The sequence below is a fragment of the Apus apus genome, chromosome 3 (assembly GCF_020740795.1).
Source record: "Apus apus isolate bApuApu2 chromosome 3, bApuApu2.pri.cur, whole genome shotgun sequence".
In the NCBI taxonomy this organism is placed as follows: Eukaryota; Metazoa; Chordata; class Aves; order Apodiformes; family Apodidae; genus Apus; species Apus apus.
Genome location: NC_067284.1, coordinates 12,303,179 through 12,375,042, shown reverse-complemented (window position 1 = coordinate 12,375,042; position 71,864 = coordinate 12,303,179). Strand labels below are relative to the sequence as shown.

Below are 71,864 nucleotides of genomic sequence, written 5' to 3'. Positions count from 1 at the left end.
AGATATGCAGGTATTAGGGCCACCAAGATGATCAAAGGGCTGGAGCACCTCTGCTATGAAGACAGGCTGGGAGACTTGAGGCTGCTCAGCCTAGAGAAGAGAGAGCTCTGGGGAGACCTTAGAGCACCTTCCAGTACTTGAAAGTGGCTACAGGAAAGCTGGGGAGGGGCTTTTCATCACAGAAAATAGTGATAGGACAAGGGGTAATGGTTTTAAACTGAGACAGGGGAGATATAGGTTAGATACTATGAAGAAATTCTTCACTACCAGGGTGGTGAGGAACTGGAATGGGTTGCCCAGGGAGGCTGTTGATGCCACATCCCTGGAGGTTTTTAAGGCCAGATTGGATGAGGTTTTGTGCAACCTGATCTAGAGGTAGGGTTCCCTGTTCATGGCAGGGGAGTTGGAACTTGATGATCTTGAAGGTCCCTTCCAACCTTAATGATTCTATGATTCTATTTCAATATTTCACTGAGTCTCCCTATTCCTTCCCAGTTTGCTTGTAACTTTTCCAGTTGCCATCCATCTATTTGCAGAGACAGTAACACCAGCTCATTAGATACACACTTAAACAAGGCTCCCCAAGGCAACAGAAAATACGGATAGACACTATTTTAAAGTCAAGAGCTCCTGTCTGCTGAAATACTTCATACCATATTATGTGGAGAGTGACAGTCAAGTTTTCTGTACTTTTACAGATGTTTTCAACTAATAATAAAAAATTATCTCTTAAAGCAATTCTTTCTAGCCTCTTCCTCCTTCACTTATAATCAATAGTTCTGCCATTATTTCAAATGACACTGGATCAGGACTTTCAAGATTAGCTATTAGTATTCTCAAGCTGCAGCCAAACATTGATTATTCTAAGATAATAAGGCTTTCAGTACTTATTGCACATAAATAATTGACTGCAAAGCCTCTCCTATTCTAAAACCATAGTGTAAAGAGGGTTCACTAATACATTATCTTTTTTTCTGTTTTTGAAGGGATTAATATTACAGATGATGGCACTTCAGTAATATGTGCGATAATCATTATTTCACTAAAGCTAAGTAAAAATTATGCCTCTGAAGAAAAATAGTAAGTTTATAAGGAATACATATACTTCGCCCCTTTTTTTACTGTAACTTGTCAAGTTTAAAATGTTTGATCAGGACATGTTATTAGGAAACCTAGGGTACTAACAGGATGATAGCTTCTGTTTGGTTCTGGTTTCATGCTTCTTTTTGGAATAGGTTTATTTGAAATCCAATTCCTTTGAGCAAAATTAGAATAGATAATATTACAACTGTCCCACCATTGGGGAAAAGCAGACAAAATGTCATTAATGTGTAGGTTTGACCTCAAGAACTCCGGAGATTGTATTTCAATATTCTTTTCCTCCACTTTTAATTAATAAAAGTAACTGTAGCTCATATAATGACTAAAAGAGCTCCTAAGATCAGGAAGGACGATTGCTGTTACATAGAACATTGCTCAGTTGAAGTAACCAGGTTTGTTAGACTCTTGATATTACCAGACAGAGGTAAAACAATAAATTAGACAGACTACTGATCTAACTGATCATGTCAGCAATTATCATAGAATTATAGAATGATAGGGGTTGGAAGGGACCTCTGAAGATCTTCAAGTCCAACCCCCTGCTCCAGCATGTTTCTGTACCATAAAGGTAGCCCATGAGAGATAGATAACGCAGCCTTTCTTTAAACATATTTCAGTATTTAGCTTTATTCCTAACAAAAAACCCCAATAAATTACCATACAAATGGTTCATTGCATGTCGGGTTTAGATCTGATAAACAGTCACTTAGAAGTGAAACGTACACTTCAGTTGTAGCTAAAACAAAGAAGCTTGATCAGTAATGCAGGATGTCTCATTTATATTACTAGGAATTTCAGGAACTCTCATTATCTAATAAAGAAATAATTGTTCAGACAATTAGCTATTATCTTTCTCTAGTCCCAAATCTGAACACTTTCATATGTTCACGGTATCACCTTTTCTGTTAGCAGAGATTTCTATTCTGAACTGCTTTCACGTTTCATAGAACTGTATTTCTTCCTTTTTACAAATGAAAACAGAAAAAATGCTTAAGTTCATAAAATTCCAATCAAATTGCAGCAAGCAAGAAGTAGCCTGCAGTGCTGCTGATAAAAAAAAAAAATTAAAAAAAAAAAAATTGCACTGACAAAGAAAAGTAGCTGGGAAATGGAATTTGAAGAAAACAGGTGATTTCTATCAGATTACCAAGAGGCTTGTTACCAGGTTGCTGTTACCCTCTCCACTGTCACTGCACAGAGAAACCTGGCTGACAGGTCATTCAGCTCAATAACCCATTCCCATGCTTAGGATCTGCATGGCAGCACCTAAGAAACCCACACTGAAGCTGAGCAGTCATGGGCCTGTACAGGACGGCCTGAGATAGCAGCAGATGGGACTCAACAACCCAGAGTAATTCATTATGATCCTGTGCACAACAGCCATGAAGGACAAGATTTGGAGGAGTAAAGTCATTCCCCCAAACACCTGCTCCACCCCACTGGGTATTTTTCTGAAGACACAGAATCATAGAATCATAGAATGGTTAAGAGAAGGGACCTTGAAGATCATCAGGCTCCAACCCCCCTTGCCGTGAGCAGGGACACCTCACACCAGACCAGGCTGCACAAGTCTCATCCAACCTGGCCTTAAACACCTCCAGGGAGGGGACTTCCACAACCTCCCTGGGCAACCTGTTCCAGCACCTTTCTACCTCCTGCTGTCTAACATAAATCTACACTCTTTCAGTTTAAAACCATTACCCCTTATCCTATCACTGCCCTCTCTGGTGAAGAGTTTCTCCCCATCTTTCCTGTAGCCCCTTCAGGTACTGGAAGGTGCTATAGGGTCTCTCTGGAGCCTTATCTTCTCCAGGCTGAATAGCCTATCTTCTTAGCCAAGCACATCAGACCTCAAACTGAAGCTCCAGGCTTCACCAAAATTTCCAGATGAGGTTCTAGGTCTGTGTGGTGCAGCAGGTCAGTTCCCAGACTCACAGTGGTCTCTCCTGATCAGTGTGTCTAAGCGATCCGTTCACACGGCCTCCTGCCCCTCAGGAGGAACCGTGCACAGCACATGCTTCATATTTGCCAGAGACTTTCAGAGCAACAAATGAAGGGACTTATACATGGTGTTTGGATATCAGTATGACTCAGCACATGGAAAATGAGCTACTGTATTATAATTAATGCCATATTGGAAAGCAAAGCAGGCCAATATTGCCCACCTCCATACAGTCAACTTTCAGAAATAAAAAGGGCTTATGTTTACATAATAACACTTCAACATAGATCTTACCAGGCTTTAAAGCTGGATATTGAGAGTTGATTTGTCACATCATTGAAATGTAGCTACTTTCAAGAGGCAGAACAGTAGCCTCTTGCTGCCAGCCACACTACACAGCTGTCCTCAGAGGGCCAGCAATGAATCACAGCAACATCTCTAATTTAACTTATCTAAGTAGACTGTAAAGGTCTAAGCTGTAAATCTGGGGTCAGGGAGAAGGGAGGGAAGGCGGCTGGAAAACCAGTAAAAATTTAAAGGATGCTCTTTTATATTATTTTGTGGTCCAGGCTATTTCTTAAGCTAAGCTTAGATTTTAAAATGGAAGAGCTGAGAATGAACTAAATAAAATCTCCTGGTTCAAATGGTCTAGACAGTGCATGTGTCCTCTTTCCAGATACAAGAAACAGTGGGAAATGCAGACTGCTTCCTGCTTCAACACTCAGGAATTCTTTTGTTCATGCAAACTTCTGCATGCACTTTGATAACAAGCTGCCAAGAAGTTTGTTGATATTTACCCTTGCACGAGTGCAGAGAAGGAGAAAAGATACCACTGTGGGATTCAGTTCCCCCTGCTTAAGGCATCTGTGGTACAGGCAGCGAATGTCCAAGCTGGTTGTGCTGGCTACTGCTATATTAATGGGAAGAAACAGTCCATTTCAGGGTGCACTTCACCTCACCTACATTAGCAACCTCCTTAGAATGAAAACAGTGGTGTTCCATAATTGCTTGTTTCTCTTCCCTGGCTACAGACAGAGTCAAGAAAACTGGCTTAGATGCTGATATCCATTTTTTAGATGTCTGCACCTGACCAGGTGAATCCAGCCCAAAGCATCTTTCATTTTATGGCTAATACACAAGGAATAGATACCATCATGCTTTTTTTTACATGTAGACAATCTGAGGTCCATGCTATTTCCCAAGTGCTTTGTAACTTCCTTGAGCTCATCCTCAGGAGGCTAACAAGGGCAGGAAGGTGAGAATTGATCTTAACTACTAATTGCCTCCTATGATCTTTCCCTTTGTCTGTGCTCATCTCTCATCTCTTGTCTTATTTGGCATTTAGCTTGAAAATTACCTAAAGCAAAGGCTTTTATCCATGACTACAGCTCCTTGACAGTGTAACTACTACAGACCACCACTCAGCTTGCTTGATACTGAGAAAGGAATGTTCCATATGATTTTAAAGGATGTTGCTGCAAGTGCCACTGCTGGGGTGATAGTAGCAGATTTTCAGAAGCATAATTCCCAAGCCAGTCCCAGGTAGGGATGAGTACACAGAGACCTACAGCCTGCTAGAGAAGCCTACAGACTAACACAAAACACACTTATCAGCACTTACTTTGATTTCACAGAAATAGGCATTAAGGTCCTCCATCTTTTAGAGTCTTTGGCACAGGCAGGCACTCAGAGACTGGTGAAAAGTTATGCTGATAAGAGCTGATACTGCAAGCATGTCCTCAGCTCCAACTTCAGGATGTTGATGTCTTTTTTGGGGGTGCACTACACACTACTACAAGAAGGTAGCCTGAGCTTTTGGGTAGCAAGCTGATAAAAAACTTTCAGTGCCACCATTTGTTAACTCACTATTTGTTTGTTTTTCCCTGGGAAAACCCAGTAGAGATTTTTGATAATTCTAAAATATTTAAAATGCCATGTCTAAATGTTAGATGGGAAAATCAGAGACAGCACAACTTTACTACTGCTGTTGGCTAGCACCAAATACTAGAAAGTAAAGTATCACCAGGTAACAAATACTAATATTTTATATGCCTTAACAAGCTTAAACATGCATATTTTTTTTAATTTAAACAGAGCTTCACTGCAGCACTAAAGCAGGCAGAGTGCAGTGGCCAGTGAAACCAGATTTGCTGCTGCTTGATATGCTGCAGAACATGGCAATACAACTGATTCATTACAGCAAATAAGGTCACGGGTTTGCCATTGATTTATTGGTTTAAAGGGTCGTGTGTGTGAAAACAGCTCCCTCTGACAGAGGAAAGTAAAGCTCAGTGCCAATGTTTTTGTGTTTTAACAGTTTCCTGGCTGTCTGCTTTAGCTCTTCCATCAATGTTGCTTTAACATGCAGTAAAACAGAGGAAGCAATGTCCTTGGGAACTTTTTCAGCCCTGATAGACACAGTAGTGTGCTTTAAAAAGCTGTATTAAGAAAACTATTAATTACGACTCAGAGACATGATGGGTTCAGTTTCCTGGGATGTACAAGAGAGTCCTCTGTGCCCACCTTCAATGTATGGTAAGAGTTACTCATTCTGCTGTCTGTGAACCACTGCTGGGTCATAAGATACCTGTGTGTTGATCTAGAAAATGTTTGCAAGAAGTAGTTTAAATCCTATGCACATGCTTCCCCTCCCACTCAACCAAATCCTATATATGAAGCTGCAATCAGTGCCATCTATAAATGAGGAATGAGCAAGGACACAGAGAAAGTGATTCATCAGTCTAGCAAATTAGAGTCTAGCAACATAAAACTGAATGCAGATGAAAGAGTGGGGAAGAAAAATGAGGGGAAAAAAAAAAAAAGCAGGTGTGGATATTAACTGATACTTTCATTATTTACCATATGTGGTATGTATCTTTGAGGGTACAGCTACACATATTCTGCAAAATTTACTTGATAAGCCTGAGGCTTGTCTGATCAAAGACAGGCAGCTGTAATGCCATATAGACACCTGAGCTGACTGTTTAGATTCCCTCAGAATCAAGAGAGAAAATAAATGCATTTTTAGACCTATTTTTGACAACTATCTCGGGACAAGATGAACAGACCACCCTCCTTGGTTAAAAGGGAACCTAGACAACTAGCTCAGATGTAGGCATCCCAGCTCACAGCTAGCCCCAGAAGACACTAACACTTAGGCAACCTGCCTAAAGTCACTCTATCTGTTCCTTGTTTCAACCACTACAGCTCTTCTCAGAGCATCACTACTGAGATTCTGAATGCAGGTTAAAAAAGGCCATGGAGGATGTCAAGGCAGGATCTAGAGGCATTCTGTAGGCACTGAACAGCACCAGAACACCCACCAGCACGGTACGGCCTCGTACGAGCACACCAGCTCAGTCCTAAAAGAAGACACAGCAGCATGCTGCCACATCTGAATCACTAAGGTCAGTGGAGAAGCAAGGCTTGTCATCAGAGTGACAGAGTGCTACTGCATTGCTCCTTTACCCAGGACCTGCTGAGGTTAGGTGCCTCTGCACGTGCTTCCCTGCTTGGCCTGGAGCTCATCCATGTCACTCTGCCCGAGGCCAAAGGCAAGACAGGGTGCCTGAGGACAGGCTGGCACACACCCCAGCCTAACACCACACAGCCTTCTCACACCCAGCAGGGACAATGCTCACGTCTGCTCTCCGTCCCCACCAACATGCTCTCTCCTTCTATCCTGGTACAGAGAGAGAATTTCCAACAAGAAGATGACATTCCAATATAATTTAGAGCGAGGAATCACACCAGGTCCCCAGCTGAGCAGTCTGTGGTTGTTTGCAGAGCAGCCAGCCACTGGTGTGAAGTCTCATTAACTTTGGTAATGTAGCAAGTCCCAGTGATTTCAGAAGCATTTAATCATGTACTTACACATTGGCTGAGCAGGGGTGTACATAAGCACACATGCTTTGCTGATTACAACACTTTTTTTGACACTAAACACACACGCTGCAGAACGGTATCGGGATTGCCAAGTACAAGCTTAGAGAGCCCAGCCCTTGATCCCATGGCACTTAGAAAAAAAGAAAGTTGGAGGTGTTTAATTTAGTGGGCTGTGAAAAAATTCACAGTGTTCAGAGAACTAACTGAAGTAAAATTTGAATAATTGATGATCATTTTCAAGAAAAAACAGCAAGCAAGGAAGGTTCAAACCATAGAAAAGTATAAAGTGTAAATAATTCAAGCAAATATTTTTAAAAGAAAGGATAGAGGACTTAAAGCATTTTATACCTGTCAGCCTTACTTTTAGCCCTTGAAATGGAACAAATTATTAAATAATGTGTAAATAACTGGATAATTATAATTATTTTAAAAGAGTCAAAATGGGTTTGTCTTTAAAAGAATCACAGCAATTGACATAGTAATTTCCTTCTGACAGGATAATTGCTCCAGGAAATAAGTGCAAATAGCAGATATGATGCATCTTGAAAATGATGAGCTTTTGACACTGTCCCACACAGCATTTTCCTACATAAGCCACTACAGTGCGCTCCAGAGGGAATTAGGAACAGGGTTTACATGGTGGCCATTGTTCCACCATGACAACTAGAGGAAGGACAAAGATCAGACAAACTGGCAGCAGAGATTTAAGTCAGGTGTTATGAGCCCATTCAAACAGTCAGGATTGAGATGCCTTGGAGCAGCTTTCAGAGGCTGTGAAATCTTCCCTCCAGAAGTCCTCATCCAGCTTCTTTTGAAATACCACATAGCAACTTTATTTGTATTATTAATAAAAATACTAAGGTTGTACTAGTCAGCAGTGAGTTTGAAAGGTCTGTTTGGTCTCTGTAAGGTAAAAGTTCCTCAACCCCTAGCAACTCTCCATCATTGCAACTCCACATTGCAATGATTCGATGTCTCTGTAAGCACAGGCTGGAACAGCAACAGGACCAGACCTTCATTTTTCCTTACACAACGGTGCCTCAGCAGTGGAATGCATCTCTCAGATCTTTTAATGTAACATAATTTAATGCAGTTTTTGTATTTGAATAGTATGCATAAATCACTGCATAAAGAACTTCTATCTCACGGTAAGGAGGGAGCTACTAAACTGTGTGTCCTAGACAAAGGAAATATTTTTCAAGTGGTTTGCCTCAGGGGGGATTTAACAGAGAAGGAAGTTAATGCATTCCAGCAAGAATCTCCATCACTATAATACCAGTGGATTAATTGTAAGTAAAGCTAAAGCTCTGAGTGAGGAAAATTTGCAGCAGAAGGAATGCTGATGAAAAGTGTGGGATGGCTGTTGAAGATAAATACATAATTTGAAATGAACTCTATTTTTAAATGGTTATATTTTTTTTCGGCATTTTGTTATTCCCATGACTAACTCTCAGCTATAAGAATGAGTTTTTCATTTTGTTCCAAGAAATCATTTTTTAATCAAGGATTCATTACATTTCCATCTTTTCATTTTCACTGCAGTGATTTCTTTCTCTGTGCAATGATTTTATCATCTGATTGCAATCAATATTGCTGTAACAGGCAGCACATGTAGTTCATCATCAGTCAGAGAATGGTAAGGGATTACAGAGCATTTATACCAGCCATGCTTAAAATCCATCCCTCTACCTCCTCCTCCTGCCCTTTGCAGGCTGTACCTTTTTTTTCCTTCTATTGACACAGGGATCTGTATCACAACGGAGTTTTTCAGTATTAATTTGCTGAAAAACTCAATTAAATATTCTTTTTTAAATTAAAATCGTTGCTGGAAAACATACTCTTGAGAAGCATTTTTATGCTTTCGTGTTAATCTGCATTCCTGAGTCTGCAATTTGACAGGGAAGAGCTATGTGACACTACTAGGTAATAAATTGATTAAAAAATAGTCAAATTGCAGACTCAGGAATGCAGATTAACACAAAAACCAAATTCTTCTTTTAACTGACCTCACACCTACCAGCAAATTCTTCCTTTACTTCTTAGCAGGATATTCAGAATTACTACTTTAAATAAACTCTCTCCCCACGCTCCTTGAGTTGTTCACAACAGCTGCTCTACCCTGATGCCCAACCCTTTTTTTTTCTGTGCTCATGAAAAATATCCAGTTCTTAGACAAAAAATTAAAACAAACAAAAAAAGCGTTTCTGGAGAATCCTCCTAGTTTAAATGCCTGTCTTGTCAAACAGGGAAGGGAATGAAGAAAAGAGTGCAATGATGGGAAAACATACCCATCTCCAGGACACACTTTATTTATTTATTTATTTATTTATTTTAAGTACAGCTTAGAACACTGCTAGATTCTCTCAACAAGAATAAAACTATTGAGGATTAAGGCAGTGTGCATTGGGAAAAGAAAGTTATAAACAGAAAGGCAAGTGGAAAGGTAGAAAGGCAAGTGGAAAGGTGGAAAGGCACCATTAATTAGAGGTAATAGCACTGTGGTTTTTTATTATGTTGTTTAAAATGAGAACACAACCACTCCTCTGCTTTAAAGATAGCTCTGAAATTATTTTGTAAAATTCACTTAGGAGAAAATAGCTGAAGGCATGACCTAGGCTGTATTTTCAAATCTGTTGTCCTCCCCTCAGCATCAATTTGCTTCCTCTGGAATAGAAAGTTTCTCAATACAATCTGAAACTGGATGTTGCAAAAAACTTTTTCCTTTTCTCCTCCCAGCTCATACAGAAGACAACCTACAGATCACACACTGCACAGCTGTTGGCTTTTTTTTTTTTTCTTGCTGAGGGAAATTTAGACCACACTGATTGCTGAGCAATATATAGACCTACATCAGTTATTTTTAATATGGTGGAAATGGCCACAGCCTCCACAGAAGGCAGCACTATCATTAAGAAAGATGTGACTACATGGGATTAATTGTCTTCTCCCTTTTGGAGTTTCTGTTTTGCATGCAATCATTTTTCTTTATCAGATCCCCTTCCACAAATCTACCATTTTACTGTTTTCATTAAGTTTCTTTTGTAATGTTGTGGAGGAACACACAGGGATAAATGCCTTTGAAATAGCACTATTTATTGTCTAATATGATAACTATGTCTGTGTCAACATACTCAGCAATCAAGTAACACTAGTTTTTTCTACACACAGTGCCACCTTTTAGCTTGAGAAGCTTTTGTCCTAACTGATGCTTACTTTTCATGTTTATAGACAGAAACCACACTTCTTTCCACCTGTTGTTTCCCTAGGCTAAACCATTTTTATTCTCATCACATATAAAAGGTTCTCCATTTTATTGATCCTCCTTCAAGTCCTCCTCTGTACTTCCTGCAGTGTGATGTAATATTTTCTGAATAATAATGGCCAGAATTGCACAAATTGTTTCAGATGAAACGAAATAAATGTTTTTATCTGCAGTATCTAACAGAAATAGCTGACCTGTTCTGTTCTGTGATTTAGTAACTTTTTTTTGCAGCTGGATTATAACTATTACTTGGTCATTGTTAACTAATACAATGAGCACTTTCTACCCACTGTTACTTCCAACTAATGAGCCCACCCCCCCACCAGCAGAAAGTACTGATATTGGTCTCCTTGGATGTTGTGTTATTAAAGTTAATCCATTGTATTATTTAGGTTCTCAAGGTTGTCATATTGAAAGTGTCTCACTATTTTGTGTTATCAGCATATTTTATTATTACAGCTCATGTTTTTGTACCTACATCTTTAATGGAAACTTCTGTCTGAATAAAGATCTTCTGATGTTTCAGATGGGTGTATGATAGGTTTTTTGCTTTCATCATAAATGTGGAAACATTCATTTTCATATATTCTTTCTCATTGGTCCCTGCTTTAATTTCCTTTGTAAGGAAACTCAGTTGGGCTTGTGACAATTCTCACTTTATTCTTACCCTTCTTAATATTTTTCAAGCAATGATTTTGTTCCTTTAAAGCTTTTGATTGTTTCCAATAAGCGTTTTGCAGTGGCTATTTATCCAGCTAGGACTGACTGTCCCTCTTGTTTGAGATATGAATTCCAAATACTTTTTTGCAGAGACTTCACAGATGTCAAGCCTTGTCCACAAGAAAGTCCTTGACCACCTAGATCCAGTTATCATCACTAACTCATTCCCTTCATTTCTTGAAGTTTGACCTTGAAATTAAGAACTTTAGTTATCTACCTACTTTTCCTCCAAGTATTTTTCCTAATAATCTTCCAAAAACTATTTCTCTGCAGACTTGAACCCAAATATCTCTCTCATGTCTTCATGGTCTCTAACAGAAGATCTTTGCCATATTTCCCCAACACTGACTCTAACAAGTTCTACTTTATCTTTCCTATTGCTTTCTTTCGTACCTATCACACTGCAAATTCTAATCCTCCATCAGTTTCCCCTTGCCTCCCAAAAAGAATGAGTGTTTCAGTATTTGTGTGTTCCTGTCCTAATTTCTATTGTCATATCTTCTGTTATCCCTAAAGAGCTCCAATGACATAGAAACATCACAGTTGTTTCTTCCTAACACAACATTGTCCCTGGAAGAGTTAATAGTTCTCCTTTCAACAATCACCTACATAGTGTCTAAGCAACACTTACATCACCATTGCAACCTTTCCTCCTTGCTGCCCACTGTCCTAATTCAATGTACTCTTGTTTCTATTTGTTTGATTTTCCTCTTCCAGCATCTTAAAACCAACAGGGGGAAACCACATAACCTGTTTCTTTTTTAAAAGCTATTTCAAAGCACCCATTGGTAAATAACCCACACACAGGGAACCATAGATTGTGAAGAGTCCTTTTCCTCTTACACATCTCTAGGCAAGCCCTGCATCCCAAAACACGCAACCAGAGTATCTGAAGAGCCATAGGAGATGCCTCTTCTTAATGATAGGTTTATATGAGACATAAGGATTGAAGAGTGAAGCTGGGAAAACACCATACTGTGGAAACAGCGTCAGTCAAGTAAGTGACAAGAGTGAAAGAGCAGGGAAGAGTGTATCCGAATCCCAAAGGAATTTTTTATTATGAGGAATATTTACTGCCACAGCCCTTATCTTAAATCTTTATTTCTGACACGCCCTAGCAATAAGCCTGTCATTTCCTCTCAACAACAACCTCCATCTTTGTACTGCTGTAAAATTCAGGTCCTTGGATTGTTTTGGTGGTTGTTTTTTTTTCCTTCTGATGAAACTCATTGTCCGTCCCCATACACACATTTTCCTTATCTGTTTCTTTCTTCTCTCTATTTCCAGTACAGCAAATGCCTTCCTTGACTGTATTTCCCCTGAAATATTAAGCCTCCCCTCTCTTACATTCACATTCTTTCACTGTTACAGTCTCCCCACGTCCATGGAGAAAACAGGTACCTGAAAAGACTGCCTTCTTTGTGCAATCACTTTCTCTGCTGCCAGGCACCAGCTCTCCTCTTCCAGGAGCTCTACCTAGCACAGTGCAATTTCTGACAGGATTAAAAGACAGGACAAGTACCAGAGCTCTGTATCTGCCTGTGCTCAGCATTTTTTTCCTCTTCCTCAGGCCACTGCCACATTTGCCTCAGTAGCCATCCTCATATTCTCACTGTTGTCAAACAAGAAACAAATAACTCCTCCCTTACTCACTGCTGTTTGTGGTTATTCCTGCTACTTACCAATTCCTTCCTTGGTCTCTCAGGTGTAAGATTAGCAATTAACTGCCTGTGAACCATGATTAAAGACCTAGGCCTGGAGGACTATGTGCAAGTCCTCTTTAGGGCAGGGCAGCTGAAGGGCAGGCTCCTTTCCATGTGAACCTGATGGAAACAAAATAATCTACCGACAATCACCAAGTGCAGATCTTTTGCATGAACAAGAGACTCACGCTCCACATCTCTCCTTCCTTCCTGGCCTGGGCTCAATTCAGGAAACCCTGTGGGCAAGAAAGAAACAAGACAGCAAGATAAAACAAGGGCAGACTATGAATTTGGCTATTGTGGTTTACCTTTAAGTGAAAATAATTATAAATAGTACAATATAGGGCTGAAAGAGATATCCAGAGGAGAAGCTATTTTAGCTCCTACAAATAAATTACGTGATTGAGAAAGCATAAATAGGTCTTTGTGCAGTTGCTACTAGTATTTGCATCACTCATTAGTATTGGTGTTATAGGCAGGTTGCTGGTGAGGAATACCTGCAAAACAGCTAATTTTTGGTATTACATTGTCTTAAAGGGGAAAGCTGACAGTTTTCTCTGCTTCTGATTGGGACAGATTGGGTTTAATGTAGAGTAAAATCACACACTTCAGAAGTTTCAGGATTATGTTGGCAAAGAAAATATTTATTTGGGTACTTGTCTTGGAAACAAGAAACGTACTGCTTTTGGTTTACTGTTACAACCCCAAAAGCTAACATGGAACAGACCCCTAGACTTGTCTCCAACATTCTGCATCTTCAATTCTATCACTGTAAACGTCTGCACTTGCAGAATAATGTTTCTATAATCTCTGAGAAAACTCTTTTCCTTCCAGCTCCAATTCAGTGTTCATTTCATTGTACGCCTCAGCTGTCAACGGTGTGCAACTAAGAAGCGGTGCTTCTCCTTCATGACAAAAAAAAAAATAGTATATAATAATCAAATCAAAATCAGTCTGATGGCTATAAAAGGTAATTTACTGGGTGTAGGATATTGTATCAAACCTGGGACTGAGCAAGACTGAGTGACACACTAAGGAGTCTGCAGCTACAATCTCTTCCATCCAAAAAAGTGTCATACCCGATTTAAGTTAGTGCAAAATACCAGAGCAATCCTCATTTTCCAAATGATGTGAAACGCCCAGCTCAACACGGTGCACCTTCCCTCACTGCTGGTTGACTGGGAGAAATGATCCAGTTTTGACAGGAGGAGTTCTCACTGCAGCAAGCAAACTTCCTCCCCAATTCCTTGCAACGTGATGAGTGTGAAGCCATCAACCTGTGTCAACCCCTGCAGCTTAGGACACTGCAAAACATGTGCCCATGCCAATTCAGTGCCCACTGGGTCCATCTTTTCCTCCTAATCAGATTCAAGGACTCAGGCCAATCTCCAGTCTTTCCAATGCTTCTGACAGGTGAAAGAGCCTCCTCAGCTTCTCAGACAAATGCAGGTGAATTCAATGTCCACCACTGGAGCTTTCCACTGTTCTGAGCTTGGTGCAGCACCAGGACCATGTAGAGCAGCAAAGCCTTCCAGAACCTCCATGTCAATTGCTTCAATTGAAGAGCAAAACTGAACTTATTTTCAATTATAATAAAAGCAGGATGAATCAGGTGGGAAGAAGACAACACAGATGCATCCTTGAGGCATCTCCCCACCACTTTCTGTGGAAGAAGAAAGAAGAGGGAACAAAATGCAACAAAACTCTGTAGTGTTGACCATGGCCAACCCAGCAGCAGCTGGTGCCAGGCAGCACCCTCAGGCAGGGAGGAAATAGCCCGTTCAGGCCTCTGGGGAGAGCTGCAGCTTTGCTTCACACAACCAGGTGCAGTTTTGGGCCCATCACTACAAGAAGGACATTGAGGAGCTGAAGCATGCCCAGAGAAGGGAAACACAGCTGGGAAGGATCTGCAGAGTAAGTCTCTTTCCAGCAGCAGCTGAGGGCACCGGGCATGCCGGAAGAGGCTGAAGGAAGATTTTATCACTCTCTGCAGCTACCTGAAAGGAGGGCGCAGCCAGGTGGGAGGTCGACCTCTTTCCCCAGGTAGCAACAGCACAAGAGGAAACGGCCTCAAGCTGTGCCAGGAGAGGTTTCAGTCGGTAACAACTGCTCGCCACAAGGGCGGTCAGGCTGCGGAACAAGCTTCCCAGGGATGCGGTGGAGCCACCAGCCCTCAGAGGCACTTCAAAGACGCTGTCCTTAGAGAGGCGGTTTGGCGGCGGGCTGCTCGGTGCCGGCTTCCCGGCCGGGCTGGAGGATCCCGGAGGTGCCGGGGCGGGTCCCGGCTTCACGCAGGCACCACGGGGCGGCGCTGCAGCTGCTGCCGCCGCCGCGCTCAGAGCCAGCGGGGCCGCCGCCGCCGCCATTTCCCGCCAAAACCCGCCACTTCCCGCCAAAACCCGTCGGCGGGAAGGCGGGCGGGGCCGTCACGCGGCGGCGGCCGGGCGCGTGGCGTCACGTGGCGCGCTGAGGCCCCGCCCCTGCGCCGCGGGGGAACGGCGAGCGCGCGCGCGCGTCCCTCTAGCTCCCCCCTCCCACTCCTCACATCCCCCCCCCCGCTACACCCACCCCCCCCCCCCCCGGCACGTGACCCCTCCCGGAACGTGGCATTGTGTAATCACGTGTCCTGGAAACGGCGCGGGGGGGCCGGGACGCGGCGCGGGGGGGGCTGCGTACGCGGCGGAGCGGGGCGCGAAGATGGCGGACGAGGAGGCCGAGCAGGAGAGCGGCAGCTTCGGCGGGGACCTCCTGGAGCTGCGGCGCCTGCGGGAGCGGCTGCTGGAGCTGGAGGCCGGGCTGCGGGAGAGCCCCGAGCCGGCGGTGCAGGCGGCCAGCGAGTACTGCAAGCAGCTCTGTCAGGTCAGGCCGCCTCTGCCCCGTCCTTCCCTTCCCCCGCCCGCGCTCTGCCCTCCTCCTCCGCCGCGGGGTGTGTGTCCGTGTGTCTGTCTGCCCGTGCCCGCCCGTGCCCGGGCGGCAGCAGCGCCGCCCCCGCCGCGTCTCCGCGTTCAGCCGCCGCCAACGGCCCCGGTGCGGGGCCGGGCCGGGCGGGGGAGGGGGCGCCGGGACTGGGAGCTCCGGGCCGGGCGAGTGACGGCGCTGCCGCCGCTCCCGCTGGGCTGAGATGGGGCGGCCCGCCCCCCTGCGCCGGGAGCTGCCCCGGCCCGGCCTGTAATCCTCTTCCCCCGCCTCCGCTCCCCCCCCCCCCACCCCCCCCCTTCCCCGGCGGCCGCCCCGGTTCTCGCGGTCTCTAGGCCCCTTTGTTGTGCTCGGCGGATCGCGGGGCCCTTTGTTCCTGGCGGCGGCCCCAGGGCCCCTCTCGCCCTCCCCGTCTCTGCCCTGGAGGAGCAGCGCGGGGCCAAGGGAGGGAGGCGGCGGCCCCGGGGGTGGGGGCTCCGCTTCTCCGCCGAGAGGAGGGGCTGAGGGTCTGTCCCGGGGTTCCCCTCCGCTCCGTGCCCCGCATCCCCCCCCTCCTCCTCCCGCCCCTTCCCCGCCCCGTGCCCGGGAGGGGGAGCGGAGTTGTTGCCCCCCCGGGGAAGGGGAGGGGGCGCAGTGCTGGGGCGCCGGGCTCGGCCGCCCGTGATGGTGGCAGGTCGGTAGGGCTGCGGTGCTGCGCTCGGCTTTCTCGCCCTGTCCCCGCTCCTGAGCTGGCACTGCTGGCAGCACCGCGCTGTGTGATTGTTCCTGCGTCCCGAGGGCTTGGGCTGGTCCTGGAGCGGGGATGTTTGCAGGTGTTTCTTCTGAACTGGTGACCCTACTGCGTGTCCCTTTTCTAAACAAACTTTGTGGGGCTGGCTCTGCAGCTGAACCGCTCCATTTTAGTCACGTACGTGTCCATACCGAGCCCTGACGTCTCTTCGATGTCCTCTCTCAGCTAGCATTAGGTGTGAGACAATGTATAAAACAAGTTCTTAAACATTTGAGGCCACACAAATTCACAGAAGGCGCTACTTCTGTAGCTTCGCTATGGGTTTAATGGCCTATCTGATAAAAGCCACAGTGTTTGTTTACACATGTCACCCATTCACAGAACGTAGGCAAATAAGGTGGAACGGATAAGAGTGAATTTACATGATGGCTCTGAGTTGTATTTTATCTGTGATTTTGTATCCATTTCCTTAAAGAGTTGATTCTTGGTGGTAGCTACTGTAGCATGTTACTTTGCACCTCTGTCACTTCTGGCTTAAACGGAGCTCCACGTTTTGCTAGCCAGGGAGATTGGCTACCAGATATTTAAAGCATATTTCTTTGTCCTATTTTATTTCATATGTATGGGAGTCATATTTCAGGTTCATTTTCTCTGGTCAAAATGTATATGTTGTGTTTGGGTAGAACGTATGTGTAGATGCACAGAAACAAGACTGGTTTATGTTGGTTCAGATCACTGTGTTCTCAGTCTGGTTTATCTTTGTATCTGCTTTCTTAAATTCATACACTGGGAGGTGGAAATCTGGCTTTCCTGGCTCAGGCTTGACTTCTAACTTGTGAATGAGCTGTTCATTGAACTGAAGTAGTTGGGTAGGTGGGAATGAAGCCACCATCCTTGGTATGTTCAGAGTAGGTCACTGGTGTCTAAAGCAGATTTATCACTGAAGTTATGAATGTGTGTGCTTAACGAGTGGCATCGTTAGTTGGTTGGTGGATTTAAAGTTTAATAAAGACCAGTAAGGCCCAAGTTTACTGGTTTTCTTATACATACACCTTGCAAAAACAAGCCTCACTGAACAAAACAGTTGTGTAGAAACTGACTTAGATAAAAATCTGTGATGTTTTGAAATGAGTTACTGTTCCTTCTGTACCAAAATTTGTAGGAAAGCTGTATCTGTTTCTGCAGGCTGAAGACTGGTGTGTAATACTGAGAGTTGAGACATGTCATTCAATATTGAAAGATCCTACTTCTCAAATTTTATACTGAGGTCTAAATAGATGCTTAATGTATTAACTACTGTTGATGGGTCAATATTTTTTATACTGGTTCAGCAGAGATTTGAAAAATCTGTTCGCCTGTGCTGTTGGTACCAAAATACCTATTCAGCCTTTAATCCTTTATTTGGGCTAACACGAAATAGAATTAATTATGAAAATAGTAGACTTAGATACATTGCTTGCACTGCATGACAGAGACTATAGAAAATTCATGTCACAGTAAAAGCTATCTTTGAAACCTCTTTTAAATAACAGCTTAAAGGTATCTACCATGATTTCTAGAATAAAGTCTTTGAATATATAGGCATAAAATAATAATTTGACTGGGCATACGTACAAAACTCAGAGTCTTTATTTATGTCTTAATTCTGGAAAAGTATTGCTGAATAAATATTTTTTACCATTTATCCCTGTGTTATTTGTTAGAATGTCAGAATCTCAGAATGTCAGAATCTCAGAATGTCAGAGTCTCAGAACTTGGTTAGAATCTCAGGACTCAGTTAGAATCTTGGGGGTAGAATCTCAAGGGGTAGGAAGTGACCTCTGGAGATTGAGTCTAACTCCTCTTCCAGAGCAAGATTACTTAGGGTATGTCATATAGAAACGCATTCAGACGTGTCTTGAAAGACTCCAGAGAAGGAGACTCCACAACCTGTCTGGGCAGCCTGTTCTGGTTCTCCATCACCCTTACAGTAAAGAAATTTTTCCTCATGTTGAGGTGGAACTTCCCGTGTTCCAGTTTTTGTCTGTTATCCCTCATCCTATCACAGGGCACCACTGAAAAGAGACAAAAAAGTAGAATACATTCCCTCCCTTTCCTAAGACCATACCTGGTCTCTTGCTCCAGACAACATTCATCAAACTCTTCATTGAGTGTATAGGTAAACATCCACCCTTGATTTTGTGTGGCTCAACAGCTAATAGTGTTTTTACATAATACAGTCACAAATTTTTGGTGTGTGAATGTTAATAAGGTTACTATTTTTCAAGCTTTCAGTTTAATGATTTCCTGTGTAACCAGGTCTCTGTCTCTTCTTTTGAGTATGCACGAATCCTACAACTTCCACTTCTTCAAGCAAGAAGTGTTTTGTTTTCTTTTGAGTCCAGTGAGTGATTTCTGCATTGAGCTAGCCCTTAAAAGCTGCTGTTCTGATGTTTCTGTCTTTGCCTCTACCATGCTGTGTTTCTTCCTGCTTCCACAGTTGCTATTTTATTTTCTAAATAAGTGTAAAATTTTCATATCTTCTACTACTTTTCATCTCTCTTTTGTGCCCGTGACCTCCAGATGATCTGCAGTTGAGGGAGAGAAGTACAGCTGCCAGAAATCACAAGGAATTCACTAAACTATAGTACACCATGCAGATTCCCAACTGCATGAAGAAAAACAACTGTCATCCCTGTGTCATCTCATGCAAACTTTGAGCTGCCTCAGGCATTTTTGTGTTCCTTCATTACTGTGAGTCCTGCCATGTCAGTCATATTATCTTATTGACCTGGGAGGCAGGGCAGAAATTAAGCCACATGACTTTTTAAGTTAGACTCCAGAGAATCAGGGAATTGGTCCTGCCTTCAAATAAATATTATATGTGTGCATATCTGGATATAGTGCATCTGTGTTTAGAGTAAAACACTTTGTTTAGGGTAATTCTAACCAATTATTATTGTTCTGGTTCATGTTCTCAATAATGGCATCAAGCCTCAGTATCATCCCAAATTGGAGCTGGTTGTCATTAGAACTTTTGAGCTCGGTACTGTACATTTTTATTAATGCAAATCTTCCTATATCAAAGCAAGTGGATGTGAATAAAATAGTAATAATTTTTCTACTTGTGTATGTCTCTGAAAATCAGAATCTCCCTGATTTGTTTTTCTAATCAGACTAGTATGTAAACTTCTGCTACGGTGTCAGTCCTATTTTTTTGGTGATAATTTTAGTTAAATGTGTTTGAACATTAATTTTTTTTTTTTAGAGGTAGCTAACATTTTCAGGCAACAATTTTAGTTCAGCATGTGTTTAGTGCATGTCTTACCAAGTGTAGTAATCTTGTAAAATGTGGCTTTCTGTAGTTTATTTGAATTGTTTCTCTATTACTTTCTAGGTTACTTAGACAAGAAGAACTGCTGCAGTTAGTTTTAAATGTGTTTCTTTATAATCTGCTTACGCAAGAAGTCAGATCTTTAATAACACCTTTTTTAATATTATGGTTGGGCAGGTGAGGAAATCATTTTGGTGACAGTGTTATGTTAAAGATCTGCTGTAACACAAATCAAGTCTTTTTCACTTCTGTAAATTGCCGTTAATGTAAAGAAATATTTTTTAATTTTGATTTTTTCAATACATTCTTCTATATTAAAAATATACCTTAAATATAGGTAGATGGTTAGGAAAGAGCAGTCATAATAATACTGTGATTTAGTTTTGAAAACTTCCCTTTCCCCCTATGGAACATGTATCTGGAAGAGATCTTGGTCAGATAGTCCATCATTTCAAAGCAGAATTAATTATTGGTAAGCCATAGCTACAAATGCTACAGAAAAACCTGTTTTCAAAAATTTCCGGTGAAAAAGATTCCAAGAAAACTCCCTGGATAATACATTTTAGTTGAATTATCTGTGTCTTCAAATGTTTTGAGTTTTTTTCCCCTCAGTCTGTCTTGATCTCTAATCTCTTATTGCAATTTCAGACTACTGTGATTTATCCTGTCTCATGTAGACTTGGAAAGAAGTATATTCCTTTTCTGTTGGAAGCACTTCTTAGGTTTTCAAGGCTATTTTCAGTTTTTCTTCAATTTTTGCATTTGAGAACAGAGATTTTGCAGGTGTTTGTCTTTGGTTGGTTGGTTTGGTTGGTTGTTTTTTTTTCTTTGTTACTGTATCTTTGGAATCTGTGTGATTTTGAATTACCTACCTGCATGCAAGATAACAATCTAATAAAAATTTAGTAAGAAAGTGACAATCCACGTAACAGTTAGGATATAAATACTTTTCCTGTAAAACAGTGTTTACCCTTCTGAGTACAGATAGTCTGGAGAAGGGGATAGTTCTCAAAAGTGTAATGAGTTCAGGTCATTAAGATGAAAAAATATAAATGGAGGGATTAAAATTAACAAAACTTCAGGATCTTTACAAAAGCCTACCTTTCTAGGTAAGATGTTGCATAGGATGGTACCATCAAGGATTGAACTTAGTTACTGTGGGGAAGAAAAAAGCTTTGACAAATAGATGCTTAGTTTCATAGTTACATTGATGCACAGTTGTTGCTGCCTTAAAGTTACTTGATGCTCTTACTGGGGTTATTCTGAAAACTTTCACTTCTCTAAGAAATACTTCTAGACAAAAGTTAATAATTAAAGGCTATGAAATGTGATTACAGTTAGTTTTCCTGCATAAGATCTTTGGTTCTTACTGCCCTTTTGAAGACCAAGAGGCATTCTGCTTTACCCAGTCCTTCAGCCAATACAAAAAAATAAATACTTACTGTAGACTTGAGTTTCCCCGTAGCAGTTGGCTGTAAATGGCAGCTGCACATCTGTGCTAACGTGCCTAAACATATTAGATACTTTCTGTACTGGCATATGTATTCATTCCTGCCTTTACAGTTTTCTACAAATCCAAACCTTTTTCCTCACTTTTGAATAATATCTATCAAGTGCCTTAAGTTCTAAAATGACAATTAATGAAGATTCAGTGTTTAAAAATATTTGCTATGAAAAACATCTTCCCTACTGTGCAGGACTATAAATGGAATATATGTTAGTGTTCAGTAAGGCATCTTATTTTATCAAAATATACACATTATGTGTCTCAATCTATTGAGATTGATCTACTTGAATGTCCTGTCCATTTTCTAGATCCCTGTTAATTTTTTTTTAAATTATTAGTTAGAGAATGAATACCCCAAAGCATAGATCTTGCGGGAAGGCAGCAAAAAAAAAAAAAGCATTTCTAAGAAATATTTGCTTTCATTGTCACTAAGATTCAGGGAATTTGGTCTTTTCCATTTACTCTGCCATTTAAATGTCAATTTTTATTTTTATTTTTTAATTCTAGGCTTTATGCAAATGTTCTATATATTGTAGGTGGTTTCCACATAAGATTTCCCTAAACTAGAGATCAAACTGGAACCGTTAGGAGATATCAACAGTTTCCTCAGTGTGATATATTGCCTAAGCTGCCACAGAAGTCAAACTAACTATTTCAAATTAATGTAAGTATGGAGCCTATCTTCAAGAAACAGTGCTCCAGGCATTGATTTATATCTATCAAAGTATTTCTGTTAGTGTAGTTTTTAAAGGCTTTCATGTAAATCCTTGAGCAGTTACGGCACAGTGCGTATGGTTCTTTAGTTTTCATGAGGGAAACTAGCATGACATTCTTATACCATCAGCTTGTCTAAAATGATGTACAATAGCTTGCAAATCTAAGTTTAAATAACAGGTAAACAATATGACTTGAAACTGTATTTTAAATAGCATTCCCCATTTTAGTAGGTCTGAGCTTTTGCATGTAAACATCTAGTGTCTTTTGTTTGAAGAAGTGTACAGGTGTGTTTTTAACATATGGAGTATTTTTTTTTTTCTACTTGCCTTTCTAAATATGCATTAAAGAGAACTCTATGATGTTATTTCTGGGATCTTTCATCTCTACAGATGAACTGCACAGCTTTCATTTGGGAAGAGTTAATCTAATAACACCTAGTACCTGGCAGAACAGAGACGTTCAGAAAGAAGATAAATGTAACATCAAAAAGGCAATGGAGCTTTATAAAATTCTTCTCTGAAAATAAGTCTGACCCAATAGGAAATTGGACTAAATTTACAAAAATGTGTGCCTGCAGTTTTTTGTAAGAACAGTTTTATCAAATCTCTTCTGCAACTTTTCAATAGTTTCTGGTATGTAATATTTCTGGCTTCATGATTCCCTGTATGAGGCTGAAGTAAATTAATCTTTCATTAGAGAATCAGGAAGATCTTGTGCAAACTAATGTGGTTCTCACAGGATTATTTTATTAATTATTCTGAGCTAGTCATACAATTATTTATCATTATAGGGGCTGATGTAACTTGAACAACTTCTACCAAAGCTCCATCTAGCTTCAGATACTGACTCCTAGTGCTCATGCTCTCTCGACTGCTGGACAGATGTGTTTATTGCTTTGAGAAACCTAACTCCCTGGAGTAAAATTCTGTAGCATTTCTTTAGGGTAAAGACCAGTCTTCATTTTGTAACTCTCTGTTGTCTTTTGGGTTGAATATAGCAGTTACCTTAAGAGGTTTGGTATGAGCTGATGGCAAATATGGTGTTGCTTTCTTAATCTCCTGTGTATTATGAAGAACAGAATTTGGTAGTATTCCTTTTATCTTCTCTTATTAAAAATGATGGACATAATTCTGGTGACTAGATAAAGCCTGTTTGATAGTTTGTGTGTCTAATACAGCAAATACTGTTTTGATGAATTCAGTGATCAGACATTAAATCAAATTGCCAGTAAGGAGTTCCTTCTTCTTGTGATTCCTGCTTGTCTCAGAAGGTTTTTGTAATACACTTTACATTTATACTTTTATAACAGAATGAACACAAGGATGAAGACAAGAAGAGATTAAATGTTCAGAATGACAAAAGACACAATCAGAACTTCATTTTTGCTTCAATCATGGGAGGGTAGCTCTTATGAAGAAAATATCTGGGATAAAAATTAACTTCTGATTATGAATCCATAATAGTGAAGGTGGTGAAACTTAAGCATCCCTATTCTACAGACCTGAGAACTTGCGTAATGTTCTGGTTGAAGCTGGCATGGAAACTGAACCCTGCTTTTGGATACCCAGCCAGACGTAATGAACCACATCAGTGTGAGGGCAGGAGCTCCAAGTTCTGCTCAGGTTTGCTAGCACATCTGGGAGAAAGTATAATCTTGGCTCTCCTTCCACACCCATGGACACAAGGACAGTAGCTTGACCCTGGTAAAAGACACATTTGGTGTCTAATGAGGCTCTGTGTGAATCAGGTAGACATTGCCTTGTTCTTTTGCAGGAAATGTGGATCAGGTGGAAAGCATCCTTTGGGATGCCTATTTGTGCTAAATAGACAAGCTTAAAATGGCAATTAAGTAAATTTGTACTGAGGAAGAAGTTTATCAATTAAGTTCCCATCAGAATCAGAAAGGTTTGAAGTAGCAGTGGGAGAAGTTGCATTCAGCTGATGAAGACAACTAATAAAAAAATTGTAATGAGATGAACTGCAGAAATATTTGTAATGTCTTGTTTCACTTGACTGAGAGGGCAGGTTCAAATCACCTATATTGCAATAAATGCACATATTTTCAGATTAGGCACAGTTATTTCTGGCTATCTTCCTGTTTTTAATTTGCCCATATGCCAGTCTGATAATTAAAAGAATAGGTAAATTAGATTTCCTGGCAGTGGATAAAAGTTTACAGTAATGAACATCCCACCACATTCCTGAAATGCCTGTTTAATAGCCAACTGCTGAATATTGTTTTTAACTAAACAGACTAAACTATGAAGGTTGGGATGACAAGTTCACTTACTTAAGGATGCAAGAGAGAAATCAGATACTACTGACAAGATCAGAAAGATTTGAATGCAAAATGTTGAAAGATTAAAGACAAGCCTAAAGAAGGATACATGAAAAAAGGTATACGAAAAAGCATGAAGCTTAACTTAAGTCATTTCCTGGTATCTTAGGTAATTTACTTGTTTTAAAATGTTTCGTGGATGTAAGTAGAGACTGTCCATTCATTTTCTAAGTTTTCCTAGTTTTTCTGAAGCTATATGGGTTTTAAATCTTAAGCAAAATAGTGACTAAAAGAATAAAGAGAGGCATAGCACTAAGGTAATTTCTCTTTTGTTTTGCCTCTTTCAATTTAGTAATTAGTAATCTGAGCTCACATGGTATGTTCAGCTTGCCTGGGTGATAACACACAAATTGCTTGTGCCTTGGCTGAGAGAGAAACATCTGTCTAACAGTTAACCAGAGGTTCTGTGTTTGGTAATTAACTTTCTAGAGTCAGTCATCTCTCTTCCTTGCTGTGCTTTTTGTCAAATTTTCTTGACACAATTTGAGAGTTGTGGCAGAGCCCCACAAGCTGTTCTTCTTTTTCTGCTTCTGTATCTGCAGAGCTGCTTTTATTCAAACCTCCCTCTAACATAGACTCTGCTTTAGAAATGTAAATGTATTTTTCTGACACCATACTCACATCTGTCTTGGTTTTGTATTTGTAAATTGGGGATAGTATTTCCCTGCTATGCAAAGTTGCATGCTTGGAAGACAAACCTGGATCTTTTTTATTGTTATCTGCCTACTGAAGTAGACATTGTTGGCTGAGTGGCATGGTTAAATTCTTATGCTAAAGACTTAGGGGACTGTAGTCCTTACAAATGGAATTGTAACAGTAGTTTAAAAATCTTCAAGAAGTTAATCTTAAGAGTGAGTTTCTTTATGTTGTCCATCATAATTACATGGATTCTTCCTGCAATTAGTCTTAACTCTCTTTACCAGAGATGTGCAACCATGAAAGTGTGAGTTACAGTGATACAGTTGTAAAGAACCATGAAGGTCATTATCACCTTAGGTGGTGTAAATAAATGGAGGAAAGGAGTTCAAATAATCGATGCACATTTGCATTTTCAAAAGCACTGAGGTCTGTTTAGTTATTACATATTCATGGTAACTAGAGCTGTAGTGAGATTTAGTAAATAAATAAATAAAATTCCCATGAAAGAAACCTAAGTAGATTAGTTATTTGTGGAGAATCTTTTTAGGCAAGAGTCAGAAAGTAGCTAACAGTAATTCTTACTAACTTTCCTCAACTTTTGTGTTTTGTAATTTTCGTGCAATTATATTCAAGAAGCTTACTTTGCATAATAAACTACTTTGTATAGTGTATATAGATACATTATATAAACAATTATATAGATGTATGAATGTGTAGGGATCGAACAAACTGAGAAAATTAATCATTCATTGCAGGGTAGTTGATCACCTTTACTGGATTTCAAATGTATTCTATTTTTTTTCTCTTAAATAAGGATTAATTAGAAGTATCTAGAAGTTCTTTAATAATTACCTTTTTGATGTGTATACCTTTCTCTGAACTTTTTTACTTTGTCTCTGAAAATCTCCAGGAGGATGGCTTACCTTCAGTATTGGTATATGCATAACTTGCTGCTGCTAGATAAAAGTCTGGTACTTGATTTTGTGCAGTTTCTCTGAGTCTCCTTTTTCCTTTCTGGTGAGCCTTGAGCATAAAACTTAGATCTGTATGTTTATATTTTTGCAGTAATGTTGCAGTTATAATTCAGTTGATTCTTTGTATGCTGCATTTTAGAGTTACATGGTGATTCAGAAAACTCAGATTGAATAAAAAAAAAGGAAGAGGATGGTGAGAGGAGAATGTTTTTTAAAATAGGCGGTTTGTATATGGGTAGAATTTTGTAACGCTGTTTTGCGGATTACTTTTAAAACTAGCTCTTGAAACTGAGCAAGCATTTTTTTGGTTTAGATAACACCTAAACACATTAGTTCCTAACAAGTGATATTTATCTGTAGCAGAGATTGTGTGCCTATGTATCTGGGTACTGAAGATACCAGTGATAAACATCAGTGCCATTGTGTAGGTGGTACTTCAGTCCGAGTACAGAATAGTGTGGGTTTTGGGGTTTTTTTTCTCTTGGAAGGAGAAACACTGTAATAAAGACAAGAGTATAAAAACATAAATGCTCGTACACTACTGCATTTGTAGCTCTGAACATATCTTTTGAGTAGATGAGCTAGAAAGTGAGTGGTTGAAAGAAGTTTTCATATAATGTAACGTATTCATACAAGATGTGTATGAACCAAAATAGTGGGTGTCTCTACATTAGCACTCCAGGTCAGTCAGGAAGTTCACTTTGAAAATGATCTTCTGATTATTCTGCTTACCACACTGTTTTACATTGTGGAGTGCCTTTCCAGTATGGAAACTCAATGTATTTTTGGGTGAAACTAAACCACAAACTGTGCTTCAGAAACGATTGCAGGCAGGCTGCTCCAGACACCAATAGGCATCCAGTTAACAGAGCCAGCTGAAAGCTAGTCTGAAATAAGATCTTCTGTGATGGATACACTGGGGACTTGGGTTCTCAGCACCAGCTTTTCTGCTGTATGGATCTGCTCCTTATGCAGTGTGTTGCACTGAAGTGCTAGAGTTACGAGGGTTTTGTGGACCAATACTTGATTGTAAATTCTAATTTTGGTTTTGAACTTTCTCTGAATGAGTCTGTCCTGACTTTGTATTTCTTGGACTCACTAATTGAATACTCCCTAATCTTGATTTGACTTTCCTTTGCTTTCAACTGCTGGATAGAGAAGCTGCATGTGTTAGGATGGGGGTGTAAAGTGTAAAAAGCAGCTGGAGTTTTCTGTTTGAAGGAAAAGGAAAAACAGTGAAGAAGCAGTTGGAGCTGCAGCCTATCAGTGGAGGAGTAGTAAAGGAAAAAAAAAAAAAAAAAGGATAGCTCTGCACCATGCCTGCAGAAATTGAGAATGAAAGCAATTGCTTAAATACAATTTTGTAGTAAGTGCTGGAATTCAGAACCTGGCTTCAGTCCTCTATTCTGGGCACAAGTCAATGTCTCCACTAGAATTAAGGCAACATCAGCTGACTTTTCAGCCAAAGGCATCTTGGCTTTCTACAGCTATACTTTGCTTAACAACTTTATTGTGAAACAATTCAGAAGGCACATTTAAAGTAAAAATAGCAAATGAACAACTAAAAATGTTGAAAGGTTTTTAAAAGTAAAATTGAGTAAAAATTTGAATTTATGTTCTTTGATCATAACCATAATTTTAAGAGTACTTGTACACTAGAAAATATAAGACTTTCTTATATCGTCCTTAGTTTTGTAAATGCAATCTCATGTTCTGTGCTGGCTGAAGTTTTGCTGTTAAATCCTGGATTGTGTTGTATTACAATAAGAAACATGTAAGAGCTAATACTCTTGGCAGCATTTGTCTGTCTACAAAATCAAGGTAATGGTGCTAAGCCTTGGTAAATGAATACTGAATCAGTTAACTAGCACAGTTTTAATTTGCCTAATTGAACTGCTTTGGAAATTAATTAGAAGTACAGTGCTGTGTTGACATGTAGTAAAATGACCTCTCAGTGCATAATTTTAAATAAATAGAAACAGATTTTGTTGACTTACATTGGTGTGACCTGGTTCTTTATTTTAGCATATCAGTAAGGGCAGCAGTATTTCAGATGGTGCTGTTCTGTCTGATGCTTGCAGTGCACAGGTTTGAAACATCCTTGCTTTTCTATGTAAGTTTTGTTTGATCAAAGGGTTGTGATGCCACAGAGAAAGAAGTAGATACTATTTTATTTTTTTTAATTATTTTTTGCTCTGTGCTTTTTAAAATGGGCAGGAGGTGTGATGAAGGTCATACTTTAGCTTACTCTTTTTAAAATGCTTTAAAAATCATCTATCTGTCGGAGTGTTTGTTTCTAATGCCTGAAATACTGAAGTCTTGTGGCCAATTTGAGGCAGACTTGGTTTAAATTGGATGTTGTATTAATAAGTTTTTTTAAACAGAACTAGTTCAAGAACTGTTTGAGTTTTTACCTGAATATTCTATTTGATAACTTAGTTGGGTGGTCTGTCTGTGTACAGTATGAACATAAATGCTGTTTCTATTTCAGCTATTCCTTAGCTGCTTCTAGCCTTCTTCAACTAAAGTCCCTTTCATGGGTACCTTAACCTAACGGCATTTAAAAAAAAGAGTTTCAGCAGGTACCAAGAATCCTGCTTTTTATGTGACATTGATGAAAGGCTTGTTCTCCATGTTCTGGTAAAATGCTGAACAACAAGGAGGAGAGAAAGCAGATCACACACACAGTAAAAAAGGTGATCTAGGAGCTCTAGATCATCAAGGCTGAGAACAGTAGTATTTCAACACCTATACGCTTTTTATGTGTGTGTGTTTCTTCAGGAAGTAATTTTGTTGTTGAAACTTCACAAAGAGCAATCTGCTTCTGGTGCATTGGTACCAGTGCCTGTTCACTCCAGAAATATCTGAACTGGGATATAATGTATTTTTAGTATCCCAACTATGTAATTAAAAAGAAAACATGATATAAATCTATTCTCAACCAATCAGTCCATTTTTCTCATGGAAGAAAGGCATCACAGGCAATGCTGCTTGCTGTGTTCAGTTAATCAAGTTGTGATGGTCTGGAAATTCTTGAACAAACTCATTTTTAGATGCTGTGGGGCTTTAAGGACAGGACTGCCCAGTGCATCATCTTTTGCTCTTCTGTTGTGCCTGATTTGAGGAATTGGTTTATGTATAAGAGCTTTATTTTCATATCACACTTAAAAATAGTTTAAGCCACTGATCTGTGAAATACTTTTTGTTTATATTTATCTTATGTAGGTATTTCGCCAATGAATCTGTCAGTATTAAAGCTGATGTATTAATTTTTTAGAGAAATGTGTTTGTCTCTGATATCTCTAAGCAACCATATAAACCTGAATATTTGTGAATCTGTTTTTGAAGCTTCTATATTTGGTGGCCTACCTGCCAAAATTATACTGAGATTTAAAAATACTTCGGTGTCCCTAATATCAAGATATTTCCACACCCTTAGTGTGAATGGATATGTCCGCACCCTATAAGACCTGTGCTTTTCCACAGTTGTCTTGCATGCTTCTGTATTGGAGTGCTGCACGTCTGGGGTGCCTCAACATCTCTCCTTTAAGATGCTGGTCCTGAACACAGGAGTTTTCAATGAGCATATTTACTGTTCAGATGAAACTGTTACTGGTGTAACTTTTCAAGTTTGGGCATAGAGTTGTGTCTGTGTGCATGTACTGATGAACAATACCTGTTTCAGAACCATGGATATTGTAAGAAATTTGCTGGTTTAACATATATTTCTCAATGTTCTTAACTCCTCTGGGAAAGGAAAGTTAACAGCAGTTTCAAATGTTCCTTTTTCTTTTGAGTAATAGTTAAACAATTACTTGCATCTTATGACTACCATGTCTAAAAGGTCAACAGTGTGAAGCATATGCACAGAAAATACTTTTTCAGGGAGAAGCAGATAGGTTTTAGTTTTGGAAGTGAAAACTGACTGAAAATTACAGACCCTTGAAGTTAGTATTGGGGAGGTTCTTTAATCTTCCTAATTGGGCTATTTTTGTAACTCAATAGTAGACAGCTCCTTTGAAGAAAGAATACAGCAAAGAGAAATTATCTAGGCCTTAAATCCTTATGTTCAGTTAATGATTATCTGCAAGGTATGGAGATAAATGAAAAAAGCAACAAAATGAAATACAGATTAATGAAAAGGAAATTATTTTTTTACAAGAGATACAGTAAATCTCACTTGTCTGAGCTTCAGTAAAATTACTTTTGAAGTATAGTGATGGCAATTCAAGAACAAAGAAATGTGTAGGACACTGGATATTGGGATACAGTGGGCAACATTTCCATTTTAACTTGCATTGAAGTTTTGGTAAGAGACTTAAAGCTTTCAGGACTACATTTCAGTTTTGTAATACAAAAGATTCTTGTATTGGTAATACAAAATTGGGAGGCATTATCTGCTCTGTTTTCTTCACAGGCTGGTATGGCTGCATTGTCAGTGTTTTTCACATTCAACAGCAGCCAGTTAGCATAGGAGGGCTCTGAACAGGAACAATAAGCATTTTCATATCCTTACAGCTGCAGTGTCTGGCTTTGGCTTATTCACCTGGCTCATAGTTGCCTGCTTTAGTACCTTGGACACTGCCAAGCAGGAAGTATCTGAGATTGTTATTGTGCATTATATTCTTAAAATACAGTTGTGTATATATGAAAGGTGGTTCTTGCTCATCTGAAGTATTACACAAGAAATTTGAGGAAGTGAGGATTGAAATAATTACAAGCAGACAGTATCATGGAGCTTTTAAAGAACAGACTATTAAAGTTACCAGTCTCATTTTGTGCTGTTCGTTAGCTGACCACAGACAATGTTTCCTGACCTCAAGGAAGTAAATACATATATACCCTTGTATTTTCTCAGTATGAATGGAGGAAACAGAATATGGTACTACAAATTCTACTCCCTTTTACTTTTGTTGCATGTTTTTAAAAGGTAATGCCTTCCTATTCTTTTTAATTTCTGTTTCCTAGATTATAATATTGGAGGAAAAAAATTACCACAGATCAATTTTATGTCTTGTCTCACTGCATCGAGAATAATGAGAATTTGTAAGAAGTTTGAAGATAATAGTATTCATAAAATATTGATTTGAAAAATGAGAAATAAAGCAGGTACGGGCTGTACAAGACCAGAGAAGTGGCCTGCCTAGGGCAAAGAGAGTAACACTTTGGGGCTTGTATCTAGTCTTGTTGCTTTGCAAGTGGTGCCCAAGTGAGCTGCCCTGAAAAGGGTGCAGTTTCTGTAAGGGAATAAGCAACTGGCACTTGCCTTTGGCTGAGCTGGTCAGTAACATATTGAGGTTGCCAAACAACACTGAAATACAAAATTAACTCTGGAAACACTTAAAAAAGCTAAGAGGACAATTTTAGCTTTATGACCTGTGAAATTTATGGTAGTATGATTACGAGTCATATTCAATTAATAAATCATTAATTGAATGTATAGGAAACATCCGTAGCCAATTCTTAATTTTCATATTGTTTTAGTGGAAATTCTGGTTGCTCATTTTTAAAAGTGCATTAAATATAGTGGATCCGAATTGAATGTTTTACAAGTATTAGTATATAGTAGATAAAGTTAGGGAACATAAAAGCAGTGCACATTCTGCAAAGCAGCTATAATCAGATAATTTCATTCAGTATTTTGAGTCTTAAGGCAGCATTTTCCTGAAAATAAATAATTCTGCTTTTTTTGCTTCACAAGCACTTGAGTCTACACATGGAATATATGTCAGGAGCTGATAGAAATTATAAGTTGCTTCTTGCTGATGAAGGATTAGCTCTGGTCATGGATTTTCTCAAGATCCTAATAGCTCTTACTCCATAAATGTTTATTAAAAGACAATGAAGAACAAACATTAGAAATACGGCCATGAAGACTACAAGTGAAGCTGGTAGTAAGCACAGAATCAAAACTTCTTTAAACTGTCAGTAGTGTCAGTAATGCTGAAAAAAGGAAAAAAAAAACATTATGCTTTTTATGGGAGTTTGCTCTTTTATTGCTTAAGGTGTAATTCAGTATTTTGGACTACTGCAACCCGTGGGAGTTGCCATTTTCCTTATTGGAAGCACTGGATAAAATCCTTTTAACTTTCAGTCTTTGCGCTTTAAAGCATATTAAAAACTTGCACTGCAGAGAGAAACTGAAAGAGCTGTTCTTCTAAGTTTGTGTAGATCTGTGCAAAACTGTTCTTTCCACCATGGAGTTGCATATAGAACAATTAAAGAATGAAGATGTCATACCCTTAAATTGGAAGAGACAGAAGACTAGGGTAGTGAGTTGCCTTATACCCTTTCAAAGTTTGCCCTGATTTGTCTAGTCAGACCATGATTGTGCATGTCAAAGCAGCTGCTCTTTTGGGTCAGTCAATTATTGACATGTACTGGAGGAGTGAGTAGTGGGGTTGTGCCAACCGAAGGGGAGCCCTGCCTTTGTGGGAGTGTGCTCCAGGTAGATGTGAAGTGGCAGTGATAGCACTGAGAAGGGCTGGTGCTCCTGAGCCTGGCTCTGTGTGGAGCTCAGTCACCACTTAGTTACCTCTGCTTCTGCAGAAGCTGAGTTCTTGGAGGGAGTCCTTGCAGCCAGTCCTTGTGTGCAGCTTCTAAAGGCTAATCTCCAGATAGCTTGATTGTATCAAGTTTGTTGATTGGATGCTTCTGTGTTCGTGTGCTTCAGGAAAGTCACTGAAATAGAGGTTTTGCTTGTTACTGGGGCAGTTCAAGAGGTGCAGCTTACCCGTGTGACCACTGTGTTTGTCACTTTCCCTGCCTGTTCATCACTTGGGCTTAGCAGGGAATGGAAATGGCAGTCTCAGGCATGTTCTAATATATTTAAGTGAGCTTGCCCTTATCCTCATACGTTCAAGAGTAAGAATCTGACCTTAAGAACTGAAGAAACATATGGACTGTACATGTAAAACTCTGGTTAATAGTAAACAATGCCTTCTTTTAGTATGAAATATATTTAGGGCTATTTTTAGCAAAGAAGGTTGCTCAGTATAACTTTTGAAAGTAGAAAAGCATCCTCTGGTGGGTGCATTCTACTGCAACATTCATGTAAGATTCTGATAAAGATTGAAGAGATTAATGTATTGTATGAATAAATACCCAATGCTAAATATTTTCCAGTTTAAATCACACATGTAATACTTACTGATTTCTGTTGTACAAATTGAGATAATTTTATTTTTTTGAGCATTCTTAACTCTAAGCTGTTGCTGAAACAGAATGCAGTTTCAGTCTCACAGAGGAACAAAACTTTGCTTCTCTGGTCTGAATACAGTACTTGGCTTGATTAACAAGCATGTCCTGACTAGGGAGATAAATAACTTAATGAGGCCCAGGGCTGGGGGTAAAATTCTTTCTTTTTATGGTTGCAAGCAGAGCACAACAATGATTCATTAAGCAAAGCAGAATTAATTTGATTTTCTCTGTACAGTGGTAGTGCTGTATAGTCTAGGGAGATCCAGACAAGGAAATCTGTCATACTTATAAATACTTTTAAGGGTGTGGTGGGTGTAAGTGCTTAATATAGTTCATGTAATGTCTTGAAAGTGGCTGATCTATATATATGAGATAAAAATAGCACTCTTTAATGCTATGTGTCACTTACTGCACAGTGCCACTGTGTTATACTGCAAACTTATCTGCTTGCTTTTTAATGTGTTTGCATCTGTACACAACACTTTTAAAGGATGGTATTGGTACTAACAGTTCACCAACCTACCAAATGTTTTTTGTTAGGTGATGGATTCTGAGAATTTACTGATGTGTTGGTTATAGCTACTCTTGTTTAGGTTAACTACTACTAAACCTCGTATCTTCAAAACTAAATTTTATTTGATTCAATTTATCCTTACTAATCTAGATGTGGAATGGAGAAGTTTTGGTGGGACTTTCATAGGTTTTGCATGTTTTTTTGTAGTTCTTTCCCAATCCCATTTTCTGATATTAATGACTATATAATATTTCTATAAAGTTTCTAATTATCCAGGAAAATTCCAGCTGGGTTCCATCATAATGAGCTTGCTGTCTGCAGTGTCCTCTCTTGTGCAGAGTGGATGCTGATACTGCCTAGCTGGAGGTTTTTTAGCATGCTGACTGCTACTACTACTTGTAAAGTCTCTCTTTCCTGCCCCATGAAATTTGAGATCTTGTGATCTGGTTGTTAGACTTCTCCATGGTCACTTGCCATGGCTTGCTTTATAGATCAGTGTCTCTCTATTGAGACCATTAGTGTCTTCTTTAGATTCTAGGTGTGGCTGTGTTTGCAACAGGTGGTGAGAATCCCCTTGATAATTCTTCAGCTGCACTTCTCAGATGACCAATTGCTTAGTTACCTCTCCCTGCTTCCTTCTCCTTCCTCACCCTCTTCCTTTTCCTGCTTCTGCTCAACTTAACATTTTGAGACTTCCAAGATATGTTGTCCTGGCTTGGTAGCTTACTTTGAAATGTCATTCACTTGCCAAAACTTCCATTAATCATCTTTAATATAAATTTATCTTACTGGTGGAAGCTACTTGGCGGATTTATGATGGCCAGGCCAGCTCTAGCAAGTTTGGACAATCAGCTGGATAAAACTGAATGGCAGTTTGTGCAACCTCTTACTCCATTGGTCTGATAAGGAAGGTACCACTTGTTTGGGGTTTTTTGAGGGTTTGTTTTGTGTTGTTTTTAATATTTAGACTAAAAGGAGAAATATGTTGTTTCAAATTAATCAAAAAAGGGAAGTAATTAGTGATGACAACTACTTCAAATTACTCTTCTCTGATTATGAAGCTGAATCCCTCTTTGACCTAAGTAGCATTTTAAGCTAACGCTAAGAATTTTCCCAGCATATTCAAGAATCCATATGAACAGCAAGCTTTCCTCAATGTTTGTCTCTCTTCTATTCAAGTTGCCACCAGCAACTTGTTTTCACATTTTCCCTTTATGGGGATAATTGTTTCTTTTAAGAAAGTGTAAAATTGCTTAAGCTGTAATATTCATTTAACAAAAAACAGTTGTGTGTTGTTTTCTCCAGAGCAAAAATACAAGTCATACCTGAGCACTTAAAAGAAGGAAAAGTTTATTCCATAAGGAAAATGATGCTACAAGTATTCTTTTTATTTTACATTTTCTATAGTACTACACTGTGAAAGGTTCTGCATTGATTACTCTGCTCTATTCTTATCAAGAAACAACATTAAGTTGAGGAGAAAGGGTTCCAGTGTGGATAATTCTATCAGCAGGATGAGGGGAAGGATGTTTCCATCCAAAACATTGTTTCAAGACCAAAAGGGTGAAGGATGTAAAGTGTACTTTCATGGGCTGTTTTTTCTTCAGCTTTGCTGTTTTAACACTAGCACCCTTAAACATGTAATCTATGACAAATCAGTAACTGAAATCGTAGTACATCTGGTTATTGGAGTATTTGGGCAGCAGGAGACTTTACTGGAGTTACTTTCAAGATTCTTTGAAGCTGACTCCTTTGTTCTGATGTGATTATTCTAGTGCATTGATCAAAATTGCCAAATGGTACTGAAATAAATGTTTGCTAACATTGTTAGCAGCTTGTTTGTCCAGCCCTCCTTTGTTGCTTCTTTCATGCTTCTCCTATATTTTACTGTTCCTTGATTTCTCTGCCATGATTTTTGCTACTGTTACGAGAACATCATATTGGGTGTTACAGTGAAATGGACAGTATTCCTGTTGGGTTCAAGGTTCCCACAGGGAGCACTAAATGCTGCAGAAGCATCTTCTGCTGCAGCAGGAAGATACAGTATGTAACATTTTTAAGGTCAGTATATATTAAGACCTCTCTTTAAACCAAAACAGTTTTTAATGCAACAGTTGGCCAAAACCTGCATATTTCTTACCTGTGGTGTACTTTATTGGTATATCCTTGGTTCATGTTTTGTCTGTGCTATAACCTGGCTGCAGTATTGTGACTCCGAATAACCACATTGAACAGGTTTCTGATTCAGTTTAATATAGCTGATATTTTTTTATTGAAAGAGTTTATTTTGGACTGTGGCAAATATGAGAATTTTAAGTCGGTTGTCTGTAGTACCACTGGCTAACCCAGTACAGATACCTAACACAGGGAAATGCTGAAATTAACTTACAAAACTTAGTAGAGTTGAAGACAGGAATAAACCTAGTTTTGTTTTGTCTTGCCTTTTGATGTGAATGACTTGCTTTTCCTGAAGAATTAATGTTTGGTTTTCTTAGTTTCTAGTACATAAGGCGAGAGACAACTTGTTCAATTTTATCATTTGAGTTGCAGACATAACAAGTTCATTAAGATTGCTACATTTGCATATTAAAAATTCAACAAGATTTTAGTATTTTTGTGTTAAAATGAGTTGAGAACCGCTTTGTGTTGTTTTCTGTTCAAGTATGTGTGGGGTTCTGTAGCAGAAGAGCTTTATTATCCAGAGGGCTCTGATTTTTCTTATTGGAACAAACCTTGTCAGAATCAAACCAATATTGTCAAAATTGTTTTAATTACAGCTGATGTTAACGAAAAGGGGAACTGTGACTTGTGCTAAATAGCTTTGACAATATGAGCTATGTCAGATGTTTTCACACTGAGAAATCTGGTTTCCTTCTATGATGAGATAGCAGGTTCTGCAGATGGGGGCAAAGCAGCAGTTTTTCTGCCTGGCAACAGCAAGGCCTTGGACTTCCATCTCCCATAGTATCCTTATAAACAAATGAAATGGTCTGCTTATCCAGGCAATATAACAAGATGGCCAAACTGTGGGTCTTGAAGACTTGTGCTTAGTAGTGCAAAGTCCAGATGGCTGCTGGTGACATCCTGTCAAGGTTTGAGACTGGGCAAATACTCTAACTTCTGTATTAGGGAACTGAATGAGGGGACAGAGCATCTGCAGCATGTTTGCAGATGATACTGAATTGGCAGGAGCAGTCAATAAATGGGAGGTCAGGGAGACTGTTGAGAAGGGATCTCAACAGCTGGGGGAATGGGCTGATACGTGGATCAGCTCAGGTGAGCTCAAAGCCCTGCCAGTGGGAGAGAGTAGCCCTGTGCGCCAGTAAGAAGCCAGGGGCTCATGGCTGGGGAGCAGCTGTGTGGACACCAACCCAGCTGTCCTGCTCAACAGCCTGCGGTGTGCCCTTGTGGCAGAGCACCAGCTACACCCTCACCTTGAGAGACATTAATCCCTTTACTGAGAAGATGTGGGACTGCATCTAGGTACTGGTGGGGAAAATCCAAAAAAAAAGAAAAAAGGGTAGTCAGACTGAGAAACAGGTTGTCCACAAAGGCTGTGGAGTGTCTGTCCCTCAGGATACTCACAGCTCCACTGGACGTTACTCCAGACAACTTTCTCTAATGGCCCTGCTTTGAGCAGGGTGTCAGACAACATAAATGCTTATCTGTTACTCTGAGCTTTCTGCCTGTTATGCCCCTCAGGAAGCAAACAGCAAAATTGATCATCCTAATATGATGAGCTGCAACCTCCCATAGTGTAGTAATTACCCTGCAATCCATTACGCTGCCCCAGGCTTGACAGAAGAACTCTAAGAGGAACATGCTTTGGGTGCTGACAACTCCGCCTTAACGTGTGTCTGAGTTCCCAAGAGGAGCCTTTTGTGCTTTGGGTGGTGTTGGCAATTCTATCACTTTGATGGGTTTTGTTTCTAAATCACTGTTTGTAGGTATTCATGTGGCAAAGCAGGAAAACAACCTTTGACTAAAGAGTTTTGGGTGTATATATGCTGTCTTTAAAACGCATAGTTCATATTCCTTTCAAGATCATGTAAAAAGCAATATCCTGAAAATAACTGTATTGGCAAGTTGGCAAGAGAAAGGAAAGGTAAAACTGTTCCTGCATGGGACAAGTTAATATGAAAGCATCAGCCTTTATTTTAACTTGCTGTAGAAACTGAACTGTAGAGCTAAATGTCTAAAAAATGAGTTTTCAGTCCCTGAAGTATGTTATGTTCCCAGATATGCTCTTCAGGCTTTTGTATTTGGAAAATATTAATGTAAACTGAATTTTATGGGGATAACATATGGGGGAAGTATCTGTCAGAACATTTTTATATGATAAGAGAAGTAATGTTGTGTGAAGTTTTACATTCCAATTGTTTATAAAACAATAGATTTTAAGGAGCAAAGGCATGTTTTGAGAACGTGGAATTCATGTTACGAGAGGTAGAGATAATCAGTAAGAAGGGTAGTGTACTACCCTTAGTATAACACTAAAAACTTAAATTTGTTCTTGAAATTTGGGCTTATTTGTTCCTCTTAAACAGACTTTGCTGGAATACGCAGAGAAGTGGAAAACATCAGAAGACCCTCTGCCTCTGTTGGAGGTGTATACGGTGGCTATCCGAAGCTATGTTAAAGCACGACCTTATCTTACCTCTGAGTGTGAAAATGTAGCCTTTGTGCTTGAACGTTTAGCACTGTGAGTATGTTTTTCAGTTACTAAAACCAACGTGTGTGGTATTAGCTTTTCACTGCCTAAATGCTTTCCCAACCGGGTTCACAATCTGTAGACATTCTAAATAAGTTGGGAAGCACTTTTTTTTCTCATGATAAATGCAGTATTCCTGGTTGTTGGAAATGGAGCAGTCCTGAGGACTGTTCTGATGAAGGACAAGCCAACATCCCTGGCTTGAAACACTTTACTACTATTGATCTGCAGGCATTCTGAAAGTGCATCAATTTACACAACAGTGTTACAGAGTTGAACTTCAATGACAAATCCTTTATTATTTAGTAGTAGGAGTAGTGGGTTTTAGAGAGTCTGCTTTTACAGGCTCTGCAAGAGTATCCATGCCACCTTTTCTTTAGGTGTTTAGACAAACCAGATTTTTATGGCTTTGGCATTTCAAACAAATAACTGTTTGAATACTAGAATTAAGCCTTGTAGTTTACGTATTTTAAAAGCAAAAAATTGTGTCAAATAATATTCCTATTTGCTTTCCAGAAGCTGTATTGAACTTCTACTGTGTCTGCCTCATGACTTACCTGAAAATAAATGGAAAGAATTTCAGGCTTTTATACAGGTGAGTTTGATTCATGACATGAAGACTTAGTATCTTTTAAGAATGGTTTGGAAATGTAGGAATATTAAGTATATAGCATGTAGGTAGGCTTGTTTCCTGGTGGATGATAAAGATCAAGTCCTTCAGCTGGAAGTTCTATGTACTCTGCAGTAATTACTGTCAGCCATATCACTTATACTGTCATAGTTCATGTAGCAGCTTTGGAGAAAAAAAATGTTTAGATACTTGAAAGGAAGCTCATGTTTTAAAAGGTATTTGTCAATTAACAGTGTTAGAAATGAAATAATATCATGTAAGTAATTCTTAACAATTTATGGTTGTACGTTTGAGATTTATTATGAGTGAAAGATCTATGACTACTGCAGGATTATTAGATTTCCCACAGGGCACTAGCCGGTTAAGTATTAGAGCTCTGCTTTAAAGGAGGGTGTTGAAACAAGTTCTGCTCCTCAGTATTTATCAGAAATATGTATTGGGAGGTCCTGCCTACAGTTTAGGGTGGGAAGTGGAAGTTAGGAAGAAGGAAGGAACACAGTTATCCCAGGATTCTTAGCCTCAATAACACAGGAAGATGCGAAGCTGATTTTTGGAATGAATTTTGATTAGCAACTGCCCGATGTAAATCAGTTCTGAAGAAGTGTGTTTTGTGCAGGGAGGTTTCAGAAGCCTTCAGAACAGGTGGAGAAATAAAGGAAAAGTAACGAGATGGGAGATGAGCCCCTCTTTTGTTTTGTAGAATGAGTGTTAGTTGCATATTGCTATTCAAGTCACAGATTTTTCAAGGTATTTAATTTGCTCCCAAGCATACCTCTGTTTTCATAATCTATCCTAGTATCTATAAGCGGTAGAAATAATTTTAATGGATTTAAAACTCCAGCCTGCCTTCATCATATTTGCACAGAACTGTGCAGTGAGGTGTTACAGCTTAAAGCTTTTACCTTTACAAAAATACTTTTCAGTACATAAAAATTGAGCTGCTGAAGAGTCTGAAAAAAAATAAAGAGTTCAGGCAGCTGGTTCCGGGCTAATATGTGGACTAGAGAATTTGCTCATCTGTTTGTAGAAGGGAAGCCTATTTCAAAATCTAGTTTCAGAATTTTAAGAAATAACCCTATTCTATCTCAAGGAAATTTTGGAACACTCAATCTTTTCCATTTCTCTGCCTAAATCTGAGGTGACAGGCAGAAGTAAAGCCCACGCAGGCTGAATATTAAGATTGTTTTGTTATACATTTAACACTCTATCTGGTAAAGTTTGGGTTTTTTTGACATAAGTTATAAAGTAGTAAAAAGGACACACTTTCTCTTAGCAATACTTTGTTTTGTAAAATACATCCTTCAGGTGGCTCATAAAAACTTGATGGAAAATGGCAGCCAGGAACTGCATATTTTAACTACGCTTACACAAGAGAAGGGAGTGTGGAAGAATCCAGTGTTGTGTGGTATTCTTTCCCAGGAACAGTTGGATCCAGATAAAGGTACAATTTAAAACAACGATTGAGATAAAATATGCCTCATTTTTATAATATATTGAAATATTATTAAGATATATGGGAGTATTTTATTGAATATAGTTTGTAATAATTCATAAGCTCTATAAATAAATACCCTTGTAACATTATCTGAATTATTAAGGCACTATGTTTCTAGGAATATACAAATAATGTTGGTATTTTGCATGAAATGTGATCATAGCTGCAGATCTTGTGCTGTTTTCTTTATAAGCCATGTGAAGGAAGATTATATGCAGGCTATTTTACAATGGGGTAGTTTCAGTACTGGTAGGCAAAAATTACTTGGCATAAAACAAAAAAATTAAAAATGTATTTTTTTTCAAATGAGTATGGCATTTACTCAGTTATGAAATGCAAAGAGGGCCATTACTGAAGATTCATTTAGACCAGAGCTCTGAGAATGGCTAACAGCAGTTGCATAGGGAAGAGCATTTGATCCACAAAGGCATACAATGATATATTCCTGATGTATTATTTCCAGTGTTAATGGTTTGCAGTTCAGAAGTGGTATCCTTGTGTTAAGAAGTTGTAGGTGGGTTTTTTTGAGTCTTTGCCTAATTGGTTTTAGCATCTGTATGCACCATCAGAAATAAGCATCTGTAGCAGAGTTACACAGTTCTCACATCAAGTAAATTAGTTCCTCTTACTGTCTGCCTCCTTTTAGTCTGATGCCTGTTTGTTTCATGTGGTGTTTTCTATTTATTGAAAAAGTAAACTATTCTTGCATCTTTTAATGAATGCATCATTCCAGCTGGACACAATTTGTTACTCTGCTGTCATATCCCCTCTTCTTTCTTTTGTAGTCTTTATTCTGTAACATCTTTTAACTTTACTGTCCCATTCCTCGTATGGAAGACCAAAGGTTTATTCAGCAGTCTACTTGTAGATGCACTGATTTTCCAGTTCATTCTGCATTTTTTTAGTAATATTTCCTAGTATTAGTCTTGCTTCTTGTCTAGCATTGAACTAACGTGGTTTTTTTAAAACTGTGTGGTTTATTCCTGATTTCTCTCTTGAGAAGTGTACCTGTTTCAGTGTTAGCATTTTCTCCTAACACACCGCCTATTTTTTGTATGTACAGTTAGGAGTGCATTTTTGCCCCATTAAAATCACTTTTTTTTTTTGACTGCAGTCTGCTTCAGCCTTTTACAGTTGGCATGTTTTTACTACCCTGCTTTTATCAGCATGTTTTGTCTCCTTCTTCTCTATCCCCCTTTTACAAATATTTGTAAAAATGCTGGACAACAGTGGGTTCTGGTACAGATCCTCAGGGAACCCACTGAGATCTTGTTGGGGTTTTTTTGTTTAACTGATAATTTATCCATATAAGAATCTTCTTTTTACTACCAAGATAGGTTAGTATCTTCAGGGGTTTTGAGGGACTTCTTAAAATGCCTTTAGGAAATTCACAGATCACCCTTATTCATATTATAACTCTCTCAGACAAGTCCAGTAAATGTATAATGTGATTTTTTTAATTATTATTTTTTTAACAGAAGATGTGCTTACTCTTCCACAAGATTTGCATCTTGCCAGTTCTTTTCATAATTTATAGTGCTTTGGATGCCAATACAGGCATTGGATTGGTACGCAGTTCTCAGAGTCCTCCAGAGTACTCTCTTGTTAGCTTTGTATCAACCACTTGCTAGTCCTCTTACTAGCAAGGTACTTCTAAGAGAGAGGCTTAATTAACATTTAACTTGCCTTATTTGAAGTTTTATAAGAACTCATGAGTCTGGCTTTGACTGTTTGCTTTATCAGTGTTTTCTTGTGAAGTTTTTAATAGACGTTTCAGGATTGCTTTTACTAAAGAAGGATTCTGCCTTGGACTGACTGACTTGACTCCTGTTACAGTTATTAGCTGTCTTGATGGCAGAAAATGCAAATTAACAAAGTAGCACAAGATTACATGTAACCATAAAACATCAAAAGTAGGAGCTACTCCGTTTGCAAAGCGGGGAAGGCAAGCAGCAGCGTAGATGATACTAAGGAGTAGGGGAATTCTCAAGCCACCCATCACCTTCTTGACTCTTGAGTTTTGTTCGCTGGCCATTGATACGAGTCAGTTCTATTCATGTCCAGTAGGACCAGGGTGTTTGGTACTTAGGAGTTTGTTTTACTTTTTTGTATGCAGAAGCTTTGTTTGCCTCCCCCTCTGGGTAGCAATGGCATTGTGCAAACCATTTTTGATATCTGCAGTACCACTGATTTTTGTGATTTTGAGACTCAGTGATCCTGGATATAAGATTAACTCACTTTCAAGGAATTGCTTTCTTGTGAATGTCAGTGGGATGGATGCTAACCCCAAGCTGTGGTTATCCAGGGCACTTGTGTGGAAGACAGGCAGATACTGGGCCACTGAAGAATTTTCTTTTTCTCAAAAAGTATTAAATCTTGCTGGTTTACTTTTCTGAGAGGGCCACACCTTCATCTTTTTAAGTGGAGATGAGCAATCTTTTGAACAAAAGAAGAGTTGTCAGTGGTTTCAAGGTATTTTCTTGTTGCAGCCTCATTCTGTTCAGCTGTAGGCTCCAGGTTGGTAGATTAAGTGATGTTTCCAGCCTGGAGATTGTCAGTCAGCCTTTCATAATTTTCAATTTTTTATCATCATCTCATCCATTCAGCCAACACTAACCATTTGGTTGGGGGTGGGTTGCCATCCTGTGGGTATGTTTGGAGTTTTTTCCTTATATCAGTGGCAAGATTGTCATATTACAACCCGTATTTTTTTCACTCAGCTGAAAAGCTGTTCTCTAGCTACTGGCAGCTTCTGTAGCACTGCATTGTTTTGTGTAATCTTCGTGATATGCCCAGAGAGCTGACTTTCTTGTCTGTAATTCAGCACTCTCACTGGCTACCACTTACCTTTTTTTAGTGGACAGCTGTCTCAGCATTCTTCAACCTTAACTGCAGTATAACAGTCTTAGGAATATTTGTACACTTTGATTACAGGATTCTGGTTTTGTTCTTAATGTTGCCTTTACCACTTGCTATTTCAGAAGTATTTAAGTAGTCAGCTTGTTACACTGGAGTATTAACATTTGGCAGATTTGATCAATTGGGTCTTTGACTAATGGTTAATATAAACATTTTGTCTGTTGGAGATGAAACAACTAGTTGAGACCGGAGGTGGTTTTTTGTAATAGCATCCTCTTAAGCTTTTGTTGCCTGTAATTTTTTATTATTTTTCATTGCTTGTTTAATTTTATTTCAGTCTTGGTAGTCTCAACTATGACGCATTCAGACTAATTATAACCTATTGAGAATCTTTGACATAATGGGATATCTGCAGAACTTTAGGTTACTGATTATCTATTCCTGAAGGCCTCTGTTGACTGCTGAAGGTCAGTTTGTCTCTTTGTGTCTCCTGTAGGAAGCACAACTAGGTTTATTTCATCTCAGAGACACATCATTTTCAATTGCTCTGTTTTCAGATTGTACAAACTTGGGACACAGTGTGAGGGACAAGTTCATTTTTTCTAACCACACAGCACAGCTTGTTTGTTCTGATTGCAGTCAAGCAAATGCAGGCTTTTCTGAACCAGACTCTATTCTCTTGCTCCCCTAGTTTTGAGGATGGATTGTTGCATGGGTTCCACCTAAACATGATCAGGAAGTACTTACTTCCTGGGATATTAAGGAGACTGTTCTCTAAGTGCCAAATCATTAAGTAACTGCCTTACTCCTGACAGCCCTGGCCACAGCTCAGTTTTCTGGTGAATGTGTGTCTGGAAGAACTCATGGACTTAGGAGCTCAAAAAAGTAGAGGATGGATACCCAATTGTTTGAAGCACTGATGACAACAGTTTCTTTGATGCTGATGGGTATTACTGCATTACTACAAGATGTTCATATGTTCATGTCACTCACCTGCTTGAGTGACAAACATTGGCATTGCCCTGGATTTTTAGCCCATCTCTAACCACAAATGTTTGGAAACCTGGCTTAAGTGACCAGATTCTGTGCAACAGATGCCACTGAATAAGAGAGACTCTCTTCTTGGGAGCTATTGTAATGCTGATAACCTGCAAGTGGAACATAAGCATTATCATTTGGAGCTGTGCATGTTCCCACAATGCTAGTCTGCTTTGTATGGGGAACCAGCTTGGAAATGGGAATTTGGATTCCTGATGAGCTGAAGGATATATATTTTTTTTATTATTATTCTTGACTTATGACTCCAAAGAGAATTTATTTGCCAAAATTAAATTATCAGCAAGATCTTTTGGATGTCATTCATGGGCCTCCTAAGTGGACATCTGGAGTTGATAGCACTACTCTTGGCTGCCATCTGAGAGACCTCCTGAGATAAAATCCTATTGAGTTTCCTGAATCTGTTTGGTATTGTCATGAATCAATCTACACTCATTTGAAGAATGCTCAGGCGATCTTCAACTCCCTCTGTGCAGTTCAGTGCTGGAAAGAGAAATCCTTCCTGCGGTTCTGAGTATCTTGTAGTTTCTTGCTTCTGTACCTTGCCTGTGTCTTTACCCAACAGAACACACAACAATTATGCAACTAGGCCAGCAACTCCTTAATTCAAATTCTGTTTCCTCAGTAGTGTTATCTCAAAAGTGTGCTCAAGAGCCGTAAGCAACTTGTTTGTTAATGTGATTTTCCTTTCTTTTTCCACTTAAACCAGTCTCTTGTATCTTTAAAGAATGTCTGTCAAACTTTGAATTTTGTCCATGTAGCATCATGGACATTTTAGACTTAAGAAATCACCCAAAAATTATGTGATTGCATCAGGCCATGAGGATAGCAAAGTACCCATTTTCTCAAATAATATTTCAGATATCCCTTATGAGCACGTTGGTAGCATTCTTAGCCATGGAGCACCACTCAAGCAGTTTCCATTGACCTCAAACAGTGAAAACAGTCTCAGTACCAAAGCAGAAAGAAATTTGGAAAGATATCCTAGATATGGGGAAAAAAAAAAATTAAAAAATTCTCGTCCTTTATGAGGATTAAAGTCAAGATGGCAGTGTTAGCTGTGATCACTGACTAGTTTGAAAGTCAATGGTTCACCTGCTTTTAGCACTTGGCCACTGTTTTCATATTGCTATTTAGACCTGCAGCTGCTTCAGGTTTCAGCTGCATGGCTACTTTTTTTTTCTTGAGATTCCATATGATGAGCAAGAAGCACTCCTATTTGGAGGGAGGAATTTTCCCTGTTTCTCTGCTTCATTGATTCATTAGGAGAGGAGACCTTAGTTCAGATAGTCTTAATTCTTCAAATTATAGTGGGTCTTTTGTTTTATCAGCTTTCTCCTGAACTACCAGATAGCTTAATTTGAGATCAGGACTGATTTTAGGATTGAAGCTGGTCGGAATTCATGACAACCAGAATTTGTTTCTTGAAATTGTGTAGCTAATCTGGTCAGCCTTATTTTTTAGTGTGCCAAAGACTGAAAGTTGAGGTTTGGTTTATGTGATAGCCTGTGCAATGGTAGAACACTCTAGCACTGCACTTTGACCATCAGTTTCTGTCATTGTGGCTTGTGCTCTTCAGCATGAACATATTTTTCCATCCTCAAGGTTCTCATTTTCTTGTAGTGCTGATGAAGTCCTTCAAAGCTGTCATTGGTGTCTCCTCTGCTGGCACTGAGGGTGAGTGGAGGAACTGTCTTGAGGAAAAGGATCTGAGATAACTCTACAAAAAACCAGGCAGCTGCTGCTGCTTTTTTATCTGGTTCTGATTATCCTTAGAGATTTAAACCTGCATGTCAGTAATTAAGTTACTGAATTTTTCTTAAGTTCAAGTGTACCAGACAGACTTCTGAAGTATTTCCCACTGAAAAGAGGTTCAAGGATACAGCCATCACTGTTCAGAGATTATCAAGGCACATAACAGGCAGGTTAGAATGTAAACAGCCAGCATGGAACTGTTTCCAGTAATCAGGGCATCTGCCACCAGAAATCTCATGATACCAGCAGCCTCACTTTAAAAAAAGTGCTTGCATCCTTGCATTCAAAGCAGCCACTTGGAACTTCTTTTACCCTTTCACCAGACAATATACCATCGTAGAAGCATCCAGGATTGGTACTGCATTCAGCAGAATTGTGCTAAGATGTTGTTTGCATGAAGGATTCTGAGACCCAGCTCCAGGTAACTATGAAAGTATTGAGTACAGTTCAGATTTGCCTACAGTGTGAACGGACATGTGGACTAACACTTGAAGATGACTAAAGAGGTTACTGACTGGTAACTGAAGTTCTTTGAGATGGATAGTCCACATGTACATTCACCTTGTGCCTTCCTGCTTCTTGGCCAGAGCCAGGTTGAGAAAAAATAAAGGTCTGTGGTAGATTAATCTGTACCTCCCCAAGAATTGGCAAAGGGTAGAGTTAGTAGGATTATGAGTGCTTTCAGTAAGGCAAAAATTCTTTGCTTTGTGCTGTCCAAGTCCTCCAGCCGGCCAAAACGTGACATACATGTGGACTGTCCACCATAGAGAACTTAATACTACAGAACTGTGCTTGCAGCTTATTCATGCTGTTGTGTGCTACTAATCTACAGATTATCTTTTCTCTTTTTAAATGTGTGTACGACACAAGCGTTACCTGCAAAAGCGCATAGTATTTCTTGTGGACTTGGCATGCAATCATGTAGTATGACCTGAGACTCTGGATTCAAGGGAATAACAGGGAAGCTGTGTCTAAAAGGTTAGATTTCAGCATCTGCAAGTATGTTTGCCAAAGTTAGTAGATCATAGTACCATCTGTCAGATGTCATCTGCTCATCTTTTTGCTCTCATGTTAGTTCTGTAATTCTATATGAATTCTGCACATGCCTTGCACAAACCGAAGTTGTTGAATTTTAAGGAATGGTGAAGCATTGCACAAGAACAACTTTCAGTAGTTCTTAGAATAATCATGCTATTGATACAGTCTATTATTCTTGTTAAATACTTCAGGTTTTGTTCTTGTAGTGTTTAACTTACTTGTGCAGAAAAAGCAGTGTGCCTCAGCATTTTTATGAAGTTATATTTATTATGGTAAACTAACAATTTGTCTACAGTAACTTTTGAAATAGACATTGCACTATGAAATATATTTATAAAACATTAAACCACCATAGACTTGCTCATGCAACCTCAGCACCATTTTTTGTCTTAAAATGTCCTACATAGTCCAGTTATGAAATAAATATAATTAAAACTGTGTTTTGAGTGAGCTTTTGAATGTTAACTGTAATTATTATAATCACTTGGGTTGGAATAAAGGCTTAAGAGCTAGTATGTAACTGTAACCCTGAGGTTTTCTGGTGGCTCATTGAGAAGATAACAGAAAAGGTTCTGTTGCTTATGCAAGGTAGGCTGGCTAAAGGAGGGGGATTATTGAGGACTAACAGATGGAACAAAGTCTCTAGAATATTAAATGCAGTAATTATAATAATAAATCAGAGTGAAACATCTTGGGTTACCAATATAGCTGAAAGTCTAAGGTCTTACTGTATCTTGTTACAGAAATAAGGTAAAATGTTCCAATGTTATTCCAGGCAGACAATCTGGGAGTAAAAGTTGTGGGTGAAAGGATTAGTGGTACCAGGTAGGAGGAAGAGCAAGGCTAAAACTATTGAATGTAATTAATTGCTGGGTCATTTGTGGGTTGACAAGAGTATGAGCTTTTTGTATAAGGCATTGGTAATGACATTAAAGGAACATTTATTGTGCTGCTTAAAAGGTAAATGTCCTCTAATAATCACCAAAATGGTTGCCATCTACCAATTGTCTGTTAGTGCATTCTAGTTTTCCTTTTTTCCTGCGTGAACAAAAATCTGGTCATATCTTCATCCACATGGAGAGAGGAAGAAAGAGCTCTTAGTTGACTGAATATTCTTACACATCAGTGAGCTGTGGCCGAACATTTGTAATAGTGCATAAGGATCCTGAACAAATAACTAATAAATTGGCTGAAATGGTAACTCAACCATAAATCTGAAAATGCATGAAGGATAATGATGGGGTCTAACAGGCCTGATTTCTGCAAAAGGCAGTATTTTCTGCCTTAATATTCTGTGCACTAAAAAGACAGAAAAACGTTGACCTCATTTTGTTAGCAAGATGGGCTTTTAGTAATATCCTGTATAAGCAGCTAGAGGAAAGAGAAATCCTGAGATAAAGTGAAAGGCAGTCATGAATCAAAAACTAGCCAGGATGGGAGGAAGAAAAGAATAAAAGGAGGTGATGCTTTTTTTCTTCAGTAAACTTCATATTTGCTGTACTAATACTCCAAATACTAGACAGATGATAATTGATTTTACAGATGCTGAAATTACTTATTTCATAAAGAACAGGACTTTGAAAATCAAGAAAATATAAATTAGGTCAATGGGCAACATGATTCCAGTGAAATTCAAGGCGAGTAAATTAAGAGGAATATAATGAATGTTTCTATCAAGATGTGTCAGAAACTGAGCACTGCAAATGCCCAGAAGATTTCAGGAAGGGGTGATGAAAATAGCTAAATCCTAGAAAAAATAGCTTATTTAGAGGGGATCAAGATTCTGCCCTAACATTGAATACCATGAATCTTCTGTTTTTCATGAAAAAGTAAAAAGGGAAAAAAAAAAACGAAAAAAAAAAAAAAACCAAACAACAACTGACCAAACAAAAAAACCCAAAACAACACTAGAAAATTCAGTTGATTTAAAAGATGAGGAAATGTGTCATGAAATTAGGATGTCAGTAATTGAAAATCAAAGGATTTTTCATGCAGTGTGTAACTACCATGTGGAAACAGTTGTTGCAGGGACGGGTTAATGTCAAAAGGATTAATCAGTTGTGTCTCTGTCTATCTGGCTTTAATAACTGCATTTTAGTATTTTGGAGGTACTGCTAAACCCTGTGCTTCAAAGCTGAAGTAATTCTGATCTTGAAGATCTGGGTGAGATGTGAGATGTATATATAAGAGTAGGAGCATTAACCTGTGCTCCCCTTTTTTTGTAGGATTCTTACACCTTTGACTGAGGCATCTGGAGTTGGGTTGTTAGCATAGTCAGTAGAACTGTGGCAGCAGCAGATCTCCAGCATGCAGCCAAATGAAATGCAGCCAGTCCTGTGTCTTTGGTTTCTAAACTATAGACAATCAAATGTATACAAGACAAGCCTCTTTTGTGGGAAACTTCTATGGCTGAAAAACTTTTAAAGGTGTTTGACTGCGTTGTAGGGATGGGTAATACAAAGTTTACAGCACCAGCACAAAGACCTGCAGATTTTCTACACTTGTCACACTTATCCTTCTGTACCAAGGTCTTTAAAAGGCAACTGTTGGCAAAGATGCAGCACAAACACATAAAGAAGGATGTGATAATAGCAGCTTTGTGTTATTTGTCTTACTGTAGAACTATAGTTAAATGGTATCTAAATATTTTAATACTTACATGCTTTCTAAATGTTTTGTGTGCAGCTGTTTTGCCAAAAATTACAATGAATCAAAGCCTGTAAGTAGATAAAAGGTCTGTAGCAGAGGATCCTTACAATAAACAAGCACAGCAACTCGGGTACTTTTTATCATCTGTGCTTTGTCCCTTTTTTGATTTGTATAAATTTTAGGGGTTGACCATGAATAAGTAAATGCTCTCTAGATAATTCCTGCTTTGAAACGTGTATGTAATATTTTGGCTTGTTTTTCTTTGAAGTGAATGAATTTCTAGTGTTTGAAGGCCCCATCCTGCTGGATATGCGCATTAAGCACCTCATGAAAACAAAGCAATTAACACAAGCTACTGCCCTGGCAAAACTGTGCTCTGACCATCCAGAAATCAGTGCAAAAGGCAATTTCAAGCAAACCTACCTGGTCTGTCTTTGTTCAGGATCACCAAATGAAAAGCTAATGGAAGAAGTAAGTAAAAAAAATACTAACTTTTTAAAGATGTATTTAATAATAATAAAACCCTCTAATCATAGGCTGGTTTTCTGTAGAAGAGGGACTTTTTTTAAAAATGCAATCTCAATTTTTAATTTTTTTTTTTTCTTTTAAGTTCTTTTCACACTAACTAGTAATGACTCAATTAAAACCCTTGTGGAAGTGTAACATCAGGTCATTAGTAGGCATTTTCTGGCTCTGCCACAACTTCATGTCTAATTTTGCTTGGAGTATTGTAAATCTGCACCTCGGATCCTGTCAATAAGGTGAAGATAGTGGGTTTATGACTCTTAATATTTTAACTATAGCTTTTTGTGTATTAGATAGTACAGAGATGCAACTGTCAGTGCAGAGGTTAAATGTAACCTTTTTTTGACCCAAATGCCTCAGGGATATTGAAGATAAAACCAGCTATTTGTTTCAGTTTGAATATAAAATCCTTCTTATTTAAATGCAAAGGTCAAAGGGAAGACAGCTTTGCATTTCTGTATTCTTTCAGGTGACATCTTAATTTCTCACCTCACCCCATCTGAGCCTTTTTCCTTCTTTAAGGAAAACTACCTTCTGTTTTCTTATCTGTCTGCAGCTCTCTGCTGTCTCTGCCATCTTTTTCTGTTAATAAGTATTGAGCACATTGAAATTTATCTTAAAGGCATTAAAACAATGCAGTAATTAGAGTTGGAAAAGTTTCCTGCTCCAGATGGAGACTTAAGTTCTAAGGTGACAGCTCCTTACTGGACTTCTGATGCCCAGTAGGATCGGATCAGTCCTACCCTCCCAGCTCTGGCTGCCAAAACAGGCTCAGGAGGAGCTATGACAGGGCTGTGCAATCTCATGTTTGTTTGCTGAAGACTCAATAGAACTTGGAATTTGGGACCTTGCAAACATGCTTCCTTCATTACTCAGCTCCACCACCCTCCCAAAGCAAAACGGGCTTGGTCAGTGAATTAACAGGGAATCCTGTGGATGAAAGGAACAGGATAGCCTTGTTTCTTAGGGTGTTGTAACATACCGATAAGTTCTGACTGGGTTATCACAGAAAGCCTAATTCTAGTATTTCCAAACCTTGGGTTGCTTAGCTTTGCAGCTTCAGCTGCAGCGCAGTTTGCAGTATGACTAGCCATTCTGGAAAGTTCCTGTATTACTGAGAGAGGGCAGATATTCTATTAACATGTCAAGGTGGATTTCTGAACTGAGGAGGATAGTCACTTTGTAGTGTAAGAGCAGTAAGAAAATTGGGGAGGGGGAAGGTAAATGGTGAGGAAGTGCAGCTTACTTTTTTGTGGTATGGAAAATGGGATATCCATTCAGAAGAGGCAGAAAAGTATAATTTGAGTTCAATTTCAGCTTGGATTAATCTAATATTTTGCTTTAAAACCATAAAAAATTCAGATCTGCAGTAAGTGAAATGCTAGACTGACAGAGTTGATGGCTGGACCTGTACAGACCTTTGCTGAAAGGTGGGTCCCTTAGGAGCTCTGAGAGGCTGGAAAAACACTTCAGCTTCCCATTTTCTTCCCTAAGCGTTTAACTGATGGCCCCCATCTGAGATGGGGCACTGAGCAAAGTAGACCTTCAGTCAAAATTGGTAGTACAGCTTTGTTAACCCATCCTCTCTGAGGTCTTCACAAATGCATTTTTCTTTCCAAGATGACTTTAAGGTTATTAAACCTCAAATGATGTTGCATTGAAGGGTTATTATAAGTATATTGACAAAGTATCAGTTTAGAGGCAAAAATGAGTTTGCTGTGTTTTTCAAAATTGTAGTTTGATTTCTGAACCAAATACCTGGATACCATGGTGCCCAACCAAGCTCTGGTGCCACTTTATCCAAAGTTTGGGCGCTTGTTCCTTGCTTTAAGTGGTCTTGTGATTTCTCAAGAGAGACTACCAACAGTGCTCTTGCAATGGTCAAGCTATTCTTCAGCTGCCAGTGTCAAAGAATTAAATACCAGCATGTCCTGCCAGATTCACTAATAAATGTAATCAAATTTCAGTCTTCTGAGAATCACATTAGGCAGTGGTTACGAGTGCACCGATTCAGCACTGGTACAGCTGTCCAGTACTGCTGGGTAACTGTGGTTTTTCCTTCAGTTTGCTGCAAAGATAAGTGCATCCATTGTTGCTTAAACAACTAAGCTACATTGCAGAGACTGTCATGTTCTTCTAGAAGAGAATTCAGTTGGTGTGCTTACTCCTGTACAGCTTCCCTTCTCTTTTTATCTTTGATATTTATTTTTTTTTTTAATACTGGAACATTCACGTTTAAATTCTGATTCATTAATCCCTCTGATATTCTATTAAGGCAGAAGTGACATCAGTACCAGGTTCGTTTTTTTTGTGTTAGGCCACAATTTAAAGTTGTAAATCTGCTTATTACAATTATAATGGAATATCATATAAAATATTAATATATGTAATATGTAGGAATAATGCTGTATGTTAAATTTTTTATGTGACTGGTACAGTAGATGCAAATAAGTCTTATGTCTGAGCAGCAAGCTTTTATTCACTTTAATAAAACAGTTTTTCTGGTGGCATCTGTTTTGGCACTATCTAGAAATGCACTGATTTGCTTTCAAGCTTATTTCGATCTGATAGTTAAATATTCACTAAGTTCTAAATTACTGCCTTTTTACAAAGGATCAGATTACTGTGTCTGAAAATTAAACCATTTCCTTAGTCTTAGCCCTGTGTTTCTTTCCTCCTTTCTAGATTGCAGAAGTAGATTGCAAAGATGCTCTAGAAATGATCTGTAACCTAGAATCTGATGGAGATGAAAAAAGTGCTCTAATTTTATGCGCAGCATTTTTATCTCGCCAGTTGCAGCAAGGAGAGATGTACTGTGCCTGGTGAGTTTGAATATTGTTTTCTGTCTAGCTGAACAAAAATTAGTTTTGGGAAGATAGAGCTGATACGTGAGCCATAAGTTAACTTTCATTAGCTGATAAAAATCAGTGAGCTAAACAGGAAGGAGATAAGGCTCTTGGAAAGCTAAAAAAGAAAAGGAAAAAAAAAAATTACAAGATTAGCTTCCATAATAGGAATTTGAAGGCTGAATGTATGATGAGGCACTTACAAATACCAGTAGCTGGTTAATAATTTTTCTTGACAATAATCTTACACTGTAGAAATAAGGAATTTAATACCTGCAGGCAGCTAGTCAGCATTATGTCAACATTTAGTGCATAAGTACTGTTCCCATCTTTCTTTATTTCGTAACACAGTATTTCTTTCTCTCACAAACTTCTAGAAAATAAAGAACTCTTTACTCCTATAACCAGAATAAGAAGCTAGATGGAGATACTTACTGTTTAGGGTCTGCTTTCATTAATGTGGGAAGAAGCAACTGGTTTTTGTTGGCAGATACTTGAGCTGTTAAGGTCTGAATTTCCAACTGCCAGCAGTTTGGTGGTACTTATAAACCCGTACGACTCCTGAAGGATTTGCTTTCTTTGTGCACCTCCTTTGTCTATGCAACAGCAGGACAACATCTGCTAATGCAGGATTTTGCTTTAACAGATTCTGCTAAAGTTTTGGGGGTTACGCCATTCCACAAGGTACTAAACACTCTTGGCTTTTTGCACCTAAGGAGGGATGAACTAGTGAGTTAATGTAGATACCGTAACACTTTTTGGCTTTGGGGGCTAATTTCTCACTAAATCACAGCGGGGTTCAGTTCTCAAAGCAAAGCAGCTCAAGAAAAATTAATCTACCACAGAGAAAAGCCATCCTCCTATAGCTGTTCGTAATTACTGAGAATTCAGAAGTGTAAAATTGCAGTCTGTGAAGTGAAGAGTAAACTACTTTGCAATACTTTTTTGCAAGACCACATCATGAGTCTGTAAATTATATAGCATAAATTGTGATAATTTTGGTTATTTTCTAATCTGTCCTTCTGGAATTGAGTCATTGTAATAATTTTGCAAATTAGATACTAACAATGTGGGTATGTTAATAAAAGCTTTTCTCTGTAAGATAGGGTGTGAAAAAATTCATATTTTTTTCATTTCCCAAGGACAAAATAGAAGCTGTTCTCAACTTTGCATTTCTTGTGATCAGATTAGTGGTTGCTTTGCTGGCCCTGAAATATTGTTCTCTTGTTCTAGGGAACTGACTCTTTTCTGGAGTAAACTGCAGCAAAGAGTAGAGCCTTCTATTCAAGTTTATCTAGAGAGATGTCGACAACTTTCTGTGTTAACTAAGACTGTTTATCACATTTTCTTCCTGATTAAAGTAATTAATTCAGAGGTAAGGATACTCCTGAAAGAATATTTTTGGCACTTTTAATGAAACTGTTATCAGGAAAATTTATGAAAGCTGCTAAGACATCGTGTCTCTTTGTGTAGCATCAGCTTTGGGGCAACCCTAACTGGTTTTAGGAAAGGCTGTAAAAGGCCGTAGCAACTTCCTCTACAGGTAAACTATAAGCTGATTCATTTTGAATCATGAAAACTTCTTTGTTCTTTTGGGGAAAACAAACAAACAATTATGGGGGATAAACAGAAGAGCTGGATGCCACAACTGAGATGAAGGGAAAACAAGAGGTGAGGTTATAGCCTTCTGTTGTCCCTGTCTTCTAAATGAGGTATTTTCTGTTAGTAGGTCCTTACATTCCTCTCTGCTGTTTAACATATTTCCAGTATTACAGAAAATGGAGAGGAAAAGCTTCTGAGGAGAGGCAATGAAGGCTTCTATATTAATATATAAGAAAATTACAGAAAGTTTTTTAAATTAAAAAAAAACACCCTTTTGAATTGTCACTAAAAATGCAGTTAGCTTGGATAAGTGAAACACTTGCCTTTTGTGGACTTAGACCCAATGTTGTATTAAAACCTCTGTTCATCTGTCTCGGCTAACCTTGTAATCTCATTTTCCTAGTTTCCTCTCATTAGTAGTTGCGCTATTTAATGTTCATAGCTAAATTGGGCTCTTCCAAAAGCTTTTAGTTGGGCAACTCTGTATATTAATTGTAAGAGTAAAAATTCTTTTTTTTCCCTTTGCAGTGTTCTGGTATGGCTAATCATGGGCTTCTAATCTTAAAGACAGTTTTTTTCCAAAGATCTGAACTGAGTTGGAGTTAAGAGTGGGGAAGAAAAATAACTTTCACAGAGAGCTGTGATATTAAGATCTGTTTGCTCTGTGCCATACTCATTATTCTCTAGTGAGCTGTGGATCATTTAATTGATGGCAGAAATTGGAGACCTTGTGGGTAGCAGATTTGTGCATTCATAAATTTGCTGGACTTTATTCTTATGTACACCACAGCCTCTCTGTGCATCCTTGGCAGCATAAAGGGACTCTGAAGTGAACATAAATGTAATTTATATTGCCTGAGGGTACAAATGAGAAAAGACCACATGACCTTTGGAACACTTAAACGATGGAGCATTTAAATGCATTCCAACTTTTAAGTTGGAATTAAGCCATGTGTTCAGGTAGTTGATTTTTAAGTCGATTTTAAAAATAAAAATAAACCTTTATACAGTAAGTGATTTCCAAATTTTAGATCCTTTTTGAAGATCACGTGCTTCTCTTAGTTTAGCTGTAGCATTCCTTACCATTTGAATTCTACCCAGCTTTAAGTTAAAGCTCTATCGAAGCTCATCTCAAATACTGTGACATAACTGGCTGGCTTTATTTCAGGGAAAAGGCTCAATATTATTAACTGAACACCTGTAGCATGCAGTCCTAAAGTCCTCAAACTACACAGAACATATAATAAATTTGTGTTTTAATTGTATGTAAACTTCCACATTTTTTTAGTATCATGAAGACAAATTATGCAACTTATCATCTAATGATAAACCACTATATTTCTTAAATAAAATATATTATTATAAATCCAGGTGTGTTTTTTCTGACACTTGAGGTTGAATAAAGATATTTTATATTTACAAATATAAAGGGTTATAGTAAAGCTGTCTTACTAAAATTACTCTTGCTTTACAGATCGATAGTGCTGGACTTGCAACCTGCATTGAACTGTGTGTGAAAGCCTTGCGCTTGGAATCCAGTGAAAATACAGATGTCAAGATATCTATTTGCAAGACTATCTCCTGCTTGCTTCCAGATGATTTGGAGGTTAAACGTGCTTGTCAGCTGAGTGAATTTCTTCTCGAACCCACTGTGGATGCATATTATGCTGTTGAAATGCTATATAATCAGCCTGACCAGAAGTATGATGAAGGGAATCTTCCAATACCAAATTCTTTACACTGTGAGCTGTTACTTGTACTGAAAACTCAGTGGCCTTTTGATCCAGAATTCTGGGACTGGAAAACTCTCAAGCGCCAGTGCCTAGCACTGATGGGAGAGGAGGCATCCATCGTGTCATCGATAGACGAACTCAATGACAGTGAAGTTTATGAGAAGGTTGAGGATTGCCAAGAAGAGAATAAAGAAGCTTCTGTGAATGGGCTTGCTGACACTTTTGATGAAGCTACAAGCCTTCTTACAGGTATTGGAGATGAAAAGCAGAAAAAGAGAGAAATTAAAAAACTCAGAGAGAGGGGCTTCATATCAGCAAGATTCAGGAACTGGCAAGCTTATATGCAGTATTGTGTTTTATGTGACAAAGAGTTCCTAGGTCACAGAATAGTTAGGCATGCACAAAAACATTATAAAGACGGCATTTACAGTTGCCCTATTTGTGCCCAAAATTTTAATTCTAAAGAAAACTTTGTTCCTCATGTAACTTTTCATGTTAAAAAATCCAGCAAAGAGAGGCTGGCGGCTATGAAGCCACTAAGAAGACTAGGGAGACCTCCTAAAATAGCAACTGCCAACGAGAATCAGAAAGCTGATTCTGTATCCAAACAGGAGCAGCGACCCATTAAGAAGAACAGTCTCTATTCAACAGACTTCATTGTGTTTAATGATAACGACGGCTCAGATGATGAAAACGATGACAAAGACAAACCTTACGTACCAGAGATAGTGCCGGTCCAAAAGCCCATACCTGTGAATGAATTCACCTGCCCTGTCACATTTTGTAAAAAAGGCTTTAAATATTTTAAAAATCTAATAGCACATGCAAAGGGGCATAAAGACAATGAAGAAGCGAAACGTTTTCTTGAAATGCAAAGCAAAAAAGTGATTTGCCAGTACTGTAGGCGACATTTCGTAAGTGTTACTCACCTGAACGATCATTTACAAATGCACTGTGGCAGCAAGCCTTACATCTGCATCCAGATGGAGTGTAAGGCTGGTTTTAACAGTTATGCTGAGCTGCTGACACACAGGAAAGAACATCAAGTCTTCAGGGCAAAGTGTATGTTTCCTAAGTGTGGCAGAGTGTTTTCTGAAGCCTATTTACTCTATGATCACGAAGCACAACACTATAATACCTACACCTGCAAAGTCACAGGCTGCGGAAAGGTGTACCGTTCTCAGAACGAGCTGGAAAAGCATGTTGAGGATCACAACCAACAGCCTGAAAAAGTGGAGCAGCCTGAAAGCCAGACTAATCAGGCTGATCTCAGTCAACCTTCTAAAGCCAGTGAAAGTACCGAAGGAGTTGCTGTTAAAGAAGAATTGACATCTCCTCTGGCTGACAGCCAGAGTCGTTTCACTGAAGGAGAAAATGTTATCTGGAATGAAATCAAAGCAGAACCAGTAGGGAATGAAAGTGTAAATGCATCAGTGAGCATACTGCAGCCAAGTGAGTCCTTGCCTAATGCTGATTCAGAGCAGTCTCCTACGGATTCAGTGAAGGCAGAAGTGGCAGTTTCAGCAGGCAGTGTTAAGGTGCCTGCTGTTAACCAGAAGATCCAAGATAACTTTTTACAAAGAGCTACATCGGCTGCTACTGCCAGTAAAGTAGATACCACTAAACCTGGAGCCCAACAGTTGTGTTCATCAGTTGACTCTTGTCTTCCAGTTTTCCCAGAGAGAAAGGAAGCAGACTGTCTCAGTCAGACTCAGAATATTCAAAATATTTCTGTGACCTCAGACACACTAAAACCAGAAGCACTTGAATCAAAAAGCTTAGAAAGACAAGTGAGCATTGTAAATCCATTCAGCATGCAGAATCCGGCAGGATACCGGAACAGCGTACCCATTTCCAAACTTGAAATTGAAGACAGCATTAAGGCTGCAGCTAATCTATATAACCTGCCTTTAAAAACTTTAGAAAGTATTACATTTATTCCTTCGCAGCCTGCCATAAACAGCTCTTTAGTTCCAGCTGTCTCACCAGCAGCCCCAATTCAGAAATTTAATTGTCAGGTTGAGGGGTGTACTCGAACGTACAACTCATCGCAGAGCATTGGCAAACATATGAAGGCAGCTCACCCCGACCAATATGCTGCTTTCAAAATGCAACGTAAAAACAAGAAACCACGAAAATCCAGCAGCCTGCAACCCCTGCCAGGCGATGGGAAGATTGTCTATCTTATGCCCTCACAAGTGGGCAGTCCCAGTGGTGCTGCTTTTACTGCACAGAACAAACCTAATTTGAATCCCACCTGTTCCAGTCAAGGGCAACATGTCTCAAGTACACTTTTTCCAGCTCACCTAGAAAATTTGGCCAACCCTATGTTGCCTATAGTGGAAAGTGTCATGAATCCAAGTTTGTCTGCTCGTATTAAAAGTGAGCCTGAGAGTGCTTTATGTTCGCAAATGGAAAATCTGTCTGGTGCAACCTTACCTTCCCAGCTGGATGATCTGGCAAAAACAGTTATGCCTCTGAATATTGATGGTGGTTCAGATCCTTTTCTTCCTTTGCCTGCAGAAAATGGTCCACTGTCTCTCTTCCCATCATCAGCAGAGAATCCTCCAAATTCAGTCTTCTCACAACTGGAAAATAACACAAATAACTTTTCATCGCAACTAGAAGGAAACACTAGTTCTTCTTTCCCAAAAGAAGAAACTGTTGATCAAATATTTCCCTCACGACTGAGCTGTGAAAATAACTTCAATGAAACTAGTTCTCAACATCCAGCTTCAGAAAAGGGGAAAAAAGATCGTGTCCGGGGCCCAAATGGGAAAGAAAGGAAGCCAAAACATAACAAACGGGCCAAGTGGCCAGCAATAATTAGGGATGGCAAATTTATCTGTAGCAGGTGCTTCCGAGTTTTCACTAATCCTAGATCACTTGGTGGTCACTTATCTAAGAGGTCTTACTGTAAGCCTCTGGAAGGATCAGAAATTTCTCCAGAAGCTCTGCAGGCTAATGGACAGTCTTTGCTTGCCAGTATGATTCTTGCCCCAAACTCAATAAATTTGCAGCAACCCCAAGAGACTGCCTTCAATCCAGAGACGTGTTTTAAAGATCCAGCATTCCTCCAGTTACTTGCAGCTGAAAATCGTTCCACAGCATTACTGCAGACTGTGTTTCCACGGGCCAGTGTGACTAACTTTAATACCGGTGGGAATGAGGAAGGAAATCAAATTATGAAACAAGCCCTGGAAACTGCAGGCATCCCAAGTACCTTCGATAACACACAAGTACTTCCACACGCAGTTACAACAAGTTGTGTCACTGGTACGACTCAGATAACTGCAGCTGTTCTCCCCAACTCAACTGTGTCCCCTCTGCTTCAGACAGTGTGTAATCCCAGTACCTTGCTAACAGACCAAAACAGGACCCTCAAAGCCAAAATCCCTCCAATAAACGAATGCAAGAGTTTGCCTGTTTTTGCAACTGAGGACTTAATGCTAAAGACTATTGAAAATGGCTTATGTCCTACCTCGTTTTCTAGTACTGTTGCAGCAGCGCACAACTTTCCAGGGAACGGTTCACGCGTTTCAGTTATAAGTAGTCCAAATAATTCAGGATCAAGCAACTTGAACAAGAAGGGAACCAGTGCTTCCAAGAGGAAGAGAAAAACAACTACGCCCTTGCTTGAGCCCAATACACCACAGAAAGTAACAGTAAATAATACAACAAATATGGGACTTGTAACCAAAAGCACTGAAGGAAATGTGCAAATACAGGGAAAAGATTTTCAGTCCAACTTGCTGGCAAGTCGTGACTCTCAAGCAGTGGTGGAGAATCTCACACAGAAACTCAGTAATGTTGACAATCAGTTACTCATGGCCAGTATCAAAGAGAACTTCAAGGCAGATCTTGAGACTCATACAGTGTTACCCCCTTTAACAGTAAAAACTGAAAACGGGGATTCCCAAATGATGGCTGTAAATTCTTGTGTGCAAGCAAATTTGGAGGAACAGATTTCAGAAGATAATGTTATGCAGAACTTTGAAAAAACCCTGGAAATAATTAAAACTGCTATGAATTCCCAGATACTTGAGGTGAAAGCTGAAATTCAGGATACCGTCACTGCTTTAGGACAGAACTCACAAGTAAATAACACACAGGGTTCTTTGGGAAATTCTGCACATGGTGTAAAACTACTCACTCCCCCACAGTTTGCTGTGCACATGGGGAATGTCCCTGCTGCAAAGTGTAGCTCTGCTCCAGCTGAGCCATCTCAAAAGGATGATACTCAAATGTTGGAAATTTTGGAGCGCTTGCAAAAACTGAAACTAGAAGATGATTCACCCGTTCAGGTCTCTGAAACTATTGCCCAGTGTCCTCCAGCAGTTATGTTAGCACCAGCAGTTCCTGTTGTACCAACAGAAAATAAACCCCTCATCCAAATGCCTTCAGAGGCCAATAACATTCAGTTTAGTGATAAAGTTAATAAGCCTTTCGTGTGTCAGAATCCAGGCTGCAATTATAGTGCTATGACAAAAGATGCATTATTTAAACACTATGGCAAGGTTCATCAGTACACTGCAGAAATGATCCTGGAAATTAAGAAGCATCAGCTGAAGTTTGCCCCGTTCAAATGTGTTGTACCTACCTGTCCAAAAACATTCACAAGAAACTCAAATCTTCGAGCACACTGTCAGCTTGTGCATCATTTTACGACAGAGGAGATGGTAAAATTGAAAATTAAAAGGCCTTATGGCAGACGATCTCAAAATGAAACTGTAAACACAGCCCCACGACCTGTTGAAATAAAAACTTCACATACAGTAATAATAGAAAACAAACCTGCAGCTCCATTGGTCAGAGCAGTTCAGATAGATGAAGTTATAGAGCCTATCTTGGAAAAACTTAGGCCAGAAAACGTTTTTCGTGAAAGCCTGGAAAAACCTCCCCAGGTGGTTTCTGTTCCACCAGAGCAGCATGATGCAGCCTCTTTTGACAGTACAGAGGCAGAACCCAAAGCACACAAGGTTAGGAGGGACAGGAAGGAAAAAGAGGAGAGAAAACGTAAGAAGTCTGTAACGAAATCTCTGGAGTTTCCCACTAGATACAGCCCTTACAGACCGTACCGTTGTGTCCATCAGGGCTGCTTCGCAGCTTTTACGATACAACAAAACCTAATCCTTCATTACCAAGCTGTGCACAAATCAGACCTCCCTGCCTTCCCTGCCGAGGTGGAGGAGGAGAATGAGCCAGGCAAAGAGCAACATGATGAGGTACAAGCCAAACCTGCTGTCAGAGAGTTCAGGTGTGAGGTGAGTGACTGCTCTCACATCTTCCAGGAAGTTACCAGCTTGATACAACATTATATGAAGCTTCATGACATGACCACAGAACAAATTGGAAACATGAAATTGGCTCCAGAGGTGGGAAGGTTTTCTTGTGATCAGTCTCAATGTAAGTCTTCGTTTACAGCATATCTTAACTACATTGTACATCTTGAGGCGGATCATGGTGTTAAAATAAGGCCAAACAAAGTAGAAGACGACGGCGTCTTCAAGTGTGACTGTGAAGGCTGCGACCGTATTTATGCTACTAGGTCTAACCTCTTGAGGCATATTTTTAACAAACATAATGACAAGCATAAAGATCATCTAATAAGACCCAGGAGACTGACACCAGGTCAGGAAAACATTTCAAGCAAAGCAAATCAGGAGAAACCATTAAAGTCCAAACAGAGAGGATTAAAAAACAGATCAGGAAAAGAAAGTAACAGGCTGTCAGTGAAAACAAAACAAAAGAAAAATGTGAACGTGGAAAACAAAAACTCAAAAGGAATTGAAGTTCAAGAAAATAAGGCTTATTTGCTGAAACGTGGCAAGCACGTGTATTCGATAAAGGCCAGAAATGATGCCTTATCAGAATGTACAAGCAGGTTCCTAACTCAGTATCCATGTATGATAAAGGGATGTTCGTCCGTCGTTACAAGTGAAAGCAACATCATAAGGCATTATAAATGTCACAAGCTGTCCAAAGCATTTACTTCCCAACACAGAAACCTTCTTATTGTGTCTAAAAAGTTCTCTGTCACACAAGTAAAGGAAAGCTCTTGTGAGCAAGAGGAGGCTGAGAAAAAAAGTGATGTGAAAGAGCCTGAACCAAGTTTGATAGTGAGCAATAATGATTCAAGCACATCTACGTTACCACAAAAGGAAAGTGAAAAAGGTGAGAAGGATGAGGTTGATGAACTGACAGAACTATTTATTACTAAACTGATTAACGAGGATTGTTCAAGTGCTGAAAATGAAGCAAAAATCTCTTCCAGTGTAAATAGTGACTTGCAGGAGACCAACTCCTGCCCCTCAGAAAAGCAAAAATCAAACAATTTAAAAAGAGTTAGCAAAGAAAAAAATGTATCACAGAATAAGAGGAAGAAAGCTGAAAAACCTGAGGAAGTACTGCCAGTTGACGGGAGCAGCATACACAGGGAGGAAGAGACTGCTGTTGCCATTCAAACAGCCAAAGAGCAACCTGCAGCTTTTGACTGGAGCTCGTTTAAGCCAATGGGTTTTGAAGTGTCATTCCTCAAGTTCCTTGAAGAATCTGCTGTGAAGCAAAAGAAAAAGACTGAAAGAGACCACCATAGCAGCGGAACCAAAAAAGGATCCCATGCAAACTCACGAAAATCCAACGAGAAGACCTCTGTAGCAAGTAATAATGTCACTTGGTCATGTTCTGAAACTGAAATCCTTGTACCGTTTGACAACCCATCACGCCTTCCATGTTGTGATAATGTAAAGATTGTTTTGGACAAGTCACTGAAAGACTGCAGTGAGCATGTGTTGAAACAACTCCAGAAAATGAAACCTGTCCTCGTTTTGAGAAAGTTCGAAGGACGTTGGGAGGATAATCCAGAGGTTAAAGCTGCAAAAGTAACTGTTGTGGGTACCAACCTAGGTACCCAAGGGGAGTCAAAATACTGAAAAGCTAGTGTGTTTATCCAGAAACTGTAATAGCATTTATTTTGAATAGGAAGCCATCCAGCATGCTAGTAACTGTGGAGCTCTTTTATTTTGAAGTGATTTAATCTAGCAAAAACATGACTTAAGTCATGTAAATTTCTTATTTGTTTTTATCCCTATGGGACTTGAAGAACAGAGTAATTGCTTCAGTTTTGTAAATACTTGATCAAAACCTCAACTTTCTATCAGATTGTCCTTTCCATGAGCTAAATCTTTGTGAGTTGTCTGTGATTGGTATCTTTCACCAGGTCACCGCTCATGTCTAACAGTACTCTTTATTTGTAGATACATCTTTTTTGTATATATTTATTACTGTAAATCATTTGCTGCCACCAGCAGTCTGTAAGTCTAAACTATTAAATGACACATTTATATTCGGAATTTTAATTTGTAACTAAGTGAACAAGTTTTTAAAACTGTCCTTTAGTCATTTTAAATTAATAACTTTTGAACTAAAACTAGCTAAGTCTGCCATATCCAGTTTCTTTTGTGTAAAGCACTTATTTACTCAAGAGGAGCTGGATAAGATCACATTTCGTAGGTTAAATGTACTGACACACTTTCGTTTTTTTTAAAGTTTAACATCCAGTATCTATGGATGATACTTATATGTAGTTAACTCATAAATATAATAGCTTTCTTATAGCTACATTTTTCATTGCTTTTAATTGGATACAAAGCATTTATGATTCCATAATAACAAAGGAAATGTGAATAAAAATAGTTTGCTACATTGGAGATTTAAAACAATATTTGGTATTAAAGAATCCGTTGTGAATGTGATAGAAAATTAGTAGTGTGGAGCAGTGCATATATTTGAGGTGGTGATTTGTGAAGTAGCCCAGTATTGCCTTAAATAAAATCACATTTCATTTCTTGTTTTATACATGTGATCTTATAAAGGTTATTTTTGTTTCTGTAACTTAGATTGGTGTATAGTTTAATTTTTGTTAAAAAAACAAACAAAACAAAAAAACTTCAGAAACCGGTTTTGTAAATAGTGGGTTTATAAAACAGATGGTTTATTTTGATAATACCAGTTTGGTATCTATCTATCTATCTATAAAATACATGAGTCCTTATGCCATACCATAAAAACTGAATAAACAAGGCACTTTCTGAAAGGGAAGTGAGATTGTGATCTTGCAGATAAACTCAGTGGTTGTGCTCTATTGATGGCAAAGGCTCTCTCTGTGCTCTTCTGCCTCTTGCTGACTGTACCAGGCAGCGCTGCGGCCTCCTTGCTCTTTTCCACCCTGGAACACGCCTTGGAAGCGGTGCTGCTTGTGGTGCCCGGGATTCCAGCGATTTCTCTGAATGCTGCTAACTGAAATGGGAGGTATCCAATTTGTTGAGTAACCAAAAGCACGAGTGTGTTGCTGGGAGGAGCTGTCAGTGGCCAGGAATCTACCGTGTTGGTTTTCGTGTGTGGTTATGCTGAACTGGGATGGCACAAGCCAGCTGGATTGTGTGGTACCAAAAATTTTTCCTGGATTATTCTCATGACGGGATGTGACCTACCTTCAGTGACATAAAATAGTCTTTATCTTTGGAGAGATTAGGTTGATTTATTTTTTTTCTATAAACTTGTCTCGGCCATGTAAAGCTTTGCATTAAATGCTACACTTGAGTGCTCTTCAGCTATTCACCTGGAATCTTTGACAGTTTACTTGGATGTCAATGCAGAGGACACATTCTTAGGACCAAGTGTGTGAGAGTGAGGATGGTGCATGAAAAAGCAGAAAGGCAACAGCATTTCAACGTAGGCGTAGCCCTTGGTTTGCTGTCTGGTGCTAAACTGCATAGTGTCTCAGAAAGCCTGTGCTTCCATTTGAACAGAGCCTGTTCCCTCCTCCTGCTTTCCATCCCTTCTGAGTGACTGATAATTCTGCCAAGTTAGTAAATCAAAGGTGCAGTCTGAGAATAAAACCGAAACAAATCCTTGCATTTTAACTCTGGAAGAGATCATTGTAGTTGCTGTGAGCAAAAGTCTTGTTCTCAGATGTACCTAATTCACTGTCAACAGACCTCACAACTGTTCATTTTTAGAAGAATTTTGTGTTGTGAAAGTTAAATAGTTTCAACAGTGACATTCCCAATGGTAGCTATTGTATCGATTGCAGCTTTTAGCCTGAGAATAGCACACCAGTATTTAGCTACACGGTGCTGTACTAGAATCTATTTTAAAACAAAGGGAAAAAAATCCAGTATCACAAATATCCAGGGAGTAATTTCTGGTTCGGATCTGAATGTAGTCTCTGAATTGCTGAGACTGAAACTTTTAATATTATCTCGTTCTTACCCCAAATAATTCAACTGATTGGGTGCTGTACCAGTAGTCAGTGTCCACCATGGCACACTCCCTTTTAGGTGGATACTGGCAGCCTACCCACCAGCTAAGCTAGTACAGTATTTGTTTTCCTTTTTTTGTTAAAAAAGAAAAAAGTATTTTTAATGGAAAGCAGGGAACCAAAGGCAGGATCTGATTTCAGGTGTCATGGACTGCAGAGGGCACTGTGGTTTGGGAAAGCCACCTACAAAAGTTTGTGAGGAAATAAATGTGTTTGCATTTAGAAACTACCTTGAGTGATACATAAAGCCTCCAGCTGTAGGTGTGGCAGCATGTCTGAAGTGACAGCCCTGCCCTTGGGGCTGCAGGGCAGGATGGGTGGCCAAGCCCAACTCCACCAGCACCACCACAGTCCTTGGCTGCTGCAACGTGGTGGGTGCTGCCGGGCCCTGCCCCGCTGCCCAGTCCCTCTCTTGTCTTCTCCCTCTCTCTTTCTCTTTCCTCCTCTGTGTCTCTGTCTTCCAGGCATGTCACCTATGAATTGTGCATTTGAGCAAAGACATGTTCTTCAAAACCTCTTGGCACCATCAGGAATGTGCTCGTTAAACCAGCGGTTGTTGCTGACGGGGAAGCAACCGCAGCAAGGCGTCTTGAGTGCAGACTGTTTTGTGACTGAAAGACATCTTTGAACTGGCAGTTAACCTCTCTTCTGGTTAACTGTGTCTAAAGAAATCTTGTCTGAGCCCTGATTCAGTGTCAATAGGAGCAGTGGGTTTGTCCTTGCGTGTTTTGGAGCGGTTATTCTCAGTAGTTGGGGGGACTGTTTGTCCTAGTGTTCTGGCATGTCCTGTCTGCTGCTGTTGGATAGCCAGAGAGTGATGCTTTTACAGCTCACACTGAAAATGGACATTGGCTCAGGTGAGGGGAAGGAGTTGGCTGTATTCTTGCAATTAGTTTCTGTGCCAAAGAATTAGTGTGGCCGGGGCTCCCAGCTGCACAGGCAGACTACCCTGAGGTTTAGGCCACCAGGGCTAGAGGAGCTCCCTGAAGTAGGAGTTGGGGCAGCAGCTCCTGCTTCTGCCCTTCTTCTTTCTGTGACCTTTTTTACAAACCTCATCTGTCACAAGGCAAGGACGTTACTTGGGTTTCAAAGAAAATGAGGATCTATCTAAGGCTTGGATCTATTAATGTTTGCAGAGATGTTTTGAAATATGAATGAGGTAAATATTTTTGTATAAAAGTGCACAGAGTGGTCATGGTTTTTTCCACTACAGTATGGGCTCAGGCCAGCTTCCTACCAATTGCAGTGTGATTGAGGAGACTGTACTTTTACACTTTAAAAAAAGAAAAAAAAAGCAACAAACATAGCACTTGAATTTTATTATTATTTTGTCTGTCTGTGTGAATTGGAAGCTGAATATACAAAAAAAAAAAAATAAGCCCTTAAACCTTTTGTTGAAGAACCTAACCTGTTTAGGGACTGAGGTTACAAACTCATTTGAACCAAAAATGTAAGAGCAAATTACTTCAGGGGTAGATGGATGAGTGAAATTTAAACTGAAGCACAAAGGAGTATAAAGGTGGGAAAAGAGCTGTGGAAGGGAAGAAGCCGGTAAAAGACCAAATGCTGACCAAGAGCAAGGGAACAGAAAGTAGATGAGTTAGTTCTCTCAGGTTAAGTAAAATCTGACAGAGCTGCCTTGTGTGATGCTCATTCCCTTTTCAATGTGTGGCTCTGTGAAACACTCATTTTGCAGACAAGGGTGTAAAAGCCACCTGGCTTTTTGCCATGAATGAGTTGGGGGTTACACAGAGTTGGTCCATAATAATTTTTCAGAATAATTCTTACATAAGGTACTGGATTTGTCAAAACCGAATTACCCTCTGACAGTTGAAACCTGTTCATTTTGAAATTTATTTATTATTTCATGGCTGTTGAATATGGGTATTTGAAATGAAACCTAGAGTATACATTCCAAAGAAGTAAAGTTCTTGTTTCACTGGAAATTTTTTGGTCTTAAGTGGGAAGCTCTGACCAGCCACACAGCTTTAGGGGATGTTTTAAAACCCTTTGATCCCCAACTTAACATAATTTTTCTATTAGAGACCAGCTAATGCACAAATTTCATCAGAAACCTGTGTTGGATAAAATGTGTTTGCTTCTCCTTGTTTTCTCTCAAATAAACCTTGCTTTTAAAATAAATGAATAAACACTTTTTCATTAATGTGCTGTCTTAAAATCTGTCTTTAATTTTGGAAGCGTTTTTTTAAATTTTGATAATGTTGCCATTACCTCAAGAAATTATGGGTACAGAAGGTAATTTGGGGGTTTTTCTCAGTTACTGAAAATGTGGCAGTCACAGCTACACAGGGCTGATGGGCAACGGTTTTGCTTCAAGCACTGCTTGGTGGGTTTTGTCCAGTAGCTGCAAAAGAGTTTCTAACTGCATTTCTGTCATGAGCCACATCCTGTGTCTGTAGAGATTGAACAGAAATGTTCTGAATTGGGTGGAGCCTGTTACCTCGTATACACACTGACTCAGCATCACTCGAGGTGTAAAACTGTAACTGGCCACAAGCTGGCAAGCTAGGATCTGAGAGGCTGCTCTCGCTGTGAAGTTCAACGGCACCAAATGTATTTTCACCTTTTATAAAAGCAGGTTTATTTTAGAAAAAAAAAAAAAAAAAGCTTGAAAATCACAGTCAAAAGCACATAATTTATTAATAAGTTCTTACAGTTAATTTTGTAACTTCTGTCCCAGTACTTATAGAAATAAGGCTTTGTACCCAAAGCTGGATTTTTTTGGAGTGAGAAAAAACCTAACATGTTTTTGCTACTGTTTTCTCCTCATTTTCTTGGCACAGACAATAAAATTGGTTTGACATTCAGGCAGCAATAACAGTTAACAGGCTTTTGCTGTTGTTTCCTCTTACGTCTCAGCATGAACAATAAAACCAGTTCAGCATTCAGGCAGCTCCTTTTATTGCAGGTGGGGTTTTCTCTGAAGGGTGTGTTTTGATAAAGCTCAGTCCTGATGTATGGCTGAAGGTCTTTCATCCCAGCCTTGGAAAGAGAACACTGTCCTGAAAGAAGTCTTTTTGGGCACTAATTTCTGTCATTTCAGAAGTCCAGGTTCAAGAGAAAACGCATTTTATCCGATTTCTGTCCCTGTCCTGTTAGCCCAAGTGACACGTAATAAAGAGCAGAGGTGTTTTAAGAGTGACCCTGACATTTGGGGGATGTGAATAATTATTTTTTGCTTTGCTTCTACTGGAGTCTTTTTGTACCTTTATATTTTACCTGTTTTTCTATGGCTGGGAAATCTGCTGGAGGAGTAGCACTATTTTCAGCCTTACTAAAGGGACCTGATTTCAGGCTGCTGCATACTAGCACTACTGGCTCCTGTTTTGCCGTGTTGTGTGGTCTTCATTTCCCTACTCAGAGCCTAAGGAGTTGGGAATGTTCTTTTCCCTTAATGCCACAGAGCAGAAGATAAGTCTAATGACTCAGGAGCTGCTTGGTGGAGGTGACCAGGAGTTGTCTGTACTCTGGTATCTGCTGCCTGTGCCAGTGTGAGCAAACACCTTCTCTTAACAGGATGCATTCTGATGGTAAACGCCCTAAAAACAGCTCACTTCAAGACACCAGCAGCCACTGTATGCCCATGCTTTCTGATGGCTATTTGAACAGTTAGCAGGTCCACCCACCTGACAAATGCTGTACCACCCCTTGCTATTTGGCATCTTAATTGATCCCAGGTTCTTCCAACTTTCCATACAAAAAGCCTTTTTTTGCTTCTACCAAAGCAAGTGTGTGTGTTACTCAACATACGACTGGTTGAGCAATTGTTTCAGCATGATTTTTCATAAGCATCTGTGATTTTTAATTGAAACTTCATGGAATTTTCAGATTCTATGCCTCTTGTTTCAACATGAAAAGATCTGAATGATTCTGTGTATGACCTGAATTTAACCACTCAAGTAAGGGAGAACTAACGGAGAAAAAGTATTCCCTACACAACTTTCAGTTCTGTAACACACTGACTGGAAAAGTAATTTGTCAAATATGTGAAATGGGAAGGTGGCCTCTAGCCTTCTTTCAAGTCAATGGGGAACTTTTCTCATGTTTGCCTTGTGTGTTGAGAGGCAAGGAAGGGGAGCTGCTGTGACCAGTGATTCCTGATTTCTGGCAATCACTTTTTGAACCTTGATGTTTCTGGATGTACCTCTTCAGATAACATTTCATGGAGTATTTGAAAATGAGGTAACTCAGTTCACTTAGATTTAGTACAATGCACAAACATGAAGTTGCCACCAAAAAACAGAGGAAAATCATCTTCTCGGTGGGTTTGGAAATATAGCAATCTACAGTATTGGGACATGGTCTTATGTCACATTTCACAAGACGTGGCACTTTGAATCCATTGTACAATTTATAAAACAGAACAAGAAAAATGATTTCAAATCCTGTTTTTAAAATAAGGCTGATAAGGTAAGTATACAGCAATCCACCATCTATATGTCTTGGACTTTTATAAAGCTTCTGGTTGAGGCGTTTCTCTCTATTCTCTCGGTAAGCAACGTGAAAAACAACCAGCAGTGAAGGGGTGGAGACCATGATTAACTGCAAAGCCCAAAGTCTGATGTGGGAGATAGGGAAAAAATGGTCAAAGCAAACATTTTCACAACCGGGCTGCCTGATATTGCATTCAAATTCATCATGCTCATATTTCCAGATGTTTTCTGCAGCCACAATGTAAACCAGTAAGCGGAATAAGAACACAACTGCTACCCAGATTCTTCCAACTCCTGTTGAGTATTTATTCACTCCACTCAGCAGATCACGTAGGAATGCCCAGCTCATTTTTCTCCACAAGGAAGGAACTGCTGTATCAAAGAAACAAGATCAGAGAGATGCTTTTTCTTGGGTGAAGAGAAATGAGAAGTTCATTCAAGGTGAAATATAACGAGTAGCTGAAGCAAATTAAAATCATTAAACATTGAAAAAGGAAAATGGCAACAAACTGCTCTCAGTTCTGATAATTTGTACCTTCTGAGGCTACTAGACAAAATTCACTTGCAGTTAAAGTTGGTTTTGTCAAACAGGCTGAAACATAATTGCCCTGCTAAACTGACCTCTGCAAATAAATGTGGCTGTTTTTCCCAAGGATCTCCTGAGCAACAGGTAGACCTTTCATCCCTCAAGTTCAGGCTACCACTCTACCACTGCGGCGCACTCACCTTAGCACTGTCAGTTATGCAAATACTAAGTACAGTCAAATTTCACTTGCAAATTTATACAAAGGAGCCATGTGTCCCATAATAAGTTGACTACAGAAATGCAAGTTGTTTTCTTTTTTGTCTGCTGCCTTCTCGGTGAACTTGTATAGTATTTTAAATCCTGTCCTCCACTGGATGTTGTTTCTTGTATTACTTACTGTTTAAGAAATGCACTAAACTTTACAACAAAGATGTTTTTATTACACAGCTTATTTTCTGTACAAGTCTTCCCCTGCCCTAGCTCTGAAACACTTCTTTTGGGAGAGCTGTCTAAGGAGATTTTGGAACCGGACTCTTCTCAAAGTCGAAAGAAGACCTGAGATCACCACCAAGAGCATCCAGTCACCTTCCCACCTGGCCCCACTGCTGAGGGCTGCATGGATCTTTGAGAATCTCAAGTTCTTTTGTTTTGTAAGAGCAAAAAGTAAATGTATTCCCAGCAGACAGAATGCCCAGGAGACATGAAGAGGGAAATCTGAGAAGTTTCCAAACCTGTGTGTTCTGTCTTTTAATGTCCTCGTGCCACCTACTGCTCCTGCAAGCTCTGCCTAGCAGGAGAGAAAATGCAGTCCTCTGTGGCTGCAGTGGCATATGCAAATCCTGCTGCCACTGCCATAGCTGCAGTCAGTGCTGATGTTCATCCAGGAAATTTATCCACTGGCAAGTTCGAGTACCTGAAGTAATCAGGCCACAGCACCCCAAAGGGCAGCACAGGCAGAAAGCTCTGTACTTGTTTTGCTGTCCCTTGATTCTGCAGCCCATTGTGACCTCTGCCTTTGGCCAGATTTCTGCTGGAGAACAAGGTTATTTGCCTGTTCGTGTATTCCTACATTGCTACCCTTAGAGCTGGTGACTTACTTGAGGAGCTGAGCGACAGCTGTGGAAATTAATACATTGCTGGTTTATACTGAGAAGGATGTTGTAAAGAGATGTTCTCAGAAGAGTGGTTACCAAGCTACTCC

At 39.4% G+C, this 71,864-nt stretch overlaps 2 protein-coding genes across 3 annotated transcripts; one reads left to right on the top strand and one right to left on the bottom strand.

The window, feature by feature from the left end:
• The first annotated feature begins 15,289 nt into the window (after positions 1-15,289).
• ZNF292 (zinc finger protein 292) lies at positions 15,290-63,713 on the top strand. 2 transcript variants are annotated; one of them, XM_051613762.1, is made up of 8 exons: positions 15,290-15,472; positions 38,009-38,163; positions 38,689-38,767; positions 40,109-40,244; positions 49,924-50,126; positions 52,866-53,002; positions 54,260-54,401; positions 56,103-63,713. In XM_051613762.1, the coding sequence occupies exons 1-8, from the start codon at positions 15,311-15,313 to the stop codon at positions 63,291-63,293; spliced, it is 8,205 nt and encodes a 2,734-aa protein (XP_051469722.1). In that variant the 5' UTR covers positions 15,290-15,310; the 3' UTR covers positions 63,294-63,713. The 2 variants fall into 2 exon arrangements, with proteins under 2 accessions (XP_051469722.1, XP_051469723.1); XM_051613763.1 differs by lacking the exons at positions 15,290-15,472; positions 38,009-38,163; positions 38,689-38,767; ... (1 more) ...; positions 49,924-50,126; positions 54,260-54,401 and having other exon boundaries at positions 52,874-53,002.
• Positions 63,698-70,486, bottom strand: GJB7 (gap junction protein beta 7). The gene is made up of 2 exons (XM_051613779.1): positions 69,793-70,486; positions 63,698-64,547 (listed from the first exon to the last, which is right to left on the bottom strand). Exons 1-2 carry the CDS (start codon positions 70,484-70,486, stop codon positions 64,393-64,395), a joined length of 849 nt encoding a protein of 282 aa, XP_051469739.1. The 3' UTR covers positions 63,698-64,392.
• Between the last annotated feature and the right edge of the window lie 1,378 nt (positions 70,487-71,864).

What these genes read in the sequence shown, in the direction of transcription:
- ZNF292 (XM_051613762.1), top strand. Translation starts at nt 15,311, where the DNA reads ATGGCGGACGAGGAGGCCGAGCAGGAGAGCGGCAGCTTCGGCGGGGAC. An exon ending in ACAGTTGGATCCAGATAAAG is followed by an intron (nt 40,245 to 49,923) that starts GTACAATTTAAA and finishes TTTTCTTTGAAG; the next exon opens with TGAATGAATTTCTAGTGTTT. An exon ending in GGAGAGATGTACTGTGCCTG is followed by an intron (nt 53,003 to 54,259) that starts GTGAGTTTGAAT and finishes CTCTTGTTCTAG; the next exon opens with GGAACTGACTCTTTTCTGGA.
- GJB7 (XM_051613779.1), bottom strand. Translation starts at nt 70,486, where the DNA reads ATGAGCTGGGCATTCCTACGTGATCTGCTGAGTGGAGTGAATAAATAC. An exon ending in CCAGAAATCAGGAATCACTG is followed by an intron (nt 64,548 to 69,792) that starts GTCACAGCAGCT and finishes TGCCTGGTACAG; the next exon opens with TCAGCAAGAGGCAGAAGAGC.